The following is a 56,403-nucleotide window of genomic DNA, read 5'->3' as shown; positions in this document are numbered from 1 at the left end:
ATCTAAGTCAACCTCTGTCTGATTTTGTTTGTAATTTTTTTAACACTCTAGATATTATTTCTCCTATTCTAATCAAACAGTACAGTTAGTTTCAATTAAAAGTTCTAATCAAACAGTACAGTTAGTTTCAATTAAAAGTTCTAATCAAACAGTACAGTTAGTTTCAATTAAAAGTTCTAATCAAACAGTACAGTTAGTTTCAATTAAAAGTTCTAATCAAACAGTACAGTTAGTTTCAAGTAAAAGTTCTAATCAAACAGTACAGTTAGTTTCAATTAAAAGTTCTAATCAAACAGTACAGTTAGTTTCAATTAAAAGTTCTAATCAAACAGTACAGTTAGTTTCAATTAAAAGTTCTAATCAAACAGTACAGTTAGTTTCAATTAAAAGTTCTAATCAAACAGTACAGTTAGTTTCAATTAAAAGTTCTAATCAAACAGTACAGTTAGTTTCAATTAAAAGTTCTAATCAAACAGTACAGTTAGTTTCAAGTAAAAGTTCTAATCAAACAGTACAGTTAGTTTCAATTAAAAGTTCTAATCAAACAGTACAGTTAGTTTCAATTAAAAGTTCTAATCAAACAGTACAGTTAGTTTCAATTAAAAGTTCTAATCAAACAGTACAGTTAGTTTCAATTAAAAGTTCTAATCAAACAGTACAGTTAGTTTCAATTAAAAGTTCTAATCAAACAGTACAGTTAGTTTCAATTAAAAGTTCTAATCAAACAGTACAGTTAGTTTCAATTAAAAGTTCTAATCAAACAGTACAGTTAGTTTCAATTAAAAGTTCTAATCAAACAGTACAGTTAGTTTCAATTAAAAGTTCTAATCAAACAGTACAGTTAGTTTCAATTAAAAGTTCTAATCAAACAGTACAGTTAGTTTCAATTAAAAGTTCTAATCAAACAGTACAGTTAGTTTCAATTAAAAGTTCTAATCAAACAGTACAGTTAGTTTCAATTAAAAGTTCTAATCAAACAGTACAGTTAGTTTCAATTAAAAGTTCTAATCAAACAGTACAGTTAGTTTCAATTAAAAGTTCTAATCAAACAGTACAGTTAGTTTCAATTAAAAGTTCTAATCAAACAGTACAGTTAGTTTCAATTAAAAGTTCTAATCAAACAGTACAGTTAGTTTCAATTAAAAGTTCTAATCAAACAGTACAGTTAGTTTCAATTAAAAGTTCTAATCAAACAGTACAGTTAGTTTCAATTAAAAGTTCTAATCAAACAGTACAGTTAGTTTCAATTAAAAGTTCTAATCAAACAGTACAGTTAGTTTCAATTAAAAGTTCTAATCAAACAGTACAGTTAGTTTCAATTAAAAGTTCTAATCAAACAGTACAGTTAGTTTCAATTAAAAGTTCTAAAGGTTTTTTATAGCAGCGTTAATTTTACTAGTGAAAATCACCAAGAGTGGGGAATCAAATATAGATAAAAAAAAACTGAAAAAATAGAATCAAATAACTTCAGAGTTTCTCAAGCACAACTGAATCTCAAATTTTAAAATTCTTTTTTGATTTGAAACTTAAATACACTCCATGACTTTTAAATCTTTTTTTGTTAAATATTCCGTATATTTCGACTTCGGTATGCAATGCTATATCAGCATATTTATTAAGGTTTTGAGGCAGTTTATATGTGTTGCTTATATTTGCTTTTAGATAGTACTTTTTATTTCTGTTTATTTCAAACTTGTTATTAAGGTTTTCAGAAGAGAGATTATTGTTGAATTGATACATAAAAATTAAATGCTGATAGATATTTATTTCAAAAATATCCATCATTTTTAGACTTTGTTTATTGATATACGAACGAACTCGATAAATCATACCAATTATATTGGTGATCTTAAATTGTATATTACTTATTTGAGGAAACCAGGATAAATTCTCATCAACAAAAACTCCTAAGAATTTTATACTGACTTATTTTTTTAATTAATTTATTATTTAGGATAAGGTCAGGCAACATAAGAGGAAGGTTTTCTTTGTATAGTTTTTTATAGGATAATATGTGGTTTGTTTTCTCTGAGTTAAGCGAGTGTTTATTAGCCCTGAACCAATTATTTACTTTATTTAGTTCAGTGTTCATGCCTACATAAAATTTCATTTAATATCATTGTTAGTAAGAAATAGATTTGTATCATCAGCAAACATGAATGAATTTAATTTTAAAGACGCATTGCAAAAATCATTTAAGTAAATTGAAAACAGGAGTAGATCAAGGATAAATTCTTGAGGAACTCCACATAAAACATTTAATTCTCCAGCTTGTATATTACATGCATATTGTTTTCTATTGGTAAGATAACTTTTAACCCAACTGTAAGTTTTATTAATTATACCATACTGCTTTAGTTTATCTACAGCATGCAGTGATCAACTATATCGAATGCTTTTGATAAGTCAATAAAAACTCCTTAAGTAAATTGGTTTGTTTTTTTTCATCATTAGTTATTTGATCATCTTGTTCAATGATTGCATGCTCAGTAAAGAGGTTTTTTTGAAATCCAAATCAGAGAAAATCCCAGTAGCTATAGAGAGGTTCAGTATATGGATCAAAGGTCTGCTTAGATTGATTTTGTTAAAGTGAATGGAGATTTAAGCCCAGAAAATTGATTGTTTTATGTACAACACGATGGAATTCCGAGTACATGTGTATAAAGTCAGTCCTTGAAAGCAAAGATGCAATTAAAACACTTGCAAAACCAATAATTAGTTTGAAAGGTAATGCCCTGTAGATGATCAATGGTAGACATTAGAATACAGTATTCTATTTCTTGAAAAAATTTATATTATTTTAGTAACCTTATCAGCCGATAAAAGACCAACAATCCAAGACGTGATACTTGAACTATATTCCTTGCACCAAAAGCTTCTTTTCCATCAGTATCAAAAACACAAGTTATTTATAAAAATGCTGATTTAATATTTTGAACTCTCGTTACAAAATTCTGCATTTGATCAAACATAATAACTGTGATGAAATAAAAGAAGCAATATTGACTCAGGAAACAGGAAAAATCACGAAAAACCTTCAATGAATGATGAAAATGTTAATCATTATGAACTGCTTAGAAAAAGCAACAAGAAATTTTTGTGCTTCAAAAATGACTTATTAGAAATTAATAATGCTCGAAACAGCTAAATAAATGACAAATATTTTAGAGTGGCGGAAAGTTATGAAATTACAGTACTCAATTTTATCAAGTCATACACGAAAATATCTTTTTATATAAGTAACTTCAGCATTGTCTGCAATAACTGATCAGCCGTGGCGCAGTGGTAGTGCACTTGCCTCAGGAACAAAGGGTCCGTGGATCAAACCCTCTTCCGGGCAAGTTTTGCGACATCGCACAGTGCACAGTGGGCCGGATATTAGACATATGGTTGACAAAATTATTCTGATCTTTTTTTTTTACTAAAACCCTTTATATGTCCAAAGAATCACTTTTTATTAATATATATTTACTTTTATTACAAATTTTAGTTAAATAGTTGCCAATACTAAAAATTATTTAACAAACTTTATAAAACTTTAAAAACGCGGATTTAAATTTTTTTAATTTCAAATCATATAACTTCTTAAAATCGTGGAACTGAATAATAAACTCTTCTGGTGGAATAAACTTAAAATAAAAATTGATGCGACAAACTTGAAAAGTAAAATTCGCACTTACTTCGGAAAAAATGAAAATTTATCACTTTGAAACTCTATTATCGATATTATTATATAATCGATTTGAAATATATAAATAAATATATAGAAATAAATAAAAAATATAAATAAGTGAATAGATTTCAAACTCTATTATTGATACTATTACATGTTCACGACGTTTTGAATAAGTCTGTAGATTATTTATCATCTCTATATATAATGATGTACTATTTTTATTTTTAATATATTGGCCGCAGATTCTGGGTGAATAATATTACAACGTTTTTATTATTATAAAGTCTACTGAGTTCTAAAGGTACTATACAAATAATTAACAGGCACTCTTCATTCGTCACTATTTTTATTTTAACTTACCTGTTTGTAAACACTATATCCTGTAGAACCATCAAAACCAGCCTTGCATATAAACGTTAGTTTAGTTAATTCCTAAGCATTGTGATTAGCACAGTAGTTTGTATATCACATAGCTTTTTAAGAGTGTGTTTTAGAAGATCATTTAGCGATATTTGTACTGACTAGCCATCTATTTAAATGTTCTTGGGATAGCATTTAGCTTTTGAAGATCTTATACCATTATATAAAGGATATGTGGCAGCCTTTTTTTTTCAGCACAATTTCTTAGAAGTTGATTTCGATATATCACCATTAATAGTTAATGATAAAGTTTCATCAGGTGAATATATCTAAGCAGGTTTAATGGGGTTTTATTTCAAATTTCAAAAATTTTTGTGCCAGTTTTGTACTTAAGCACACTTCTTAGTTTTAATTTTATTGCATGAAGTAATTTATGGTTAAATAAAATATTGCTAACATTCTTAGGCTTATTCTTTTTGTTCTGTTACAAGCTTTTTAAAAGAGCCACATTGTTTCCCAACTTCATTAACTGATGATGTAGCATTTAATGTACCGTAGGTGTATTGAAAATCCTGAGCTAGCCAATTTTCATTACTTCTCTCAAAATGAGAATTATCATTGTTTGCAGCTATTAACTTTTTACATTATAATTTTATAAAGTTTTTCACTCAGAATCCTCTAGTTTGATATCTGCAGAAACTAGAACAGTTAATTTCAATGAAAAGAATGGTATATCATTAGGAACTAGTTTATTTTGTTGTATAAAAAATGTCACCAATTTTTATTTTATTACTAAACAAAAAAACAAAAAAATTGTTAAGTAAACAGTGCAATTTGTATGAAATTAAATAAAAAACAAAATTATATGTATTTTTGTTTACAAGAAATAAAAGTTGATTTCATGCAAATAAAATAAATTACAAGTCATTGTTTGGAAATATTAAAGAAACCCAAAAGGGGAAGTTAGGGACAATGTATTTAGTTTAAATCGATTGTATACATATTACATTTACTAGTTCAAGTATTTAATATAGGTTCTCGTAAGTTCCCTAAATTATATGACACTTTTTGTGCAAAATAAAGGTAATAAAAGTTAAAAATTCACCTCGTTATTTTAAAGCCAGATTATAAGTGTGTTATAAAGACTGATCTTTACTTTAGATTTTTATCGAATAGCTTTACTGTTAAATATTTCAAATATATAAATTTTTTTTAAATATATAAAATTTCCGTAAGCTTATAAAATTTTTACTGTTTATTATAGCATGTATAGCAATGTATAAAAAAAAAAAATTTCACGCTTTTTAAAAAAAAAAAAGTTTTTCATTATACATGAACCTGCAACCAATTTTTGTGGCTTTAAAAGATACTATTATACTCAAAACAATTTTCAAAACTTTAAATTAGAATATTAAAAATATGTTTTAATATTTGGTTTTGAACACAATAAATATTTATTTTTTAGGTTTTGTCCACCACCTGGCCCACTGTGCATCGGTTAGGAAGAAGGCGTGAACTTCCAATTAAATGCTCTTCCGCGAGGCTATGTGGTAAGACTGTAAAGACTTTTTATTTACGAGCACCTAAATAAAATTAAGAAAAATAAACTTTGGAAAGTTTTTTCTGCTGCTCGTAATATCGTCACTGCCAGAAGAACTATTTTGGCGGTTGAAATTTCAACAACTTCAGTTCATAAACTTCACATCAGATATTTTACCAAAAATCTTTAAATGCATTAGCGCCAACAGCATTTCTTTAAAAACTTTGGCTATTTCTGCAGAAAAAACCAATACCAATTTTGGAGGTTTGAAACGAAACGATAATAACAGTATTAATTAAACGTTAATCGTCACGCTAAACCGTGAAATCATTGGCATCGGTTGCAATACTGACATTTTTTCAAACTCAATAAACACTGCATCTAGGGCTGTAAATCCTGGCGTGTTCGTGAACGACTCGGTGATCGGCTTGACAAGAGCTCCTTCATGTTCGGCTCGAATGGTAAACGAGCCGGGCTTGAACAAAAAATTAGGCTCGTTTATTAAACGAGCCGAGCTTGAGCATCATAGGCTCGTTCATATAGACTCAATTAAAGCTCGAATATATATATATTTATTTATATTATAAAAATATATATGTAATAAATAAAATTGTGATATTATATATATTAGTATATAATAAAAATATAGTGTTAGTGTAACCATATGAGATATGACCTATATAACTCTTATTACACTAAATAATTGATTAATATAAACAATTTAATTACGTGAGGCTGCTACCCAGTGGGCACAGGACCTAAATAAGACGTCTTTTGAACGTTCAAAAGACGTCCAAAACGTTCAATAGACGTTTAAAAGACGTCTTTTTTACGTCCTGTGCCCAACGGGTATTGACTATTGTCATTTGCCAACAGGCCCAATATGTTTTAGACCATCTTTAATGAATTTAAGAGTGTACAAATTATGCAAAACAGAAAAGTAAATATATAAAATTTTTTTTTGTGAAAATGTAATTTGAACTATTACAGTGCAGTGTTTAATAGGAATTATTATGTTTGTGAGAGTTTACATTATGTTTGAACTTTGAACATTAAGTTTGAACATGGAACTATTAGATTTAACTTTTATTTTGAACTATTAGATTTGTGGTATCTTATTTCATTATGTTGTTTATTTGCATGTTTAATAGACTGTAGGATTGTTTATATTGTTTGTTGATTTGGACTTGCATTATTTACAGACGAGCCTTTAACGAACAATTTTTTTTACTAAACGAGCTTTAAACTAACAGGTTACAATAATATTTCGAGTTTTAAACCAGTCGAGCTCAAGCAACATGTAAAACGAGCCGAGCCCAAACAATACTAATCCTTAACGAGCCGAGCTCAAACAAAGAATCTCATGTTCAAAACGAGCTCGAGCCGAGCCTGAACACTCTTAATATGTAAACAAGCCAAGCCGAGCCCTGGCAAGCTTGGCTCGTTTCGGCTCGATTTACAGGCCTAACTGAATCTGGCAAGGGCGGCTCCAGGGACAGTTAGATTTTCAAGTGTCTTAGTTGATTTTTTTAGTATATTAGTTTTTCACTGTCTTAATCTATGTAACTATAAAATTACGTTATATATCGATATCAGTACAATTTTTGTTTCACTATACAAAGTTATTAAAAAATTTTATCACATTTAAACAGCCTCCTTAATTTAATTCCGTTTTTCAAACAATCGTTCAGTTAAATATGTAAGTTTACAAAAAAAATTATTTTCAAAATATCAAATAAGAAGGAAGGGAAGCGATCCATACGAAGAGGGCAATGGAGGTATTGCCCCCATTGCCCTTGTCGCTCTCTTATGAATCTGCCCTTGTTATCTAGTTGTTTATTAATTGATGTGGAGATAACTATTACTCAAATTTGTTTTACCGTTTTGGTTACTACCAACTATCAAAAGCTTAAGTTATATCATTAAGATCATACTTTTTAAGTTTAGAAAATTTAGAAAATAATGAAATGGGTGAAATAGTACTGTTTTTTGTTCACATTCAAGTTTTTTGTTTACGAGCCAATGTTTTTATAACACGGTAAAAAAAGATGTGAAAGGCGATGTTTCCACTCCTGAAGTTGCTGTAGTATTTAAAGATTTAAAAGACTATATAGAATCTAAATATGAAGAAAGATTTCTACCTTTCATGGTAAGACAGCATTTGCAAGTTACCGAAGAAAGTAGTCATTATTTGAAAAACCTATTTCTGAAAGAAGTAGACATTTTTTACTGTGTCTGTCTAGAGTATATAGACGAGTGGATACGTCACTTTAACCAGGTTGAAGTTTTTAAATGGTCTTTACCTAACTGTAAAGTTATATGGTTTGAATTTATTAAAACTATAACTTTTTTTTTAAACATCATTAGAGTTCACATTTGATGACAATGAATTGTTTGACCAAATTCGAAAAACTAATTTAAATTGCACAAAACTTTTCTTCTTGGGACTTACAGTCTGTCAAATATGACAAGCGATGGGTTATAATTTTTTATCTTATAACAATTTGTTATTAGGAACGTGATGAGAAAACTTCACAACGAAAACGTTAGCAACTATTTTGTTCATTAAATAAAATTTAAGAAATTATAACTGCTCAGAATTTGCACAAAAAATCGAAAAAAATGACATTTTGCTGAAAAGAATTCAATCGCCCTCAATATATGAAGCCAGTAATAAATTTTGATAAATACATTTTTGAAATAGTGATAAATTTAAAAAACTACAGAGTTTTTTTAATGCACAATATCCATTTCCAATTTCACACATTGCAATGACTGAAAACGGATTTATAACACAAAAATTTCTCATGTTTTATTTAGAACTTTTTAACTGATAAAAAAAATTCTAATTCGATAATTACTCAGTACTGAGTAAATATCGAAAAGTAATTATCGAATTTTAAAACAGGATTAAGCACTTTGTTGTCACGCGCAACTGTATGACGACAAAGAGCTTGATCCTGTTTTTTAAAAATTTATATTTCTGTTAATGATTTTCTTTTTGCAGCAAAAAACGTGTTCTAGTTAAGAAAATTGGTATGATAGCACCAACATCAATTAAAACATCTTAAATCATAACTAGATACATTTTGAATACTGTGAGGTTGTGGAATAGATGCTTTATAATTTTCTAAAAAATTTTTAAAATTTTCTTAAGTCTAAAAAAATGTTGTGAAATTGTGAAATTCAAAGCAATTTTTTATGGTTGCACTTCTTTTATAAAAGTTTCTTTATGATTGCGCTCTGAATGACCTCTGGGTCATCCCGAAGGAAAGGAGGGGTACCCCCTCTCCCAAAAGCTGTCATATAAGCATTTAAGTTGGCAAATTGAGCAAGGTTTGAGCTATAGTTCGCAAATTGCAAATATTGAGGACTTTTTGTGTCTCTAGTTAGTAAAAAAATACCTACATCCCACCCCCCTCATGTAAGACCTCTTCGGGGCGGACCTGCTTCTCCTATAAAAGTTTCTTTTGCTTTTACAAACTAGTTTGCTTCCAAATAGATAACAAGCAACCACTAATAAGTTATGAGTTACTAGAAAACGAAGGATATGGTTAAAAAGCAAGGTAACAATTTTTAGAAAAAATAAAGAGATGCAACCTTACGACAATGTTTTGTTGGAGTTAAAATCCTCAAGCCACTGCGAGCCTCAAATTGTTACAGAAGGGAAATCAGATTAAAGATCGGCTGATCGCTATAAGCGAATAAAAAGTAAAGACTATTCGCCAAGACAAGTCAGAAAAAAATTTAGACTGCCGGTAAGGTTGTTATTATAGATAAGAAACAATACATGAGCAAATATAGAACCTTACGGTAACCCTAAAGTTACTGGAAATAAAGATGAGTGTACAGTCGTGTGACAATTTATTATGGCCACCTATGAGTTTTGATTATTTTGATGTTTAATCTTATTTTTTTCAGATATAGAGTAAAAAATTTTTATTGAAAAGTAATCTTTTGTTCAAAATAAGGTTTTAACTCATAAAGTCAGTGCTTTTTTTTTTGCTAGTGGCAACACAGTCACTTTTGACAGCCATTTTGTATGATGTGATCGTAATTATAATCTTTTCGCTGTACACTTGTTGAGATTTATTACCAGAGTTTTGAATTCTTTTATTAGGTTATCTTTAAAATATTTATTCAAGTCAGTAAAAATATTGTTTCTTAAATATTTCTCTATATTTTAAAGTAAAAATAATTGTATTTGATTCGATATTTTCAAAGTTATGAGTACCAAAGCTGACTCTAAACTGTAGTACTGAAATGTGATATTTTATTTTAGTTATGGGGGAAAAAAGGACTTGTTACCACAAAAAACTGCTGAAATCAGGGCACTTTTAATAAATACTAATCTTTCTCAACGAGAAATTGCCAGAAAATGTGGTATTTCGCGGGTTTTTGTACAAAATATACACTCAAAAATGGCTAATATGGAGAACTTGACGCCAAAAAGGGTTGGCAAATGTCAAAAGAAGAGAATCCTAACATCATGCAGGGAAAGAATACTAAGATTATTCTAGAAAATAGACAGGCTACCAACATTGAAATAACTAAAAAGCTGGACCAACCTGGAGTTAAAATGTCAAAGAGAACGGTTCAACGTAGCCTGCACGATCTCGGTTACGTTTCACGTTGTCCTGCTAAGAAACCTAAACTGACACCAATAATAATGCAAAATGGGTTGAAGTAGCCAAGAAAGTACAGGAATTTAACAGAATGGTAAAATTAATTTAAATGATTTTAAATTATCCACTTTCTTATATCAAACTTTAAAAATTCACTTAACAATCCTTGTATAATATTTTAAGGTATGCTTTAGCGACGAGAGTACTTTCCTAGTATTAACAAAGAAGGCTCAATACGTAAAAAGATATAAAGGGGGGGGGGGGGAATACTTATTGGACTGCATCATTCAAACTGTTAAACACCCCATCACTGTGATGATCTGGTCAGTGATATGCGGAAGGGGAATGGGGAGGCTCTATATTGTCGAGGGAATAATGAATCAGTTACAATATAAAAAAGTCCTGGAACAAAGATTGTCTTCACAATTAGCAGAATAGTTTGATCTATGTGAAAAAAAAAACCTTCATGCAGAACGGGGCACCATGTCACACAGCTAAATTAATTTAAAAATATCTATCAGAACAGAATATCCCATTACTTGATTGACCAGGAAACTCTCCTGACCGAAATCCTTTAGAAAATGTTTAGGGGCTCCTAAAGAAGCAAATATCTAAAGAAAATATTAAAAATAAAGTGTGTTTAATAGAAAGAATTATTCATCGCTGGAACCATAAAAAAAATTTGAAGGAAATGACTGAAAAATGCATCAAAAGCATGCCAAAAAGGGTTTTTGTAATTATAGAGGCAAAAGGGGCAATCACCAAATATTGACCTTGAATATATTAGTAGTACTTTTTAAATAATAAAATTTATTACCAACTTATTAAATGCTTTTTATTTGTCAATATAATACCCAATTTTTAAATAAAAATTGCTTTATATAATCACATAAATCACAAAAAAAATTAAAATAATAGACTCTGAAACTTGAGAATGTAAAAAATTGTGGGTGGCCATAATAAATTGTCACACGACTGTAGGTCTTCGAGGATGACTTTGATACTGCGATCAGAAAGAAATTCTTTAATAATCTCAAAAACTTTATATAAAAAAACTAAAATAGACAGAAGACTAATTGAAGAATAGTTGAAAAGGTCAGTGTTTAATAATGTAGCGGGAACTGAAGAGAGTTCAGGGGAAAACTTTTGTAAGACTATGATGGAAATGTTGTCAAAACCACAAACCGTAGATTTATTGAAAAATTATCATCAGAAGTGATTAGGATGTTTAACAGTGGGTTAATGTTTAACCGTAATGGTAGGAAGAGTATGGCCATTAGATTTAAGACTCATATTAGAAGGAAAATAATTTGCAAATAATTCTGCCTTATTCTGAAGAGAAGTATTAAGATCAGAACCAAGAATTGTAGATGGAATGTTAGACTTACTTTAATTAATGAAACTATCGAAGATTTTTTAAAAGTCTCTAGAACCTAACATCTGAGATAAGATACAAGATTTAGTAAACTAAAAAATATGGAGCTTAGCATCAAACAGGATCGTTTTATATTATTTACTGTTTGCTATTTGTATGCTGCCATAGAATATCCTTACAAATTTATGAAAACTTTAGTATTTATATGGTGTAATATTTGCCAAAACAAAAGATGATGATTGAATGTGTGGTATGATTCTAACAAGACAAGAAAAAGAGCCCTAACTTTAGACAGAGATTAGAAAAAACGTTGCATCGAACAACGTTTTTTAGAGAAAATCAAAGTGATCTGGATATCAACATGTAGAGAGGTAGCAGTAGGAGAGGTAAGAAAACTTGGAGAGAGTGCGTTGCATATAATTGCATATGAATGAGCTTTAGTTAAGGAAAGAAGATACTCGAGATTGTTTATATTAGAGAAACAGCATAAGAGGGAAAGACAAAAGCTTGATGACGATGCACAGTGTGCCCAGGACATGAAAAAATTCATTTTTCTGACCTTTTATTTTTTCACTTTAAATTATAAATTTATGTTGTGTAAGACATATGTAGGTCATGGCAAAAAAAAAATTATAAATTCATCAAACCATTTTGTTTTTATAGCTGTTTGAAGTTGAAGAAAAAGTTGACTCAAAATATTTGTATTAAAACTGTACCAATACTGTTTTTTAACAATAACTTTGAAACGCTATATATCAAAATTGACTCCATAAATTTAAAAAAAAATTCTATCCTGGTCTGTAAATAATATTTAATTTGTGAATTACTTCAATAAAAATTGAAATTGAAGTTTAAAAATTTGTTTTGTGCAGTTTTGTTTATACTTAAAAAAATTCTAAAATATATGAAAACATATTAATTTTTTTTAAAAACAAAGTCACAGGAAAAAAAAGGCCGCAGGAGGCCGCAAACAAACTCAAATGTTTCATTCAATGTAGACTTTCTATTTTTATGTGTAAAAATTACACAGTCCGGTTATCCCCGGAAATTGAGTAATATAAGTTTGAATTTTATTTGTTCGTACAAGTTTGATATTTGAGGTTGCGTAATTTATGAAAATAAACTTTCACGGACGATTCAGGAATACCTGTTGATTACATGTGATAAAATGTTATTGATAAAAAAAAGGAGAATTAGAAGAAATTTTACTAACCTTGAACATCAAATTAAGTTCATTGGAAAAATCAAAGCTAATTTTAAAAACAATCAAATTGAGACATAATCTAACTTTAGAAGATGAAAAAGATAACATCAAGAAAATTCTAAAGCAATTTGAAAGACATGTAAAAAAATATTCAAAGTTGAAACAAAATAAACTTGTGGCCGAATTGGAAATTTGGAGAAACGAAGTTGGGATAAAACTGCCTGGAAATCTACCTGTTGCAGCCTCATCATCATCCAGGGGTGATGTAGAAGAAGATGGAGCTCCACAAGCTAAAAGAGGACGGAAATCAAAAAGACTAAGATAAAAGTTTAACTGTTGACATTTATTTGAATTTCTTAAGCATCATGTTATTTGGGACACCCAGTAGCTATTTTTTTACTTTTCATAAAACGTTATCATTTAATCCAGTGATCAACCTGAAAAACGTACATACAACAAAATTCTGGATGATTTTGTGGACATTGTGGAAAAACATGCGAGTGAACAAGGTGTAGATAAATCAGAATACTTAAAAGAAGTTGTCCAAAGATGTGAAAAAAGATGGGGGAAGATGGAAGGAGTAAAACTTTCAACAATATCGGTACAGGAAGCAATTGCTTTAATTTACAACTTGGATCTATCCATAAATAAATATCAGGTAAAGTATGCAATCAAATACTGTTGTAGTTAATTGTTTTTATAATTGTACGTTTAAATTTTGTATATTTCCCTAGGAACTTAGACTTGAGCTTCTCCCAAAACTAATGTTGCCAACAAGGAATGATGTAGATACCTTTAAACGTACTTTGCTACCAAAAGAATTAAGCAGTGACGACAAGCAAACTTCATCCCCTGTGAACAATGTTATCAAAGACACTGTTGAGTCTCTACTAGATATATCCGAGTTTTGTGCTGAAAATCATTCTATACATGAAGAGGGTAAATTTGGACTTGATGGGTCTGGAAATCACAATTATCGTCATCAGTTTTCCGATCCTCAAGATGCAGACTTAAAGGGAACAAATTATATTTGTTCCTTTTGGTGTCCTCTTGAAATTAAAGATTCAAAAAACCAAGTAATCTGGACTAATCCAACCCCTAACTCTATTACTTTTGCCAGGCCTGTTATTCTAGTGAAAGCAAAAGAAACTAGGGAGAGTGTTAAGGAGTATTTTAAAGCAACTCTGAGTCAACTGCCTAAAAATGAAACTCAGCCTATTCTTTCAAAAAATGGGTTACAAATATTTGTAAAAACAGAGATTAGTATGGTTGATGGCAAAATGGTAGACTTATTGGTGGGTGATTCTGGAGCTTTTTGTCACAACTGCAAATGTTCCAGAAGTGATGCCAATGACCTGGTATGTATACTACATGGGTTCACCATAGATAAAAATTACAATGATGTGCTCAGTACCTGGAGAAGACTAGAAAATGGCAAAATCTTGTACAAAGATACAGAAAGACATGGACAATGCCATGAACCTATAGTTGAATCAGATGTAAAATTTTTTGCCATTCTGCATCAAAAGCTTCGTGCACTCGACCACTGTCTGAAAATTTTGTATCACATTGTGGTGATACAAAATTTTCAGACAGTGGTCCATTGTTAGTGTTACCACCACTAGAAGTAGAAGAATCAAGAAGCATTCCTGTTTTTCACGTACGTTTGGAATAACTTTTTTTTTTGCTGTTTTCAGAGCAGTTTTTACCTTTATGTCCTGCTCAGACCATGTATGGTCACAAACCCATACATGGTCTGAGCAGGACTTAAAGGTAAAAACTGCTCTGAAAACAGCAAAAAAAAAAGTTATTCAAAACGTACGTGAAAAACAGGAATGCTTCTTGATTCTTCTACTTCTAGTGGTGGTAACACTAACAATGGACCATTAGCAGATCGTTTTTTTAGTCCAAAAGAAAGAAAGTCAATCTGTTCCATAATTCTTAAAACAGAAGACCAAGATAGCTTCTCGACTTTGTTATCTAAGTTCAATATACTACTTAGCATTAATCAGCATGTTGATGTTAGCAAAAAAGTTGATCCTGATAAAGTTAAAGAAGTTGATTATGGATTGATGATATTCCATAAACAGACATTTCCATGGGCTATGCTCAGCCCCAGCGTACATCAAATGTGTGCACATGCCTGGGAACTGTTTATGCTTACAGGTGGATCACCCATTGCTAAGTACTCCGAGCAGTCAAGCGAAAGTTGGAACAAATACATTAAGGCTTATAAATCAGGAACAAGTTGTAAAGCCAGACAGATGTCTTTGCAAATTAATACACATGACATTTACTGCAGACTGATGATAAGAACACATCCAATTATTGCCAGTAAAAAAAGACTTTTGCAATGTGGATTATGTGGAAAATTCGGACATACCACAAGAGGGTGTAAAGTAGACGTGAACAACATATTTACTGAAGAAAAAATGATAATTCAAGAATGTTTTCTGTGACCATATAAAATCAATAAGATTAATATCTGTGTATATTTGTGTTTAATATTAAATTATTATAAACTCAAATTCATTTCATTATGAGTTTCTTGAAATTATTATTAGTCAAACATATTTCATTATGAATTGGATATGATATCCTTTTCCAAGCAACCTAGCTAGCTATGAGCTTACTGGTCACGGGGATCGAGAGGCTATTTGTTATATAGGGCGGGGGGCGGTGGAAGACAAATTTTTTCAAAAAAAATTTTATTTTTTAATTTATATTTTATAGTTTATTTGAAAATTTTAAAAAAAGTAAGAGCATGACTCTCGGCGCCCCTCCCCCTCCCCCACTGTTGCCCCATTTACTGGGTCAGAGTGCCCACACGTAAAAACTAACCTCAGAATCAGATTCTTCAGCCCAAAAAAGTAATATACTAAAGTTTTCACAAGATTTCATTAACAAATAACGGATTTATGAATTTTTTCCAAAAAACCACATTCTGGGCACACTGTGCGATGGTGATGATGATTACGATTAGATGCGGATGGTAGATTAGCCATTTTATCTAATGTAAAATCATTTAAACACTAAATTACACATAACGAGTAAAAATATTTAAATTTACATGCAACTAAAAAGTTAACAAATGAAAACAACATATTAAGAATATATTATTTTAAAAAATACTATCGATATACAGAAAATTTTTAAAAAGATATGAAAAAATTTAAAATACATTTTTATAATCTAAATAAATAAATAAACACATTTATAAAAATTTCATATATGAAGAAATATATTTATAACTGTTTATAAAGAAATGTCTATGTATCTAAAAATTTACGCTCAATATATTATAATTATTTATTTTTCAAAAGAATATGTTCATATTGTAATTAAAAAATTTTTTTCAAAACATAACTAGAAAACGCTCAAGAGATGTAAAAATATTCTCTAAAAATGTAAAAATATTCTCAAACAAATTTTTGGAAAAAATTTAAAGTTCGCCTCTTTGATCCTGTTGTATATTTGAATGCAATATAAATTTTTTTTTCTCTCTAAAGTGCTTTACATCTTCTTCCTTTATTGAAAGTGTATCTTCAGTATCACTCACATAACCCATCTCACCAACATAATGCGTAGGGTGCATTAGAAGAGGTTCAGCCGAAAAAGCAATAAGATTACGGTTATCAAACTTTAACTTAAATTCTGTCCTATAAGTAAAAAATTTATGCACAGGCTAGTAAAATGTTTATATATATATATATATATATATATATATATATATATATATATATATATATATATATATATATATATATATATATATATATATATATATATATATATATATATATATATATATATATACATATATCAGGCAACCAAAAAAGTTTGTGCGGTTTATCCTAATTGCCTATTTCTAAGAAATGTATTAAGAAAACTGGTTGTGGGAAGGGGGGATGATTTTGCATATAAATTAAAGCTTGTTTTAAGGAGAATCAATCAGTGTGTTTCATAAGTTTTATTAGTGCGTTTTAAATTTAAAAGTCTTAAATGGAGTATTGCTGTGTCAGATGCGATAATTCGCGCCTGTTTACTTTATGAGTTCAAACTTGGAACCAAAGCTGCAGAAGCTTGTCGTAGGATATGCGCTGCTTTTGAGGAAGGTACCATAGCAGAACGGACGAGTCAAAAGTGGTTTAAAAAATTTTCTTCTGGAAATGAAAACCTCGAAGATAAACCAAGATCTGGAAGACCATCCATCGTAAACAACGAGGATATCAAGCTGGCAATCGAGCAGGACTCCAGTCTAACATATCAGGACCTTGCCTTAAGATTTAATGTGAGTGATGAAACTATTCGTTTACATTTGCACCAACTTGGAAAACGTTGGAAGTTGAGCAAATGGGTACCTTATGAGTTGAGTGAAACAAACAAGCTACGGCCCTTAACCATTTGTTCTTCATTGCTTTCCCGCCACAATTTAGTGCCATTTTTTGACCGGATGTTGACGTGCGACGAAAAATGGATTATGTACTGCAACAAAAAACGAACATATCATTGGCTAGCCAGTAACGATCCAGTACCGATGACTCCTAAACCAAGCATTCACTAACAAAAGGTTTTACTGCGTGTATGGTGGACTACAGCAGGTATCGATCACTATGAGTTGCTACCAAGTGGACAAACCATTACTGCTAAGATATACTCAACCCAATTGGGCAGAGTTTCGGTTGCTCTTCACCAAAAACAAAAGCTTTGGCAAACAGAAAAGGTGTTGTATTCTACCAGGACAACGCCAGACCGCACACCGCAAAAATCACGCGGAAAACTCTAGCACGTTTACAATGGGAGATTCTACCTCACCCTCCGTATTCACCAGACTTTGCGCCAAGCGACTATCACCTGTTTTTGGCCTTGGAAAATCTTTAAAGAAATCGACAGTTTCGAAATAGAGAAGATCTCGAAAATGAGTAAATTCAATTTTTTAGCTACCAAACTCAAGACTTTTATAAAAATGGAATATACCAGCTTGTTTCACGATGGGAAAAAGTTATTCTTGCTGAAGGAGACTATTTTTCAGAATAAACTTTATTAAAACTGTTTTTAAGTGTATTTATTTATGGATCTAATACATATATATATATATATATATATATATATATATATATATATATATATATATATATATATATATATATATATATATATATATATATATATATATATATATATATATATATATATATATATATATTTAAACAATTTTAAAATGTACTCTACAAAATAAAGTGCTCATTGTTCTTAAAGAACAGAGCAATTATAAATTAGTAGAAAATCAGTTAAAAAAATTTTTTTTCTCATTTTACACTGTTTCATTAATAGACTCATGAAAGAAATAAATGATCAAATTAATAAAACTTCAATTTATACCAAAAATTAAATTACAGGAAGTCGCAAATGTCTTAACTACTGTAAATTTTCACACATTTGTGGAATTTGCTGAAACTATTATAAAAAGAATTTTTTGGAAATGATTACTTGAAGTAACTATTATTTGAGCTCATTTATTTTTATAGTTTTTTTAGGAGAAACTTATTTTCGTGCCTGCATTTAGAAATTAATTCCGATTTTTTGTTTAATAAACATTCTTGGTTTGCATGTGTAATTATTTCAAATTTTTCTTGTAGGCATAGTATACATTTCTTGGAAATATTGTTATATGCAGGCGCTGTTTTAAGGATGGACCAATTCAGTATAAAATTATCAATATTTTTATCTTTTAATTCCCTATATATTTTGACAGCATGGTGTTTTTTGAATACTTTTTATTTTTAAAAGATTGCTTATAATTGGAAAAGCGTTTTTTTCCATTCACCCTCTGTTATGCCAATATATTGTTTATCAGGTACATTCTTGGAGGAAACAACACATTTACATACCACATTTTTTGATAAACAACTTGGACAATTGTTTTTTCGTTTACAATTACAATTTTCTGTAGTTTTTTCATTTAGGATTTCTTTTTTGTTTAACAAAGCGTTATTGTGACCTTTTATAATTCTTTCCATATTTTTTGTACAACTGTAGCTAATTTTTATTGTATTTCGATTAAAAATTTTATAAGAGGGCAGGAAATACTTATTGACCAATTTTAAAAACACTTTTCCTATGTTAGTGGAAACATTTTTCCTATATGGGGGGTTGAACCAAATTACATTTCTAGTTCTATTTCGCTTTTTTGTATTCTTTTTTTCAGGATCAAATTTTAGTTCAAAATTTTTAAAACCACTTTTTTTAAGGGCATCTTCAAATATTCGTTTAGAGGAATTGAATACATTTTCATTAGAGGAGTTTTGGTTTAGCCTGTTATTGATTGAAATCGAGATTTATTTTAGAATTTGGAGTGGATGATTTGAGTTAACATTAATATACAAGAATTCATCGTTTGGTTTTTTGAAAGGCTTATACGAATTTTCATAGAGGTTAAATGTGAATTACGAATTTTCAGAAAGGTTAACAATTTTTAAAAATCTCTGTCTTTTCTAATTTTATCGAGCTGTGGACCAGATTTTTTACGCATTACTATTAAACCATCATCACAATAAAGGCCTAAATCATTTATATTGATTATTTTACTTAATAAATCAAAAATGTATAGTTCAACAAATTCACAAATCTCTGCTCTGTCATAACTGCCCATTGTTACATCAAAGCAGTTATGTATGTTTTTCTTTTTCCAAGTTCCAAAAAAGATACATGACTGCTTTGATGTAACAATAGGCAGTTATGACGGAGCAGAGATTTGTGAATTTAATCAATATAAATAATCAATATAAATGACTATACATTTTTAATTTATTAGGTAAAATTTAAAATTGTTTAAATATATATATATATATATATTTATATATATATATATATATATATATATATATATATATATATATATATATATATATATAAATTATATTTAAAACTTTATATTATTAAAAGCTAAAATAAATCCTCACTCAGGATGATTATCAAACATGATTGGTATGTATTCATCAACAGGAAGCATCTTTGTTAGTGGATCACCAGCAATTAGTTTCATTGCACCTGATAATCGTATAATATAACCTAGAGTCCAATAGGAGTATTTTGCCCATACAATTTTATCAGAACCTTCCACATAATATTCCATTTGTGATGACATTCGCTTACGACCTAAGTACCTAAGGATTTAAAAATTGGAAAAATTAAGTTTTGAAAGTTTGAAACTAGAAAAAAAAAATTAATGAAAAAACTAACATAAAATCCCAGGGTTGATTTTTTTGTATTTCATCAGCAGAAATCAATAACTGGTGTAGTTTTTTATTAAAACCAGATTCAAATCGAACATCATCTTCAAGAACAAGGACCATATCAAGACTGCGATCAACTATCTAAAACAAAAGAAACAAAGAATAATAAGAAAATAAACAGAGATGACCACAAAAAACAGGACAAATTAAAAATCTCACTTCATTCCAAATTCTCCAATGACTTAAGAAACAGCCAATTTCTCCAAGTGTCATTGGTCTAAATGAATTTTCTTTCTCAAAATCTTGAAATGTGTAAATAGTTGATAAATAGAGATAGGTAGGAGAAGTATATAGCTCTTTTAATGAGGGGATATCAAATTACCTTTCTAAGTATGGATCTTTAAATCCTTCCAAAGGAAATATTCCCATTCCTTTAACTTTTTTTGCAGAAAGTTCCCTAAAAAAGGATAAAAAAAAAATTAATAAAATAAAAAACCATTTTTAATTTATTTATTTGAAAAAGGTAAGCAAAGACTCCATGGTACCTTCCATCTACTGCCTCGAAGTGTCTGAATTTAAAACCTAATTCTTTAAGTAAAAAAGACATCTTTTTAAAGCGATCTTGTCTGCGTTTTAAGTTTATTACAAATATCTATAACAAATAATAAATATCTAAATATATTTAATAAATAACATCTAAAATAAATATCTACAATAAAAAAATACTATAGTTACTGACAATATAACTGCAAACATTTACCAAAAACTCAATATTTATTTAAATACCTCATCAAAGATTCCATAGGATGGTACAGGAAACGAATGTGGTACATTAACACTTCTTTCAAGTGGTTCATTATATGCTAATATTCAAATATAAGCTGTAATTATCAGAGAAATAATGGAAAATAATTCCATCAATATTTAAAAAATAAAAGTAATATTTAGATCAATAAATATTTTTCATTTTTATCATTCAATATATCAGATGAAGCAATTTAACAACAAAAGTAAAATTGGAAACTACAGGCATATAATTAAAAACTACAAGTAGAAACTACAGATAATCAAATTTACACAGATCTAAAAGGCAACTTTTAGTTCTCTGTGTCTGTCACCAATTGCTCTAGACCTGAAAGCATTCTAGAAATTTAACACAAAAAATGATAACTTCAATTACATGGCACTTAGAGTTGTCTGCAATTTAAGCTCAACCTACAATTTTGAAAAAACATTTTTTACAATTATCTAGATAAAAGCCAAATATAGATTAACTTATAATCATCTGACCATCCTAACAATCTGACATCATCCTAACAATCTGACACCTTCCTAGCAATCTGACACCATCCTAGTAATCTGACCATCCAAAAAATCTGACCATCCTAACAATCTGATACTTCAATCTATGTCATAAATCAATAAACTAGGTTCAGACGGTCAAGTTCACCATTATAAAAAATATTTGCTTGTGACTTTTTAAAATTAAAACTATTTTGCCCACTAAATTCTTTTATAATTTTATATTGACATACCTGATCCCCAGAATGAGAAAAACCACTTGGAACAAAAAGAGAAAGTAATCAAATAAAATTAACAATCCAAAGAAAAGATCATGAACTTTAAAAATGTTTAAACACAAAGTGAATTTTCTAAAAACTTCAATTGTAGCCTTAAAGCCATTCAGGGAATATAGAGGAATATAAAGAAGCCTATTTTATGCGATAAACAAACAAAAAGACTGAAAAGTCCTTTTGTTCATTAGAAAGAAACTTCCCACAAAAAGTAACAACTGGTAATGACTTGTATTATTTAAATAACTCTGACAGACACTTTCTAACAGAAAGTCACTATTAAATAACAAATTCTGGCACTTACAACAAAACTGAAGTCAAAAGTTTGTGTCCAGCTTGCTACCTACCAAAAGAAGTAAAATTAACGTTAGACCAAGTAAAATGGATATCAATCAATGTTCTATATATTTAGGAATATCAAAGCATAAATATGTATCTTTGCCTGCTTTAGTCTCATCACACTATGCTGAATTAGCAACAAATTGGATAAAAACACAAATGATACCACTGGTACAAAAAGACATTGTGCCAGAATTATGTCCTCTTGAGGATTTTTGGACAACTCTTAAACAAGAAGTGTACATAAATGGCTAAGTTACTGATAATGTTGACCAACTAGAAACAAAGATTCTTTATTTACTGAAAAAAATTTCAAGGTTTTATAAAATTAAGCTTCAAAAACACAAAAAAGACTTGACCAAATATACCATTACAGAGTTAAATGACTTTGATTTAAGAATAATGACATATCAAACATACATAAAAAAATGCGGTAGTGGTGTAGTGGTAAGAGCGCTCGCTTTGTAAGCGAGAGGTTCGGAGTTCGACTCCCACCACGTCCCTGGAAGTACCGCGCTCAACTTAGTTTCTCCGCGCAGCGGCCTTGCTTGGCAAGCTTTGTGTTTCGGAGTTAAAGAGTTGAGAGAGGGTTGCACCACGAATAAGGACTAAAAAAAAAATAAAAAAAAATAAAAAATAAAAATAAAAAAATAAAAAAAATAAAAAAATGAGTATCCTCCTCGACTGTAGTGGCCCCCCTCGGGCCTTGGGGAGGTGAATAATATATAAAAAAAAAAAAAAAAAAAATGTATGCATATGTTCCATATGTCATTATTCTAAATTCAAAAATTTTACATCACTTTTTTTTTTTAAATAACCCTATAATATTTTTTTACTAACACAGTTTCAGCAAAACCCCTAATAACCATTTTAACCCCTAAAAATCATTTCAACCCCTAAAAAACATCTAAACTTTTAAACATCTAGCAAAATCTCTATGTGTTTCTCTATGTAAGTTTGGCTTTTCAAATTTAGCAAAGAGTAATATCCAAGAAAATAAACTTGATTCATATAACACCATACACTTCATTTTAATCTGAATATATGAAATATGATCTCCACTAATAAATAATTTTTTATAGTAAATATGACCTCCACTAATAAGCAATTTTTTCAAGTACATACGACCTCCAATAAAAAATAATTTTTTGTAGTACATATGACCTCCGCTAAATAGCAACTTTTTTGTAGTAAATATGTAAATAGCAGTATAAAAAAACAAAATATGATAAAAATGTTTATTATTGGTATAAATTTAAAATGAATTAAATTTAAGTTAAAAATAAAATTTATAAAGCTAAGTAATTACTTGCGTAATTAAGAAAAACATCGCTAAAGAAATCTTTTTTATCTTCAAGAGTCCAGTCCTCTGCGCATGGATTTAAAAGAAAACCAAATACTTCAGTGTTACATATAGCAAGGTTAATTCCTGTAAAAAAAAAACAACAACAACCCAACATTTTATATTTACTTAGCCACTTTAACTAATGCAAAAAAAATAAACTTTTAACTGATTATAACAGCTGATTATGAGTAAATATAATTGCAAGCTCTGTGGAGACCTTCAGATTTCAGATAAACAATAAGAAAAAAAAGGAGTATTTTCTGTTACATTGTTCCCCTTATTCTAATAACAATAAAATGCAAATAATACTTTTGAAATTGAAAACTAAAACTTTGTAATTAAAAAATTATTTTCTGGTAAGGTCAGGCTACCACAAACGTGCTCCATTGTGTATGTATATATTTATATATATATGTATATATATATATATATATATATATATATATATATATATATATAAATTATGATTATGAGCACAACCTCTTATGTATTAAAATTGCTTCAGAGATTTACTTTATTCATTACTGATATATATAACTTATTACTGGCATATTTAAACTATTATCAGCTTATTTAATTTGTTAGTGCTTGATTTAACGTATTACATGATTGTTTTATATAATAAAGGCACTCATTATTATCAAGTTGAAATATACATAAACTGAGTATCTGAATGAGTATCTTATGCAAATTTTTGATATTTTTATTTTTGCATATTTGATAACTTTCATATCAAGATACTATCTATCCGCATGCAAATTGGTCAGTCAATCCTTCAGTATCATGTTATTTTTGTAAAAAATATAAATATATGACCAACTTCCTTGGTCATATCATATATTTATAATTTATAAAAAGTAAATTAAAAAAAAAAAAAAAAAGAATAAAAGTAAGTTGTTAAAATTTTTTAAAAACTGCTACTGCAGTGTAGTGGCAGATGGAAATTAACTCTTTTTATCTCCGAATAAAATATTTAAAAATTAGGCATAACAAAAAATTAATTAGAAAAGCTAAAAACATTTTTAAAAATACCAGAATGCTTTGCTGACTGGGCAAATACCAGAATATCATCAATGACACCACTATATGATAAAGGTATTGGGTAAAACATTAATGTATCAGTCAAATTACTACGCATATCAATCAACATAGTAGAATGCACCATTGGAACATAGTATACTCCCAAGGTTTCTCTTTTAAGCAATGTAAAGTATTCTGGGACACGCTTGTAATAACCCTGTTAACATTAAAAAAATATTTGAAAATAGGAGAATATTAAAACAATTTTAAATATTTAAACCAAAAAAAAGCCTTTATCAAAATTTATAACATATAGTTTATTTCCAAATTCAATGTGATGATTTGGTGTTTAAAATAGAAAAAGGTAAAAAAGATTCAATGTATGAAAGAATTGTTTTACGAAGAGCTTAACAATTTTCGAATAAATACTTAACTTAAATAAACATAAAGAACAAAATAAAAAATAATTACAGAATAAAAAAATAAAATTTATAACAGCTCCTTTTATGTGATTCACAATTAACAAAATTTGTCAAACAACATCATGATAAAGAAAAAACTTTTATCATCATCTAAAAGGATGATGCAAAACCACACATTTGTAATTTTTTATTTGTTTTATACTTTATTTACATTTTTTTATTATATTCTATTTTTTTAAATTTGTCATAAATAATAAGGTTTTAAAACAAAATATATTTTTTTTGAATCTAAAATAATTACATTTTTTAAAAAGAAGTTAAATAAAACCTAACCCTTTCATCCATCGCTCCCCAAAAGTTTGAATACAGTCCGTCAGCATCAAAGCTCCGAAGCATTGGACTTACAATTACTCTATAAAAAAATTAAAATTTTTACAACAATATTAATAAGATAATAAAAAAATGATAACAAAAAATTTATAAAAAATATATATTTTTTTTAATTTTAAGTAAAAAGTTGTCTTTTAAAATATAATTCTTATCAAGGGCTTGCTTAAAAATATAACTTTTATCAAGAACTTGCTTAAAAATATAATTCTTATCAAGGGCTTGCTTAAAAATATATTTCTTATTTTTTTCTTAAAACAACATTATAAAAAACATGTCAAATCTGCTCTAATTTATTTTTATTGGAGAAAGAGCAAATGGCAATAAATATAATAATGCATGGCTAACGTATTCGCCATTAAACAGTTTTATACTTTGTGTGTAAAACTTTGGAGATTTCCAATTACTACCTCACAACTAATGGTTTGAATGATTGGAAAAATATCATGAAAAATCATGCAAATATATGGAAGCATAGATGGCTTATTTGGTTTGCAAAAGTGATGATACTTTAGATAATCAATTAATGAAAGAGACAAGAAAAGAATAGAAATAATAAATAAATATTGGCGAATGAAATCTAAAACGAGCAGTAGCAGTTACCCGCACATTAGTTGAAAAAATCTTTAGAGGTTTAAACAAATAGTTTAATGGGTAATGAAAAGTTTATTGATCTTTTAGAATTGATTGCGCAGTTTGACCCTTTTCTTTAAGACCCTATTAAGAAATATGTTCATGTTGGTTCCAGCATAACTTCATACCTTTCCAAAACAGTTTTTTTAAAGCTCATTTCATTAATGGCAAAAAAGTTTTAGAAGTCATTGCAGCAAATGTTAAAAAATCAAAATACTTTAGAATTTCTGTTGACTCCACCCCTGATATATTGCACACAGACTTTCTGTTGTTCTAAGATATATTAATACAGTATTGATATCTATAGAAAGATTTTTATATGTTATTGATATTGAGGATCAAACGGTACTTTGGGACTAATATTTAGATAGAATGAATGGAACTGCTTTATTTATTTTATACACATTACAAAATTGTTTTAAACGCCTAGCAATTGTAAGCGGTTCTTGATGACAAGATCATCTGATCTTCTGCAAGTCTTTGCGTTCTTATTTTATATGCAACAAAATTTGTAATTTTTTATTTATATGCATTTTTCTTTCATTTATTTTATTGTAATAGTTATTGTGAAGAAACTAAGAATGTATTGAGCCCTAAAGAAAATTTTAAGGGACATTTTTTTTTAAAATTTTGAACACTACCTATTCAAATTTAAAACAAAGAGTTTGAAGATGCTCACAGAGTTATGCATATGAAGATGCTCACAGAGTTATGCATATGAAGATGCTCACAGAGTTATGCATATGAAGATGCTCACAGAGTTATGCATATGAAGATGCTCACAGAGTTATGCATATGAAGATGCTCACAGAGTTATGCATATGAAGATGCTCACAGAGTTATGCATATGAAGATGCTCATAGAGTTTAGACACAGAGTTTAGAGAAGATGCTCACAGAGTTTATGCATATCAAGATGCTCACAGAGTTAGGACTTTTGATTGATACTTATATTACCAATGGAACTTTGGAAGAAGTTGTCAAGCAATATCATATAGATATTGATGGTTTTATGAAGTTATGCAAATTAATCTGATAAAAAGTAATTATCCAGAAACTACTTTCAAATATTTGTTCCTATTTTACAAATATTTGTTCCTAAATAGATTAAAGAAAAAATTAGGCACTATTATTATATGTATATATAATAATAATAATAATAATAATAATAGCAATAATAATTATAAAAATAATAACTAGCCATAAGAGGACTTGTTAAACAGGTCGATATCAATTGTAAATTATATTAATAGATAAAAACTTTAAAATATAGAAAATTCAAAACAAATCAGCTGTAAACTATAAAGATTTTTTATGCTTAGAATTAGGAAATCATTATTTACCATTATTTTAATATATTATTATTTTTTATTTATCAAAAAGTAAACTACTTAATCTAATTTTTTTTTTTAGCTATCATGGGTCCAAAAATGAAGTATGTGTTTTGTGGTGAATACAAAAAGTATTTAACTGATAGTTTTAATGGACGTATTCTTTTATTATTTAAAAAAAATAGTGGCTCGTTAATTAAAACATCTCAACAAGTCGCTAAACATTTTAAGATAAATACCTGTAAAAATTAGATTAGGAGTCTCATAAATAAATCATTGAATTGGGCTAGACATTTTCACAGGGTTGAGGACAGTAATTATTTTTTTGACTTTTGTAACGAACCTTTAAAAATTTTTTTAATAAAATGGCTGCTAACCATGTGATGAAACGCCTCAGGCTGGATTGGATAATTTGCTTAAACCATTATAAAAGTAAATATAGAATTTTAGTTTTAACTCTTTCTTCAATAATTTCATGAGCTTATAGATAACTACTTTGTAATTTAATGTTTATTTGCCACATGTCAAAGTAATTATTAAAACATATTTAATATTTAAAGTATAAAGTTTTTTTTAATTTTTTTTTGTTGTGTGATCAAAATACTTATTTTTTTGTAGGAGAGCACAGCACCAAAACTTATTAGTTTTGGTGCTGTGCTCTCTGACAAATTATGTAGTTTCTCTCCCCTACTCTAATTTATAACAATAGAAGTTTGTAAACTCATTTGTTAGTTAATTTTTTTTTAAAGAAATTATTTGATATTGTTTTAATTTTATCAAATAATATATTTTTTCATAAATATTTATTTCTTTTGCACCTTTGCTAAATTTTGCTACACGTGAGAATGATTATTGCTTCGTCAAGGAATTTTTCTTCAGGTATTGCTTCATCAAGCAATTTTTTTTCGGGCATTGCTTCATCAACCAATTTTTCATTTCTCTTGACAAGGCGTTGGGCACCATTTAAGTACTTCCAAAATCTTTTTCTGAACCTGGTTGAGGCTTAGGTTAGAGCTTGTTTGCTCTAACTTTTGCTGGTTAATTTAAATAAACTTAAATTTTTCATATTTTTAATTCTAATTTTAAAATTGTCTTTTTTATTATCATTATTTATCTTTATTTATTAGTTTTATATTACTTTTATTTATTTTTCCTTTTGTATTTGCTTTTTTTTTTAACACAACATTCTTATATAAATCTGAATCAAAACTTTTTTTTTGAAAGAATCTCATATTAGCAGGATCGAAGTAAGAATCCAAAAACTTTAACGAAAGAAACAACTTTCATGAAAGAAAAAACTTTCATGAAAGAAATTGCTTCTGACACAGCATATATAAACATGACACATAAAAGAAAGTGCCTCCGACACAGCATATATGGACATGACACATAATATATAGGAATATCTATGAAATATTGTCTAAGAAAAACTTGAAATAAAGTCGCATACAAATAATAAATTTTTCTTAAACAGTTAGTGTTAAACTTCAAAGTTTAAAATTCTAAATAAAAGTATTTGTTGAGACCTCTAAAAATAAAAAAAACAGCATAAGTTGCTTCCAACCAATCAACATCAACAAAACAACTTCTTGTAAAACCTTTACTTGATTTGCAGGTATCAAAGTAGCATAATTGGACATTATAAATTTTAATTTCTGTTTTTTTTTTGTACGCCAAACTCTACTTGTGATTGAAATTTGTCTTTGCGCATTAATAACTATTACTTCATCTGAACTACCTTCTCATGGTGCCTATTGTAATAAGAGATTTTATGAGGTTTTTTGATAACTTTGAGGTTATGATAACTTTTTTTATACATAAAATGAGGTTATGAAAAAATTTTTTCTTCTTTTTATTTTTATCTTTATTTTATTATTAGTTTTTCTTTTGTTAGTTAAAATATCAAAATTAAAGTTGTATTCAGATGAACGATAAAAAATAAAATTATTCTTACTAAACTTAATGAGAACAAAGAAAAACTTTTTTGTCGATAATGGTGTGCTCCATTTTTTTTTATATATCGGTATCTTCACAATAGCACACTTATTATATAGAACTGATAATTCATTTTTTAATGCAAAGTCATCAGAGACTTTTTTAAACCTTAAATCATTTTTTATATTTCTGAAGTTGAACTATTTCTTATTCTTGTTTTAAATTTCAATGATTTTTTTAAAAAAACAAAATTTTAAATCTCTTTTTTTTTTGTAATATCCTTCATATTTAAATTGTACCTGCCTTCATCTTTTTTTTTAAAACATCTTTACTTTCAACAAGACTGCAAGCAACCACTATTAGAGTTGGAAGTTACTGTATGAGAAAAAAATGATATTTACAAGATATAGATTAACAGACACTTGAAAGATTGCAAATTATATGAATCAGGAAAACAAGACAAAGGGAGTGAATTCCAAAGAACTGATGTTCGAGGAAATAAAACTAGACAAATAAGAATTTTCAGAGCACTTAGGAACAGTCACAGTAAAAGGATGAGACTTAATTGAACCAGGAGTAACACGAGAACAAAATTTAATAGATGACACAAGAGATGCTACCTCTTTAGAGCAGCGCACATTATTATCACCTTAACCCTATATATTATAACATTTTATTGCTGATCTTACACTGTTCTTGTTCAAAACAAAGTTTTTTCAAAAGTAAAAGCCAAAAAACAAAAAACTTATACATATATACTTATACATATCAATTTATATATGTCCATACAATTTCAAAAAAAGCATCTTTGTCAAACAGCAAAGAATGATTCTTTGTCAGAGAACAAACTATTTTCAATAGTTCTTCATCGGATTTAGTAGCATTTTTCAGTGTTTATTTCTTTGCTTTTTGACAGGACTTATTTGATACATATTTTTTAAAATACAAATGACCCTTTGGTCAACAAATTTGTTTTCTGATTCCAATATCAGGGTACTTCAGGATAAGTGTCAGGGTATAAGTAGATAACAGTTTATAACATTATAAATGTCTATATTGCATCTAAACTGAATAACATCTTCTAAGGTTTAATTACAAAGTTATCGAAAATTTTTGGAAAACATCTTTCATAAAAAAGAGAAAACATGCTCTAGTTCTGAAAAAAAACTAAATGATCTGAGATTTTTGACACTTTGGCTTTTAAACTAACATTTTCAATAAAACAATATATGAATACAGGTTATATAAACGCAGGTTATTAAAATGCAGGTTTTTTTTTTTTTTTTTTTGTTATTCACCTCCTCAAGGCCAAGAAGGCCACTACAGATGAGGAGGCTTCTTAATAGTGGTTATAACCCTCTCTCAACTCTCTAACTCCGAACCTCGACGAACAAGGCCGCTGCGCGGAGAAACAAGTTGAGCGCGGTACTACCAGGGACGTGGTGGGGATCGAACTTGGAACCTCTCGCTTATGAAGCGAGCGCTTTACCACTACACCACTACCGCATACACCACTTACCACTTACTTACCACTACACCACTACCGCAAGGTTATTAAAACTAGATAACTGTGTCTAAAGTATTGCTTTTTAAATTTCAATTATGTTTGTATTCACCTTGTTTAGCTCTAAGGACTTGAGTGTGATCTAGGCTGTTATTAATTGATTTAGAACAGACAGTTTAGAGTTTACTTTAATGTTTCATTTGATGATGTAATTTACTTTAATGTTTCATTTGATGATTTAATTTAATTTAATGTTTTATTTGATGATGTAATTTACTTTAATGTTTCATTTGATGATTTAATTTAATTTAATGTTTCATTTGATGATGCAATTTACTTTAATGTTTCACTTGATGATGTAATTTACTTTAGTGTTTCATTTGATGATGCAATTGGCAGATTTAAACTTGTCAGTTAATAAAAATTATTAAAAAGAAACAAAATTTAAAACAACAAAAGTAATAAACATGTAATAATAGTAATAAACAAGCAAACAACAAATAGTAATAAACATACAACAAATAGTAATAAACAAACTGCACACTAGGGTTATGACTTTTTTAACTTTTGTCATGGGAATAAGCAAATGATCGGATCAGCGCTCGCTGACTATGTGCTCGGATCTAAAATCTCACTTTATAGCACATTATTCCACACCAGCACGGGGCAGTAGTTCTTTTGGCTCAGAGTGATGGCTTGTGGCCTATGGTGACTAATGTGTGCATTCGATCAATTGAAATCCATTCTGTAGGTCTTACGTCTGGCTCTGATGTACTAGCCCATAAGCGCAAGGAGTGAGTGTGTTTAGTTTTCTATTCACCCGATTTGAAAGTGAACAAAAACATAACAAGACCATACTAGACGACCAAACGGAACATACTAATGCACTACATCATCACACCTGTAGACATCAACAGTCTCTAAAATCAGTATATCAAATATTTGTTCTTTCTTATATACTTTTGTTCATAATCTTTTCTTGACCTTATCCTTGTATATTTATTCAGATTTGTATTATAATGTGTGAATGAGGCTGTATATTTGTGAGAAGCATAACAGCGCGAAAATTTTTCCCAAAAATACGTATTAGCGTATTTTTATAACAAATGCATTCTTGGTTGGAATGTACTAAACAATACTACTGGATAAGTTTAGACATATCACGATCTCATTAGGTTTTTTGTTTCTATCTAATTTTCTTGATCTTACGTCACTAAGTTAGTTTGTTGTAGTTTGCACTATACAGTCTTCACTAACCTTCTTTTGGTTGTTTTGGCAACACTATTGTTTTTTAACGTTACATTTTTGCACAAAATTGCATTTATTGTCTCATCTGTTTATTTTCTCACTATTTTCTGCCTACTGATTATATGTTTGTATTTTTTTATCTTTGGCTAATCATTTTTTAATTAATCTGAGTCTGTTTTGTGTGATAGCTATTGTCTCTACTTATCAGGCAAGATTTATATTTCCTATACTATTGGAGTTACAACATTTTCTACTAACTACTTTTGTACTAACCACAAACCATCTTAACTTAGTTTCGATGTTTATGAATGGTATTTACTTATTATGTTTAAGACACGTTTCAGCCATAAAAGAAACGGTTACTCATAATTATTAGCTACTATTTTCTATTTGCATTGTGTTAATTGTAAACGTTAAAATTGTTTATTTTAATACATGCGCATATATGCATGTGTACACGTTTGCGTTTGTCTCTTCTAGTGTAAGTGTACATTATGTTTATATGTATTTACATATTTGTTTATATTCACACCACACGCATCCCTCACTACCCTCATGAGAACTCTAGAAATGTTGGAGCTGTATTAAAAACTGGGATAGGGATTGGGATTTTTGGCTTATGTAGTGTAGCCCTATTATATTGCAATATTGACTAGCATGACATAGAGTGCAGGCGGTGAGATCTGTTGCAAGGACACGCCCCTAATGAGTGGCATTAGTGCAGGTCTTGGGCTCTCCGAAACATCATTGGTGAACGCAGTGCATTCCTGAGGAGGGGGATTACCATTATCCACTACTTAATTCTGATTAGTTATCATGGCACCAACATTTTTTTACCTCTTACACCCACATATTATAGTGCTTTGTGAGCTTTATATTGTGAATTTGTTACATTAATGACATTTATATACTTTTGTGTCGCACAGGTGATTGTCAGTTTTCGGTTTAGTATCTAGAGTTTAGACCATAAATGGTGCCACATTTATTGGCCTATCTTTCCTCTTTGTATTGCCCGAACTGTCTATTTTTTTCATTTTACTTAATATTTTGTTATCTACTTATTTTATTTTATTGTTTTTGTATGGTGTGATAATTTTGGCCGTGGTTGCCATTAATAAACCAGCGGATCTATATTGATTTGTTTACTCATAAACCATTGTTTTATCGTTTGTTTAGGATGACTAGAGCGTGAGCTATTGTTCACCCTATTCCTTTGTCCTAAAATTTTATTCCTCCTACAAAATAGTCTTTACATTCATTTATGATTCTCACCCAATGACATCATCTACAATCTACTTCTATTTTCACATTTCCCAGGTCTATGTAACTGGACGGTTCCGTTGGTCACTTTTTGCGACCAATTTTTTTGTTGGTCGACTTTTTGTGTCGCATAAATAAATAAATAGTAATAAACAAACAACAAATAGTAATAAACAAACTGCACACTAGGGTTATGATTTTTTAACTTTTGTCATGGGTATAAGCAAATGTGAAATTTATTGGAAAGAATGACTTGTGAAGCATTTAACTAACTTGCAGAAAATAAATACTTTTATTGATCCAAATAGGTGACATGTAGTTTTTAAATATAATTTACAGTTTGTTTAATTTATTTTTGTGGTTGTTTATAAATGTGTGGGAAATAAGCTTTACATGTCCTCATGTAATATATGAAAAATTACATTATAAAGTGAGGGGGGGGGGGGGGGGGGGGGAGGGGGAGGATATTTTTGCAACTAGACAATCAATAAACCAGTTTTTTTATCAATTACTCAACATTTCTCAGATTATAGAAGTATGGCCACAACAGATTCAAAAAATTTCCCTACTGCACACCTAATAATAATAACCTTATAAAAATAAAAATAACATAACTTAAAATAATATTCAGGTTTTATAAATACATTATAATAAACAATAATTATATAAATACATTAAAATGATATTAATTATATATATTATTATAATAATCATTATAAATACATTATAATGAACAATAATCATATATCAAGTTTTATTTGGAAAAAAAAAAACATTGTAAAAATACGATACTGCATATTTAAAAACTTCATAATCAATGAGCTGAACAATGAACTGAAAACAATGAACTGAAAACAATGAACTAAAAAATCTTACTGTTCAGTTGCAATAAGTATATTCAGCGTCTCTTTATTCATAAGAAAATTATCTGTATCTACAAACTAAAAATTCATAGTATTATAATATTAGTATATATTATTATATAATAGTAGTATATAATATATAATTGTATATAATAAAAAAAGGTTGATGTAAATATATAACACATGTAACATTTTTACAAAATAACATGTACAAAACTAAATGCAAATAAAAAAATAAAAATAAAACATGGCAAAATGCTCACCAAAATATAATCTGACCATACTCTCCTTGCTTTATCTAAGGCATTTTGACGTAATTTTAAAAGATTTAAGAATCTTGAAGTAGTCCATTGATTGGCTGTTAAAGAGTCATTGTATGTAATTGGAAAAGCTTCATGTAAAATATATATATCATGATATAAACTTTTTACATTTCTTGACCATTCAGATAACAAATCAAATGTCCTATCTTCATTGTGATCTGTTTGAATTCTAGTTAATAAAATATTTTGCTAAATTATGATTTTCACAAGAAAATTTATCTTTAAGAATATTTATTAAAACTTTTGAAAATAAAAATAAGAAAATAGTTTCAGTGCCATGTTCAGACATAATTCTATACTGTTTATATATAGTTTAAGTGCCCAAACTAAAAACTCCATAAATTATAAATTCCAACATTAATTAACTCCAACATTATTAAATAAAAGAAAATGACACATAAAAAAATTGTCAATTTTGTTAGCCATGCATTGCGCATTATAACTATAATGGTAAATCAAAAAGATAGTTGTAATTATATATATAGACTTTGAGAAAGCCTTTGGTTCTGTGACTCACTCCTAGTTACTGTTCAAACTGCATTGTTATTATAACAAATCACTCTTAACGTGTCTGGTTTGGTAACTTGTATTCAAACAAAATTCTTGTAAAGAGCGGAATACCTTAAGGAACTGTTTTGGGATCCATCTTATTTTTTAGTTTTTATAAATGAAGTAACTACATGTATTAATGGTGATTGCAGCATTAAGATGTTTGCTGATAACAGCAAGTTAAATCAAACAGGCTGAAGATGTATGTTGTTTCCAAGATGGAATCAACATACACCTTATCAATACCTTAAAAAAATTTTCAGAAGTGTCAAAAGTTTGGCAACTTAATGTAGCAATCAAAAAATGTTTATGGAAACAGTTCTTTACCATTAAATTTATATTTATTATCAATAAACATTAATACACCTATTGAATCTACTAACTCAATTCAATATATCGGTATAGTCATATCATCGGATATGAAGTTTTCTAATCGCTGTTCTTTCAATGCAAGCAAAGCACATTCTCGTACTTACTTACTTTTAAAATCCTTTATCAGTAACTCTTTCAACCTGTGATCAAAGCCTGTAAAGTTTATGTTTGACCTATTATAGAAACTTGTACCTCTGTGTGGAGCTTCTATCTTTTAAAAGATATACATCAGCTAGAAAAGGTTCAAAAATCTTTTACTGGAAGTGTCTGTAAAAGATGTTGTAGATTACTCTTCAAGATTACTCTTCAAGACTCAATATCTTCATTCTATCTCTAATTCTAATCTCTTGACTGCTGTAGAATAAAATTTTATCTTGTAATCTATAAAATTATACACAACTTTGTCGATCTACCTTTTTCTGAGAAAATTTATCAAATTCATATATATATATATATATATATATATATATATATATATATATATATATATATATATATATATATATATATATATATATTATATATATATACATATATATATATATAAAATATGAATTTGTTCGATTTTTACAACTGTATAAGGGAGCATCCATAAATTATGAATGCAGGTAATGGTGACAAGTTGCCTAAGCATACAGGGGCAGTTTGTCTTTCTCATGAATTTTTCCTAAAAATTGATTTTTTATTAATTTTATTTTTAATATCTTGAAGTTTTACAAGGGGTCTCGATTTTGTAATAAATAATGCCTATGTATGCAGTTGAAAGGGATATATGTACACATATTACAACTTACTTGTTTTAACTAATGGGCGCTCAGCCTTTTTTTACCAAAATATAAGGAATGTAAAGAAAAGCAAATTAAATTCTATTATATACACTTTTATATAACTTTTTGAAAACAAAAGTTTCTTAAATTTAAAGCAAAACTAAATCTAAATAATATGTTTCTTACTTTTTAATATTTATTTATATACTGCTAATGTAATCCTACATATTTTTTTTACTTATAAAAACCTTTAAAAAAAACTATTTGTGTTGTGAAGCTTTATCAAACAATAAACTGTCACCAGGATTAATGAAAGACTAAATCCCAAACTGTTGAAAAATCGTAACATCACCAATGCTTACCAGATAAAGTTCTGAAACAAAACAAGCAGCTCCATTAGTATTTACAGTAATTAGACATTTCATGGTAAAATGATGGTTATATGAAGGATAGATTTTATCCTGTTTACCATGATCATTTACATACAAATTCAGTACAACCAACTGACCACCTTATGTTATTGAAATTAAAAAAAAAAATGTTGAAGAAACTTTTGAAATTGTTGTTGAAGTGGAAGCATCAAAAATTCATAAACTTTAGAGTGACACAAAAGAAACGTCTGTGTTGTTAATATATTATATATGTAAGACTCACTGTATGTCAGTATGAGCTAAAATGACAATGTTACCAAACCAAAACTTTTATTGGGTATAGCTATTCAAAAATAATTGCTTTGGTTTCTTTTGTGCAATACTTTTGGATGTGGAATTCCAGTAATTTAATTCATATTTTGCTGGACCAAAAAAATCAAATATTGCAACAGACTGATTTTTCTTGGATTATTGAGAATGGATGCAGAAGGGTTACACTTCACATAAGAATTGCAATCAATAATCTCATTGATTTAATTATGAAGAAACTTCTACTTTTGCTCTTGGAATATATTTATTGATTTCTCTTTGATTTAGATTTATTTAGATAGATTAATTCACAAAGAGAAATTCAAATCTAGAATTTGAGTTTCTCTTTGAATTCCAAGAATAATTCCTAGAATAGATTTGAGTTTCTCTTTGATTTCCAAAAATAAGTTTGAGTTTCTCTGTTATTTCTATTAAATTCATTATTAATTCCATTTAAAAAGTCATTGGAGGTCGGAATCATTTTCAGTAAATATTTCCCTTAAAATTTTTTAGTAGAAGTTTTAAACACCAGATGAAAACAAAATAAAAATAAAAAACAATATGTATGAAAATATAGCTTCTATTTTTATTAATAAAGACTCAAAAGTTAATTCATATAATCCTAAAATAACTATTTTGAAACTATTTTTAACACATTAATTCAATATTTAGCACAATAATGTTGATATGTCTTATGATTGGATTAGCTTTCACAAAAATATTGTTTTAAATGATGGACATACTAATGTATGTGCTTGCAGTATTTGGAAAAATTCTTACTGGACCCTGGATAAAAATATTTTATGTAACATCAGAGCATGCAACTTTTGATCATGATTATTTTGCAGGCGTACTGATTGCTAAAGCCAAGTCTTTTGTAATCAAAAACAAGTAAATGTGTTACATTGTTGAAGAGTTTCTTAAAATGACTTCTGACTGTCTTATTGCAGTGGAAAACATTTAAAAAAATATTTAAAGGAGAAAAAAAGTGCGAGACTTTACAATATAGATTAGATATATTTTAATTATGTTATTAGATATTGGATATATTTTAGGAGATATATGTTAGGAGTTATTAGATATATTTTAATTATGCTTAAGTATGGCCTCCTAATGCAATAATTTGGTGTATCTCTTGCAAACAAATATAATCAAAACCTCCTCCTCTAACACACACCTCTTATATAGATTAATGGTGTGATATAAAATCATAAACATTTTTTGTATTTCAAAATTTAAAGTTTCTTTAAAAAAAACACTTTTTTCTGAAAAATGTAATCCATTTCTTAGGGATTTCTGTCCCTCTTGATATGCCCAGCAGTTAAAGTTCAAAATAAATTTGTAGCTTAAATGAATCTATTGATACCAAAGTATTTGCATTTAAATAAGAATTGACAAAGTCATGATAATTTTACTTGAGAAAAACATTATTTTGACCAGTTTCTTAAACAAATCCAATATATCAAAAAATGGGTACTTAAACTGTCATAACTTTTTAAGGAATTGTTTGATTTCGAAAATTTTTGACTCTCTTTCTAATGATATATAATATTTAAACATAATATAACGTTTAAACAATTTGAAATTTTTATGTACCTAATGACTAAGCAAAAAATAGTCAATTCTTCCTTACTTAAAGGTCACAAAAAACCTCTATGGCTTTTTATAAGGTTCATTACTAATATTTACAGCTAAGATAAAACCTCATTTATAAAATAATTAATAAGTAATTATGGAAAACTTACAATATAGTTATTCTATTCTTTGGATAGTTAAGTTGTTCAATATATGCAAGAAATGTTGGAAGGATATGTTCTTCATTCCTTGAAATTATTGATAACAGTATTGTAGGTTTTTTTAAAGAAAACTTAACACTCTCGCAAGCAGCTTGGTGAATTAACAACATAGCGACAATGAACAAGTAAAAGTTTATAAATCTCATGACGATTTTGTTGTACTCTAAAAGAAGTACATTTACCAAATTATAACAACACTTTTATATGATTATAAGCCCATAAATTTTTATAACCACATTTACATAACCACAATTACAAACCAAATCAGAATCTTATAACGAAAAAATAATTCGCTGCTCATATGTAAATTTTTAAAATATCGTTATATAACAAGCGGTGAAAATATTTTACTCTGGAGTCTACTTAAGTAATCAAAAGATATTAAAGTTTTTTTAATTAATTAATTTTTGAAAAATTATTAGGTTGTTCATTTCTGATTTCTTTAAGTAAAAGTAGTGAATAGGAATCGTAAATCTATAATTTTAATTTAAAAAAAGTCTATAGGTCACTAATGTCTGCGATTGGTAGTCCTGTTACTAGACTACAAATTCTTGGCGACTTTGAAGAACAGTTTGTATAACTCCATGTACGGAGCGCGTCGCATGGTTTCGCTTTGTTTTCCAGCATTAATAGAAAAGAGAAATAAAATGAAAATTCAACATATAAAGAATACTTTAATTCGGGTCCTGGTTTAAAAAAAGAAAGGAGTAAAAAAATGTTAACGTCTAGAAAAATCTAGAAACATTTCTAAATGTGTTTTCTCACATTGGACCGGATGTAAAGCTGTGCCTTTAAAACTATTTTTGTTAACCGATTTAGTTTAAATATTTAAGTAACTGATAGTTTTGCAGTAAACTTGTTAAGTATGAGATTTTTAGCAGGAAAAATCTCATATTAGAATTTATTCCGCATTTAAAGTCTCATAAAATTCATTATGAGCTTATTATTACCTATAAAAATGTATTTTGATGATTATAAAAATGAATGAGTAAAAGTTTTTAGAATTCGTCCATTTAAGTACTTTATTTTAGTATGTACATAATTTTTTAAATATGAAAACCACAAAAACATGATCAAAGACGTTAGCGTTTATTATTATTATTTTTTAATATTAGCGTTTTAAATATCTTCGATAAATATCCGGTTGTGGTTTATCGTTCTCGGTTTTCTTTTTAGCATTAAATTCCCAAAAGACTTCAATAAGAAATATCAATAAAAAATATATATAAATCAAAAATAATTTTTTTTATTAATCATATATTTATGTTTACAAAATCTAGCATTTATCAATTTATTTTTTTAATTATATATATTTATTATTTTACATTTTATTATATGTAAATCCAATATAAATGAACTACCATTATATTTTGTGAAACTAGAAACATGTAAAACGAAAATGCAAAAAATATTACCAGTACAAGCGGTTTCTTGATGACAAGACCATCTGGTCTTCTACAAGTTTCCCGCGTTCTTTTAATATTAATGATACTCTGCAATTATATTTTTTGTATTCTATAAAATTGTGAGATTTTTACTATTTTTCATTTAACATTATATATTTTAAAAATTGTAAATTTCTATCAGTTATATAGAATCACAACATTGTAAAGATAAAAGAACAAACAAACAAATAAACAAAAATTAAAACAAGGTTTAAAATAATTTTCATTTTTAAAATTTATAATTAATTAAGAAAAATAAAATAAAAACGTAAAATAAATACTTGAAGTCTGTACTTTTAACCCAGGCACACGTGCACGAAGGACACATAAAACCCTCAAAATTTTTTAAATAAGTCAGTTTTTTTTGATTAAAAAGCCTCGGAACGGTGGAATAAGTATCCGTGCCAGAGAAAAATTTTAAAATAATTGTGATTAGTGAAAAGATATTTGAATTAGTTTGGTGTGTAATTACTAAATTTTTATTTTTCTAATAGAAATTGAACCATTTCCCCAATTGTTTATCGCTAACACGTCTTAAAGTAAAAACACCATTTCCAGAGTTCGAAAGTATGATTTAAGGTCCTAAGACAAAAAAAAAAACTGCAAAAAAGTTTGTAAAAGACGATCAGAACAACTGAAAGAGTGGCTTTGAGAAAATACCATAAAAAAATAGCCTTTAATAACTCTACGTCCGACAAATTACACACAAAAACTGATGTTGCGAAAACGCAATAAAAATGTTGATCACTGCGCAACGTTATTGTAGACTACTTTCAACATACTGCGTAAATTAACTCAACATTTAATGTTGCACTTTGACAACACAAATGTTGAGAAAAATTACTTTAGTGAGAACTACGGTGTAAGCATTTTTTTTTTAATTCTGCCTTTAAATATTACGCTTTTGCCAAAACAAGCTCAAAACTGAATACCGCATGCAAATATGAAGTCATCAGATTTTAGTAATAATGTCTAACGCTTAGGCATAAAACAACTAAAATCAAAAACAAAACAAAAACTACAGTATTTAATTAAGCTTTTCTGTCAAAATTAAAATAAAATGTTTTAGGATCTTTTTTGAAACGTTTATACCAACGCTCCCTAGAAGGGAGCTTCTTATTATAGTTCCGATATTTCTAATCTTTCTGCTGATATAGATATTAATAAGTTCTCTATTTTACACCTAAATATTAGGAGCTTTCAAAAAAATTTTGATAAATTTAAAGATTTTTTATATAGTGTTGAAATTAATTTTAAAATTAATTGTCTCACAGAGACCTAGTGTCGAGATAAACAAGTTGAAAAAGATTCAAATTTTCAACTACAAAACTATAAAGTTATTCATCAAGTCAGAAATTCTGAGACAATAGGTGGAGGAGTATGTATTTTTATCCACAACTCTTTAAATTTTAAACCGCTAACCGAATTTAGTGCAATTAGTAATGATTGCGAATCATTAACGATTGAAGTTATAAATAAAATCACTTAAAACATCATTGTACCTGTTGTGTACAGACCGCCATATGGCAATAACAAATTTTTTGAAAAACACTTTAAAAATTTAATCAAAAACATAATTTTATGTGACAAACGTGTCTTTTTTGTTGGGGATTTTAATTATAATGCGCTTGATTACGACACAAATAAAAATGTAAAAAATTTTATGAACATTATAAAATGGGTTCATTCCAACAATAAATAAACCAACACGAATTACCAGGAATAGCGCAACCTCAATTGATCAAATAATAATTAATGAATATACAAAAAATAAAATAAAAACTGGAATAACAATATCTGATATATCGGATCATTTCCCAATATTTATAATCGCGCATAAAGTTGTCGAACACACCCCTCAAAAAAAAATTATTATTACAAATCGAATATATAATGACATTTCTATGGAACTTTTTAATAGTTCTCTATTTTCTGAAAACTGCGATGAAATTCTACAAATTCAAACCACAGATACTGCTTATAACAGTTTCCTTCTAATACTCAAAAAACACTATGATAAAGCTTTCCCAGTGGTAACAAAAGTTATTAAAACTAAAACATTTATAAACCCTTGGATTACACCAGGAATAATAAAATCATCAAAAAAAAAAACGATTGTATGAAACGTTTCTGAAAAAAAGAACTTATGAAAATGAATTAAGGTATAAAAAATATAGGAGTCACTTTTATAAAGCTTTCAAAGAAATTATACTATTCAAATAAAATAATAAAATTTAAAGGCAATACTCAAAAAACGTGGCAAGTCATCAAAGAAGAAATTGGAAAAAAAAAACTTAAGCTAAATGGTCTTCCAAAAAAACTAAACTATCATCATCAAGATATTACTAAAGAAACTACAATTGCTAAAACATTTAATGAGGTGTTTGTCAATGCAGGTTTAAATTTAGCATCAAAATTAAAACACAGTGAGTTTAACAAGGAGAAATACTTGACTCCTAGCAATTCAAGTATGGAAAATGCTGAGTTAACTAAAAAAGAATTATTAGATGCTGTGAGTTCATTAAAATTAAACAAAGCACAAGGACTTGATAATGTTAGTAGTAATGTTGTAGTTAAATGTATTTTCTATATTAAAAAAGTTCTTTTGTATATATTTAATCTCTCGTTTAAACAAGGAGTCTTTCCAAAAAAACTTAAAATTGCAAGGGTAATACCAGTTTTTAAGTCTGGAGATGATACTAATATTTCATATTATAGACCTATTTCCATTCTTCCATGCTTCTCGAAAATACTAGAACGCATTATGTATAACAAATTATACTCATTTTTAGAATAAATAATATTCTCTATAACAATATAAAATATAAAATAATATTCTAATATATAAAATATAAAATAATATTCAATATAAAATAATATTCTCTATAACAAACAATTTGGCTTCAAAACAGGGCACTCTACTGATCATGCAATTCTTCATCTCATTCAGATTATTTTTCAAGGTTTTGACAAAAACAAGTTCACTTTAGGTGTTTTCATAGATCTTAGTAAGGCGTTCGACACTGTTGATCATAGCATTTTAATTAAAAAATTAGAAAACTACGGAATCAAAAATATAAACATAGCTTGGTTTAAAAGCTACTTATCTAATAGAAAACAATATATTTCATTCGGGAATGAAAAAACTAACAATATGTCAATTACTTGCGGCGTTCCTCAAGGATCTATATTAGGACCACTTTTATTTTTAATCTATATTAATGATTTAAGCAAAGCTTCTAATATTCTAGATTCTATTTTATTTGCTGATGACACAAATTTATTTTATTCTCACAGTGATATAACAACATTATTTAAAACGGTCAACATTGAACTTCTAAAACTAACCGAATGGTTAAATATGAATAAACTTACAATTAATTTAACTAAAACTAATTATACTATTTTTCATCGCCTCCATAAAAAAGATAAAATCCCTCTTGCACTTCCAAAACTTATTATTGGAGAATACATCGTAAAACGAGAATGTTCAATGAAATTTCTAGGTGTAATTCTAGATGAAAACATAAATTGGAAAGACCACATAAACATAATTGAAAATAAAATTTCTAAAAATATCGGATTACTCTATAAAGCAAAACCATACTTAGATCAATCATGTTTGAAATACATATATTACTCATTTATTCATTCTTATCTGAATTATGCAAACATTTCCTCGTGCAGCACCAATAAGTCAAAGACAAAAAAGCTATTTAGCAAACAAAAACATGCAATTAGATTATTATCAAATGCACACCGCTTCTCACATTCTGGACCATTGTTCAACAAACTAGAAATATCAAACTTGTACCAAATAAATATATATCATCTGCTAATTTTTATGTATAAAACTAATAATAATACAATACCAAATATCTTCAAACCATTATTTAATAAAATTCAACACAAATACATGACTAAATATTCAAGTAACAACTTTGTACAACCCAAAACTATATATGAGTCAACCAAATTCTCGATAACTATTAGAGGGCCTAATGTATGGAATAAGATAATTAGTAATGATATTAAAACACTTACAACTCTTGAACAGTTTAAACAAAAGCTAAAACTATTACTTTTAAATAATGAAAAAACAGATAATTTTTTTAAAATCTATCTATACAAATTTTATATTTGAAAATTATCTATTAGTGCATGCTTTGTTTGTCTGAAAAGGTCTAAAGTCTTTAATTATATACATTATATTCATTTATATTATGAAAAAGTATGTATGTGTATGTGTATGTGTGTGTATATGTAAATATATATATATATATATATATATATATATATATATATATATATATATACATATATATATATATATATATATACATATATACATATATGTGTGTGTATATGTGTATGGGTGTGTATATATGCGTATGTGTGTGTATATGTATATATGTGTGTGTATATGTATATATGTGTGTATATGTGTGTATGTGTGTGTATATGTATATATGTGTGTGTATGTATGTGTATATATACAAATATGTATATGTGTATATATATATATATATATATATATGTATATATATATGTATATATAGTGTCTTCTGATTATAAATTAACCTTTATGTTTTAATTGTTCATGTTTTCTTTTTATGCTGTTGGTTTTGGTTTTCTTGAATGATTTATTAAAATTTTACTTTAATGAATAACTTTGAAATTTGAATATATATAGCATTGCATGACCGTAAGTTAATCTTCATGTTATTGAAAATAAACTACTTCTTTAACTTTTATTAAAAACAACTTTTAAAGACTTTAACTATTTTGCATTTTATATAAACTTCTTTGAAGCATTTTGCTTTTTTCTCTCATTTTTAATTTTTAATTTTAGTTACAATGTATTTATATAAATGTCAAGAAAAAACAAGGGACTTGGTGATAAGGCATATCTGTCTTCTTCTCGTCCTTGCCATTTTTATATATATTATAAAACACGGAACTTGTAAATAGTTGTACGGCTAAATAAAAGTAAAAACCTATTTCATTAATTTGATTCTTGTTTCGTTTAAATCTAATATGTTGTTTTTATTTGTTTTTATAATTTTATGTATTGAAAGTTTTAACCTGTATAATATTTATATTTAAAGTTATTTCTTTATTTTTTATTTTTCAAATTAGGTTAAAATTGAAATATTTACTGTATTAGGCATCCTATACCTTTTTAAGGATTTAAAATTTGAGTTACATTTAAAATGAGACTATTAGCAGAAGCAGGTAACATTCTTTATGAAAAAAAAGCTTTTATTTATTTTTTTATTTTAGCCATATAAATTTATTGAAGTCGTAAACCATAATATAAATACGAATAGCAGGGACAAGAAGAAGACATAATTAGTCTTGTCACCAAGCCCCTTAGCACCAAGCCCCTTACCGTAAATAAAAAACAACAAAAATTAAAAAAACGTAACACTATATAATATAAAACGTTTTTCTAAAGACTTTATAAAATAAAAATCATCGGTTCTAAAGTCCTACTTTAACTTTTTGCTTTGTATTGGTTAAAAAAAAAAAAAAAAAAAAATTACAAAGAAACTAAATTACAAAAAAGCATGCAAGCAAATACACATAATCCTTTCCTTTTACACCAGTAAATACCTTGAAATATGTATTTAATTCTTATAAACCATAAATTTTTAATTAAAAAAAGAAGAAAGAATTGAAGCAATAACAAATGGCACAATCCTTTTTTAAGATTGTCAAGTCGATGATGACAAACCTCTAATTGTTGCGTAAGTTTAACAGTTGCAATCATTAAAACTGCAGAAAAAGCTGAGCGCTACGTCGTTCATTTTTTTGTTTTTCAAGTTTTTGCTTCAAATTTGTTCTTAAACTCAAGCGTAGCAATTGTTTTAAGTTTATTAGTTAATATTTTATTCCATAACTTTTTCCCTCTAGTAGAAATTAAAAATTCAGTCGCCGCAAAATAACTTTTGGGTTGAATGTAGCTATTATTTGAAAATCTGGTTAGATATCTGTTCTGATTTATTTTGAATAGTGGGTAAAATATTTTATGAGATATATTTTTATTAATTTCGAACATAAATATAAGAATTTAATATACATTTAGTTGATGAACATTCATTATATTTAAATTAACAAATAATGCTTGGGAGTGTGTATAACGGCCCACATTAGAAATGATTCCGATTGCATGCGTTTGTTTATTAAATAGTTATTTTATTTTTATTTGTACTGCACCAAGCAGTGTTTGCGTAATTAAGATGGCAATGAATGAACGAGAAATATAAAAGCTTTAAGCAAGTTGGATTTAAAAAAAGCTTTACTCTGCAAAGCACGCCTACGTTCCTTGAGATTGCTTTTTCGAGATATGGTATGTGATCTCTTCACGTCACATTTTCATGAAGAAGGAACGCCGAAAAATTTTAAAGTGGTTTCTCTTTTTATGTCCTGATTGGCAATACAAAGTTTTGGAAGTTTTAAAGGAATTTTATCTCGGTCATGAAAACGATGGATAAAAGTATATTTTGTTTTGCTTACATTTAAAGATAATTTGTTTGCATTAAACCATTCAGTAAGATTTAATAGCTCTTTGTTTACTGACTTAAACAGAATATTTATATCATTATGTGCATAAAATAGATTTGTGTCATCTGCAAATAAAACTGTATCTAGTTCAGTACAAGCAAAAGTTTAAATCATTAATAAAAATGAGAAATAGGAGTGGTCCTAGTATATCCTGAGGAACCTTTTTTTTAGTTTACAATTATTAATCGTAATATAACAATATAACAATACATAAACTTGGTATCTGAACGAAGATCCAAAAGATCTTGTCGTCAGAACCATATAAAATATATCAAACGTGTATATATAATATAATAAAAATACAATTGTTTTAATAATTATTAACAATGTAGAATAAACAAAAACAGAAAATAATTTTACATTTCAAAAATATTTATATATATTGTCAGTAGAAAGAATAAAGTTTTTAAATTTAGTTTTAAAAGCAGAAAACGAAATTGTCAAATCAAAATTTGGAACAACAATTTTGTTCCATAAATACGGTGCTCGATAGTTTATGCAAAATTGATTAAACTTTGTTTGACAAAAGGGATCAATTATTAAATTATTATTTCTTAAAGTACATTTGTTTATAGCTTTATGGGTAAAAAGATCTTTAAAAATGAACAATGGTTGTTCACTTTTACAACGAAACATAGAACATAAAATATTATAGACATTGAGTTCGTAAACGTTTTTAAAAAAAGTTCGTAAAAGTGCTTTAACGAGAAAAACGATTTTCAAAACATATTAAACGCATTGCGTGTTTCTGACGTTGGTAGAGATTTCATAACTTACTTTTAGAGGTACTTCTACAAACAATATTGGCATAATTTATATTGCATAATTTATATTGCATAATTTATATTGCATAATTTATATTGCCTCAAATGAGTAGTAGAGTAAAAAAAACTAAATTTTGTTTATTTAGATAGTATCTGACCTTATATAGAATTCCAATACTTTTGGCCAATTTAGTAGAAATAAAGTCGATATGATACTTTCATGTAATATTTTCATCAATGTAAATGCCTAAAAACCTTGTGACCGACTCCTTTTTTATTTCAATTTTATCAATACAAAGTTTAGGTAAATTATTTGGTAAAAAACACTTTTTTGCGAGGGAGTGGAAAAAGATCCATTTAGTTTTGTCAATGTTTAAAGTTAACTTGTTGCATTTAAACCAGTTGGAGATGTGATTGAGCTCTTTATTCATATTTGAAAAAAGCTCATAAATGTCACTGTTTGAAAGAAATAAATTAGTATCGTACGCGAAAATGATACTCATAAGGATAGAAGCTTTATTTAAATCATTTATATAGACTAAAAACAAAAGTGGACCTAAAATAGAACCCTGTGGAACACCACATTTTATTTCAATTAATTTTTTATTTTAAAAATAATCTCCATAGAAAACAAATTGTTTTCTATTTGTCAAGTAACTTTTATACCATTTTATTAATTTGCTATTAATTCCATAAAATTTGAGTTTCTTAAGTAAAATTTTGTGATCGACCGTGTCGAATGCTTTTGATAGGTCAATGAAAATACCTAATGTATATAGTGATCTACCAAATGAATTGGAGATTTCACGAATGAACTGTGTAATGGCTTGTTCGGTTGGGCAATTTTTTTTAAGACCGGATTGATTTTTATATAGAAGTTTATTTAGATTAAGGTAATTGTATGTTCTATTGTATATAATTCTTTCTAAAATTTTCGAGATAGGGCGATAATTACTAATATTTGATTTTTTTCCGTCTTTGTAAATTGGAGTTTATTAGCTATTTTTAATTGGTCTTTTTGGTCTAACTTTAGCTATTTTTAATTGGTCGGGGAATACACCTTGCTGTATAGATGCACTGAACACTTTATAAAGAATATATTTCAAATTTTCAAAGCAATCTATTACTATGTTGCCATTTATTTCGTCCGCACCTGTAGCTTTGTTTCTTTTAAGAGGTTTGTAAGCTCTCTCAAACTCATCAAAAGATAAGTCAGAATATAAATTATCTATAAAAAGCGAATTATTTATAAGCTCTAGGAAATCACTAAAAGTTTTTTCCGTAATAGGAATCTCATTTGCCAATTTAGTTCCTATATCAATAAAATATTTATTAAACTCGTTTGCAATTTCGTTTGGTTCATATATATTTGTTTTATTTTAATTACTTTAGGAAGGTAGTTTGAATTTGTTTTTTGTTTTCCTGTTATTTCTTTCAACGTTCTCCAAGTATTTTTTGAGTCGTTTTTAAATTTAGTAATTAAATTTGAATAATAGTTTTTTTTTAGTTTTTTTTCGAATTTTTTCAAATAAATGTTGGTAATTTTTATATTTTTGTTGGTTTTCATCTGATTTTGTTTTTAAATATTTTATATTTAGTTTCTGTTTGATTTTAGAGGATTTTCTAAGTCCTTTGGTAATCCGAGGACTATTCAAGGTTTTTTTTTGTTATTTGTTCACAAAGTGGAAAGTTTGCATTGTATATTGAGAAGAAAGTATCAAAGAACTTATTACATATTGTATTTGCGTCATCACTAAAGTTAATATGTTTCCAATCCAGAAGTGATAATTGATATTGAAAGGATTTTATATTGTTTTCGTTGAAGACACGTTTTTTTATTATATTTTGTCTTTCGGGGTTATTAGAGGATACAGTATGAATTGTAAGAAAAATGGGGAAATGATCGGATATGTCGGTTTTTATAATTCCTTTTTGTAACTTTTTATTACAAATATCTGTTGTAAAAATATTATCAATCAACGTCGTTGAAGTTTTGGTTATTCTAGTAGGGCGATTAATTAAAGGAAGAGCTCCTGCCATAAATACTTCATTATAGAAACTTTTTACTTTTTTATCTTTACTATAAATTAGACTGTTCATGTTGAAATCTCCAATTATAAAAGTAATTTTGTTTTCTTTGCTACCTTTGTGAATGATATTACGCTGTAAAAAGAAACTAAGATTTTCAGACGCACCATCTGGTGGTCTATAACAGCAGCTTAATAGAATACTTTTTTTTTATTGTTTAAAACTTCAATGGTTACGATTCACCGTCAGAAACGCACATATCATTCATAATGTAATATACAACGTGTTCCTTAACGTAAATCAGAACTCCTCCACCCCACATTTGTTTATCTTTCTAACAAAATTGTTTCAAAACCTGGAAGATGGAAAATAGAATTATTTTTAAACTCATTCGAAGAAATCCACGTTTCTGTTAAGCAAATTATATTAAAAATATTTTCAGTTTCATCTGAAAATTCACAAAACTTTTCAAAATTTTTATTTAGACTTCTAATAATAATGTGAAGGATTCTGATTTTTTGATTTTCAGTGCCGTTTTTATTAAGAAGTTTTTTTAACTTATTGGGATAAAGATAAGAACAACGTGTGTTCACATCATTAAAAAAGTTGACATCTGGATCTGAATTAAGATCTGATTTTAAGTATTTATAATGAAAATTAAAAGTAAAGGATTCGTAGTCATCCATTTTTGTTTTTAAATTTGATTATAGAATATTAAAAGAATTCCTTTATAATTATAGGTCACGCGTAATTAATTTATTGTAAGTTACTTTAGCAAACTTACCTTTCGCTCTCAATTCTTTAGCTTTTTTGAAAAGCTTTCTTCGTAAATTTATTGTAAAATCGCTAAATTCTTTGTTAACGTACAACCGCTCGTTCCAAAGCTTCATCGTCGTATATTTGTTTAACACTAGGGCTTTGTCTTTGTAGTTTTGAAATCGAACAACTATTGATCTGTTTTTTCCTGTTTCTTTTCCAACTCGATGGGCTCTATCTATTAAAATTTTTTCTTGTATATTAAGCTTCGTATTGAGGAATTCTTTGATTTTTTATTCACTTTCTTCCCAAGTTTCCTTAGCTTTATCTTCAATCCCAACAAATCTCAAGTTGTTTCTACGGCTTCTGTCTTCTAATTCTGCTATTTTCTCTTCTATGTTATTGTTTCCATTTTCAATATTACTTATATCTGGTGATTTTTTCGACTCTGTTTTTTTTAATTTTGTAAGTTCAATTATTATTTTATCATAGCTTTTGCTTAAAAATTCAACAGCTTTTTGTACCTCAGATAATTCTTTTTTTAACGTAAAGTTTTCATCTTTTAAGTTAATAAATTTAATTTCCATTTTCTATCCGATCATTAAAAATTTTCATCATAGTATTCTCATGATTTTCAAGGATTTCTTTAAGTTGCCGACCAAAAATTGACTCTAGGCATCACAAAGTCTCTGTGCGGGCCTGTATAAAACGTTACAAAAGCAAATTTATCTCCTCCTCATTTTTTTTTTTCAGTCGTTATTGAAACTCTTCTTAAATTTGTTTTCAGCGCATTAGTCTCCCCAGTGGGCACGCGTCCTTCGGACAACTCTTTAGTCTCAGTTTAAATAGATTTTTTTTTAAACTTTTTGTGTATTTATAAATATTTAATTTATTTTTATACTTTAGTAGTTTTAAGATGATCATTTGGATTTTTTTTTTGTATCTTTAAATGCAACCCAATATCCATTTTCAATATTTATGTATTTTAAACTAGCTTGATTGGCGCACCACTTTTATATTCTTCGATTCCTTTAAGTCATCAGCTCGCAACTTGTCTCTTTTTGACCGGTCAATTGTTTCTTTTTGACCGGTCATCCATTTTCATAAAATTACTTTTTATTTAAAATATTTCACTTTTGTCTTCCTGTTGTTTCTCTCTCTTTTGTTTTTTTTTTTCTTTGTTTTGTTCTAATTTAGAAAAAACAATATCTTTGTTATTGAATTTTTTTAAATCAATACACTTGACTACATGTAAAGTAACTAGGGATGTACCGGAATCCCGGCCGGAATTTGGAACTTTTAGGATATTCCGGTTTCGGCCTGAATTACAATATTTCAGGCCGGAATTTTTTTTTTTACCTTTCCTTTAAGACATGTGACACAGACTGTGTAAATTAAATCAAAAAATCGTTGTCCTACAGGGCAATAAAGAGCTATTGGTAAACCTAGGTAAAAAATACAAAACTCTTAACAAACACAATGTAAATTTATTTGCAGTAATCAATTATTTTAAAAAAAAGATTTCCTATCTAGTTTTGGGCAACAAAACTAGATAGGAAAAGAACTTCAGAAGTTTCCAATATTCAGTTGTAGGGCACCTTTTATTTGTAGATTTTAAGGTGTATATGTGTAAAATCTGTATATGTGGAAAAACAACTTGTACCTGCCTGTTTTTAATGACCTTTTTCACATTAAAACTTTCTAATAAGTACTCACAAAGAAATAATGGTTTGCTAAATGAATCATTTTGTAAAAAAAAAAATTAATAAACTTTTTATTACTTTTGCGCACTTTACCTTTTTAATAAAATAGCTTTTTTAATTTTTTTTTTTTTTTTTTTTTTTTTTTAGATTATTCACCTCCCTAAGGCCCGAGGGGGGCCACTACAGCCGAGGAGGATACTCATTTTTTTTTTTTTTTTTTTTTTTTCAGTCGTTATTCGTGGTGCAACCCTCTCTCAACTCTTTAACTCCGAAACACGAACCTTGCCGAGCATGGCCGCTGCGCGGAGAAACTAAGTTGAGCGCGGTACTTCCAGGGACGTGGTGGGAGTCGAACTCCAAACCTCTCGCTTACAAAGCGAGCGCTCTTACCACTACACCACTACCGCAATTTATTAAAAACAAATTAAAAGATTTCATTCTTTCTCTAAATGACATTTCAAGTTAGTATTAAATTGAAATAAACTTTGAATTGAACGTAGATATGCAAAAAGCAGCTAGCCACAAAAAACTCAAACTGAGATTTTTTTGAGCACTTTCGTCTAAATGTTGAATAATCAAATCTATACAACACAAATATTTTGTGAGACAATTACAGTGAATTTTTGTATGAGATTTTGAAACTTGAAAAAAAACTTGAAAAAATGAATTAGCAGATATTAAACGTTCAATCAATTTGGAATGTTGAATAGAAAAAGTCCAATGAAGCTGGAACAAATAAAAGATTTAAAAATTTTACTTCTAAAACAAAGAAAATTGTACTAATTTTTAAACTATCGAACGAAAAAATGTTTCTGAATGAAGATTAGTGTTATAACTTTTTTTCAATCCTATGCTCCTGTTCTGTAGTTTGATAAACTTTTACCTAAAAAACACGAAATGAACTATTATTTGCATGTCTTTTGAAAAAAGTCCGCCCCGTCATTGAAAAATCGATTTTGATATAAGTACTACTGTGTATTCAAATGTATTTAGAATGTCATAGTCATGTAATAAAATAAATTTTCAATCCAACAATGACTCAGACCGTTGACCTTGCTCTTACTCTTGCTTGTTGCATAGAAGGAATAGAAGGTGCATTTTGTCTTTATTTTTGCATGAAGAATACATTTCCTTCATTACTTTGATTGCGCGCTCTGCGCACTGATTACTTCTGGGGATCTGTAGCATGGATCTCTTCCAGTGATTTTTCAAAGAGCTTAAAGCCTTTTTGTATGAATTCAGTACTTCAGCCAAGTTATTAAAGTTGTTTTCATTGTACAGCTGGTCTGTAAACCAATGGTCTGTCCAGCCATACGATAAGTTGACACTCTCTGCAGAACTGTCCTTGTTGAAGGAATTAAAATGAAGGCCAGGATCGCTAGTATAGCCCTGGAATTCCACCTCGCATGTTAGGTAATTTCTGAAACCTGATCAATGGAAAATGTCCCTTTTCAGCAAAAAACCGGAACACTCGAGTGAGATGAAATAAAAATTATATATCACCTCTCCAGCCTGATGTTTCAAGAATTACTTCTATTCTGTTATCAAACTGTGTTTTCAGTTGTTTGTACTCCTTCAACAGTTGAGATACTAATGGATATTTGATGTTCGGCGATTGTGTTTCACTTCCAAGTTCTTCATCTATCACCAAACGGAGGGTTCGTAGCTTCCCCGCTTGACACATTCATCATAACATTTGAGTATTTTAACAAGCTTTGCTCGTATAACTTGGTTAGATACATGAGAAAAATTCAGTTTATTCTTCCACAATTTGATGACTTCTTTGGAAATTTCCGCTATTCGCTCTTTTCTTTCTTTGATTTTTAGTCCAAGGAAATGGTAGCGTCCGATAATTTGCTTTTGGAGAAGCATTTTGCTCTATTTTTCCAGTGAATATTTTTCCGTCTAAAATATTCTGGAATTTTCCAAAATGTTCTAAAGTTCTTAACACTTCTAATCTATACAAGTTTTACATGATTTTCAGCAAAGCCACACGTATTAGTAGTAGCAGTAACAAGATTAAATAAATGACGATTCGTAATTTTAATTGCGCGATGACCTTTTTTTACAAACTAGAAGAATTGAAAATGTTTTCAATGTTTTCTAACAAAAGTTCATCGATTTATGACACAGAAAATTATTTTTTTTTTTTTTTAAAAAAAGTCAAAAAGTCATAACCCTAATGAAGATATCATCGAATGACGATTTCAGAAAAATGAAACCTCCGGTTTGGGGATACGCTAAAGATTTACAAGTTGCCGTTATGCATGCTAAAGTTGTAAACAATAATGTGCCACCCGCGCACTCTTTATCTTTGTTCTGTACTAGACAGTTGATTTCATCATCGTAATTAAAGAATTTCCAAGCAGAACTTTCATCTTTCCTACCAGCCAAAATCCTTGAGAAAAGATCGAACGTAATGTTGGCGTTTCAATAGTCAAACAAAAAAAGGTATTCATAGAATGGTAAACAAGCCAGAGAGAAGGTGCCCATAAACTTTATTATGTTAATTTTTTCTTTATTTTTCGATTTAATAATTTTCGTTTAATAATAATTTATGATTTTGTTTTTGTTCCTATTATTGCTTCTGTTGCTAACTATTTACTTCTATTTCAGTTTTTGTTCTAAAGATAATTCCGAACTACATTTTGTATTCACTAGACGACCACCTTAACAAATCAATTGTTTTTACTTCTAATTTTGTATCGTTTATAAATTACCCAACGTTAAATTTCACTAATAAACTAAAAAAAAAAAAAATCAAAAGTTTTTCTCCGGCTGAGTCTTAAGTTAAATGAAAAATCAAAATAGCGCATTAAGTTTCATGAAAATTGCCGCTTAAGATCTCCTACTTCTGCATTTTAAATAAATTTAGCGTTGCATAATTTATGGATGATCCCTTAACGTTAATCAAAATATCACTGCAAGGAGAATACACAAAGTACTCATGTTTTCTTTACTTATGAAATAGCAGAGTTGATGATGATCATTACGAGAAAGTTTATAGATCCTCTCCAGGATCGAATGTTCTCAAGCAGCCCCTAGTAGGTTCCAACAAATTCTTTTTATCCCCACTTCAAATCAAACTAGGATTGGTAAAACAGTTTGCAAAAGCTTAGATTTTGGAGAAGTTTTATATAAAATTTACCTATTGTTTTCAACCCTATCTAAGGCAAAAATCAAAGATGGTACTTTTGTTGTACCTTAAGAAAAATTAATTTTGAACCCAGAGAAACTCCAAAAAATAAATAAATAAAGTTGAAAAAGAAGCTTATTATGCATTTCGTGAAGTAGTTTGTTGATTCCTAAAACATTGCAACGGAATGTAGAATGAATGTAGATATCATGAACGATGGTTCATGGTATCTACATTCGTAGGTGCGAATTGGCATAAGTGCACCAAAAGTATTTAAAACATTGGCGTTGAGATCCGCACTTATGCCAATCTTTGCAAATTCTTTCAGCGCACTTATGGCCACTTGCACTTATGCTAGTTCACGCTTATGCTGATTTGCTCTTATACCAATATTTGCAATTTTATTCGGCGCAATTATGCGAATTCGCATTTATGCCAGTTTGTACTTATGCCAGTTTTTGCAACTGCCTCGCACCTATGCAAGTCTGCACTAATGCCAATTCGCACTATGCCAATGTTTGCAAATTCTTTTGACGCACTTATAACAATTCGCATATGTGCTAGTTTCTACTTATGTCAGTTTTAGCTTCACACTTATTCTGGTTTGCACTAATGCCAGTTTTCGCAACTGTTGTGCACTTATGTCAGTTCGCATTAATGCGAACATAATTGAATCGGCATAAATGCATTTTAACCGATTCGGACTTATGCCAATATTCTCAAATTCTTTTGGCACACTTCCGCCAATTTGCACTTATGCCAGTTGGCACTTTAGCCACTGATTCGAGCTAGCACTTATGGAGCCTCCTGATTTGTGATTTCTTCGGCTAAAAGGATTTGCGGTTAACCGGATTTTGTTCGAATATTAAATATCTATATTCGAATAATAAAAACCGGCTTTTTTTGTTTTTGACTTTTTAGTTTTTAAAAACATTTTTTTAATAAGGTGATTTTAAAGAATTAATTGATTTTAAAATGCTTATATAAAACGCAAATCAATGACGTAATTTTATTTGAGTTTAGTTTTCGCGCCAATGTTTTCCGCTTTCAAGACATCGTTATTGTTGCTTACGTTCAATAAATCCAACCATTGTTAAAAGTTATTTTAATAAAATTAATCATAGAAATAGTTTAATTTATTATATAAAATAAATACATATATAAATAAAATAAAACTATATATAATATTCTTTAATAATTTAAATGAAATGTGTTTATTGTAAGCAAACTTTAGAAGTAATTAGTGATTTATTTAAGAACGTTTCACATACGAAAACATTATAAAAAAGTTTTGTGTTTATTTCAAATGTAATTCCTAATAAAGAAATTCTAAATTAATAATTGTAATTTATAATTGTTTTCTCTTAGAGTTTAATTTTCATCAATTTAGTTAATTTTTTCGTTTTACTCTTTTTTTATGTTTTTTTTTTTTGGTTAATTTTTTTGTTTGCTTTGTTAATCTTCTCATTAATGCAAAGATTACAAATAAACTGAAAAAGTGAATTAAATAGTTTATTGTTTCTTTAAAGACTAACAACAACAACAACAACAACAACAACAACAACAACAACAACAACAACAACAACAACAACAACAACAACAACAACAACAACAACAACAACAACAACAACAACAACAAATA

General features: G+C 28.2%; 1 protein-coding gene across 1 annotated transcript; it reads right to left on the bottom strand.

Moving 5' to 3' along the window:
- Positions 1–16,130: 16,130 nt before the first annotated feature.
- Positions 16,131–38,661, bottom strand: LOC100212895 (procollagen galactosyltransferase 2). Its single transcript, XM_065790529.1, has 13 exons — positions 38,312–38,661; positions 34,139–34,367; positions 33,889–33,953; positions 25,049–25,127; positions 24,306–24,510; positions 23,238–23,357; positions 20,802–20,878; positions 20,561–20,667; positions 20,398–20,472; positions 20,235–20,292; positions 20,023–20,156; positions 19,743–19,946; positions 16,131–16,439 (listed from the first exon to the last, which is right to left on the bottom strand). The coding sequence occupies exons 1-13, from the start codon at positions 38,506–38,508 to the stop codon at positions 16,223–16,225; spliced, it is 1,767 nt and encodes a 588-aa protein (XP_065646601.1). The 5' UTR covers positions 38,509–38,661; the 3' UTR covers positions 16,131–16,222.
- Positions 38,662–56,403: the final 17,742 nt, after the last annotated feature.

Source organism: Hydra vulgaris, chromosome 02, assembly GCF_038396675.1.
Source record: "Hydra vulgaris chromosome 02, alternate assembly HydraT2T_AEP".
NCBI lineage: Eukaryota > Metazoa > Cnidaria > Hydrozoa > Anthoathecata > Hydridae > Hydra > Hydra vulgaris.
This window is presented reverse-complemented; position numbering and strand designations above follow the sequence as displayed.

Coding starts and splice junctions, on each gene's coding strand:
- LOC100212895 (XM_065790529.1), bottom strand. CDS start 38,508: ATGAGATTTATAAACTTTTACTTGTTCATTGTCGCTATGTTGTTAATT. Junction 33,954..34,138: donor TATGGTCAGATTATATTTTG/GTGAGCATTTTG, acceptor ATGAATTTTTAG/TTTGTAGATACAGATAATTT. Junction 20,157..20,234: donor ATTGGAGAATTTGGAATGAA/GTGAGATTTTTA, acceptor CTTTTGTTTTAG/ATAGTTGATCGCAGTCTTGA.